Here is a 72089-nt window from a genome sequence, read left to right on the forward strand (position 1 = left end):
GAAACTTTAGTACATTTGCACAATGGAATACTATGTAGCTGTTAGAAAAGACAAAGTCACGAAATTTACATAGGAGTGGTACTGCATGGAAAGTATCATATTAAGTGAAAGAATTGACTCAGAAAGTAAGGGATAGACATAGAAAGATTGCATTCATCTGGGGAACATAAAGTAACAAAATAGGAGACTAACACCCAAGAATGGCCGAGATTAGTACCAGGAATTTTACTCCATTGCTTGGAGGCCAACCACACATACTAGGGGAAAGCGGAGCTCAGATAAAGAAGGGAACACCAAATAAAGGTGTTGGGAGGATCCTCCCAGGATGGGAGAAGCATGCAGAAAGTAGACTATAGACTAAACATGATTGTCACCCATTGCCTCTTTTGCAAACCATAACACTGAATAGGAGAGAGAGAACAAAAGGGAATGCCTCGCCACTGAGGCAGGGTGGGATGGGGGGATGGGGGGTGGGAGGGATACTGGGATCTGTGGTGGTGGGAAATGGGCACTGGTGGAGGGATGGGTATTTGATCATTGTATAATTGAAATCCAAGCACAAAAATGTGTAAGTCTGCAACTGTACCTCATGATGTCTCACTATTAAAAATTTTTTAATAAAAAATATCATTTTATAAAATGGTGTACACAAGGAGGTTTTACAGAAAGTTAATAGTCACACAATGTTTTTTTTATTTAAAGCCAAAATATTTATTTTCATGGACGCATATACATCTTTTAATAAAAAACCTGTTGTTTTTCTTTTCTTTTATATTTTTTATAAATTGTTTTTATAAACAGATATTTACCTGTTTTTCTTTAGCTCAAGATGATGCATGAACCTCAATTGTTGAAGTGTTTTACTTTATATTTGTTATGAATTTCACATATATACAAAATTAAATTTGTTTTATTATGTTTCATTTTATAGTTAGTAAAATATCAATTTAGTTTTTAGGACAAACATGAAATAAACAGGGAAATGAGGAGAAATATTTCTTCCTCTCTACAGTAATGTTTTCTAATGACTCTATAAAGCTTAAACAGAGAAAAATATTGAAAACAACTTCTCAAAAGTTTACACTCTCCCAAGTGGTCAAATAGCTAAAGCCTGGAAAAATTAATAATTAATTTTTTTTTAAAGAACTTATTTTCATTTTATTGTTCTACTACAAGAGTGCATGGCTTTGTAATAAACGTTTTGTTTGGGGGGTAAAGAAAAAAGTTCAAAATTCAATAGACTTTGGGGCCTCCTACAAAGGAAAAGACATGTGTTTGCTTCCGATGTTGTCTTTTAATGGGAGTATTTAGCAGGCATTTTGGAAACGCTTTATTGTTGCTGATGCTCTGCTTCTGCTTGTGCCTCCTCCTGGGCCTTCTCTTCTAAGTGCTGCTGATAAGAAAGTTGATAATCCAGATAGCTGAGGTTATTTTTTTGCTTCATCAAGAATTCTCTCAGGAAGTCGTTGACCCCAGCTTCACCGTTCCTTTCAGCCAGTGTGTTGAGGTCTTTGAGAAGCAAGTCTAGTTGTTTTTCAAGATCTAGAGCAGTCTTGATAGCTGCTTTGCCAGTTTCCCAGGTTTGTATATCGGGTCTCTTAATCACTGGAAGGGAGATTTTAGCTCCACTAGATTTCAGGAATCTTATGAACTGCCTTGCATGTTCCTTCTTCACTTTAACTTGGTCTTCAAAAAAATGGAATGAAATAAGGCACCTCTAGATCATCAGTGTAACCAAAGGCCATTGATAAATAGGCATCACTGATATTCAGCTGAAAAGATGTTATATGATTGAGAGCAAGCCTGGACTCTTCAGATAACGAGCTCCTTGAAGCCATGTCAGAATTAGGCAAAACAAGGCCAAGGTATTGCTCAAGATAGTTACTAAAAGCTATTGCTTAAAATTAGTCAAAATATATTTACATGCCCATGATAAAAATGAGTTTGTACTTCCCTATATTACACATAAATAAACAAACAAACAACAAACAGTGTCCTCCCATTGTTCATCGATTTGCTCTAGCGGTCCCATAAATCACTTAATCACTTAATCCCCGTTATTCATCGATTTATTCGAGCGGGTGCCAGTAACGTCTCCATTCATCCCGGTTGCGTGCTAGCGTAGCCCAATGGTATTTGTTCGTTTTAGGAACATGTAGAGCCTCAAACCGATCATTTAGGGTCTTGACGAAGAAGTCTGACCATCTTATAGGTGGGCGTCCACGTGATCTTTTGATGTCTCGTGGAATCCAATCAGTAATGGCTCTAGTCCAGCGGTTGTCTGTAAACCTCATTACATGTCCAGCCCATCTGATTTTTTGATGTCTTGGCAAATGAGACAGCGTCCCTGATTCTTGAGCGTTGACAAAGATCAGAACTCCGGATTCTATCTCTCATTTGAGTGAATCGTGATATTCCAAGCATAGTTCTTTCGATTCCTCTTTGAGAGACCCGAATAGTGTTCTCATCCTGTTTTCGTAGGGTCCAGGTCTCTGAGGCATATGTTAATGCAGGAAGAATAGTGGAATCAAAGAGATGTGCTTGTAGCTGGTCCCATAAATACCTTCTAAAAATGAATAAGACAATATTCATCAAGGTTCTAATGTTCCAATTAATATTCACTGATAGTATTATTTCATTTTCTAACGTTTATATGTTATTTAACCTCTTAAATTAATTTTAGTTATTTTTTATTTTTCTTCTTGTTGTAGTTAGAATTTATTAAGAAGCAAAAGAAAACTAAGGGCAAAAGAAAGGCAAAAATGCATTTCAAGTATAAGAGATGTGATTGCCAAGTGTGTGATTGTAGGGCATTATTCAGATGACATAAATCCAGATTAGCTTTTCGTTGCTTAAAGTATTAGACAAGGATAAGGATTAAAACAAGATTTGAATAAAGTTGATTACTCTAGAATAGTAAAAATGACATATTAATATTTGCTATAATCTGCTATACTTCCTTTATATATAAACTAAATTACATTTTTTATGGAGGAATACTGTTTTCTTTTTTTTTCTTAAGTAATGTTTGCATTTGTGTTCCAAAAACGTATGTATTTCTAATACACAATCACTGTGTTTTCTGATTAATTTAAATTTAGGACATAAAGCTTCAGATTTCAGATTTCTACTAAAGAATAACCTTAAAAGAAAAAAATTGTCAAACAGACAAATGAAGTAAAAATTTTGCCAAGAAATGCACAGGTATTATACTTACTGTATGTAGAAAAATTAACTACTGAGTCTTTAGCCTCTAGATCTTTACAATTTTTTTATCTTCTGTCAATCTTGCTAAAGAATGCACACTGACTTTATTATCTTAAGATAGCTCACATATTCATAGTTGACCTAATTTTATTTTGTATTGGAGGAATTTGTTAGATGACCATATTGAACTTATAGAATTCCTGGCTTTTATTGTATATTTTCACTAGTTTATTATCACTTTTGGTTTAATTTATTTTGTATTAGGATGTTTTATACTATCGATTAAATCCAAGGCCTTTAATATATGCATGTGTACTCTTTCTTGAGTTCTATTATTTTACTTATATCAATTTTTAATGAAAACTTGAATCTTCTAACAGAAAAAAATGAAGTGTAGCAAAGCAAATATAAATAACCCAACATATCAGAATATTTATAATATTTACTGTGTCTGGCATATCGAATATGTCACGGGGAGCTTGCCAGGCTCTGCCGTGCTGGCGAGATACTCTCGGTAACTTGCTGGGCTCTCCGAGAGGGGCGGAGGAATCAAACTCGGGTCGGCCATGTTGACTGCGTGCAAGGCAAACGCTCTACCGATGTGCTATGGCTCCAGAATATTTATAGTCACTTTATATTTGGACAATAAGGACCATTCTTCTATTCAACAAAGTAATAAAGGTACATCAACATTTTCTTACCATAGTCGTCTCTGATTTGATTCCATTAGCACTAAAAAGCATATTCTACTTTTTATTATCTGGTACATACTACATATCATATGAGGCATTTTTTAAATTATAGTGAAATTAATAATGGGCCTAGTTATCACTGAGACCTTAAAATGTATTAAGATACTGAGGCTTGCTCTACAAATCCATGTTCTTCCTTGAACATCTATGCGTTTGCTTATCTCCATATTATTTTCCATGTTTGTTTGTTTTTTCCCACTCTGGAGAAGCTCATGTTTCTCTTGAACTCATATTTCCTATCTTGCTCTCCCTTCATGTCTTTCTAAGAAAATTCCATTCAATTAAAAAAAAAAACTTCTTCACACACACACGCACACACACACACACACACACACACACACACAGAAACACACACATACTTCAATACCAATTCAATTTCAAAGTTAATTATGAGTCAGAGAGAGAGAGTACAGTGGACAAATCTCTTGCCTTGCATGCAGCAGACTTAATCCAGCCTCTGTCATTCCACATGTTGCCCCAAGTACTGCCAGGAGTAACCAGGAGTAATTACTGACTGGAGAGCCAGGAGTCACCTCTGAGCACTGCCAGATGTGGCCCAAATCGAAAAATAAATAAATAAATGAGTAAATAAATAAATAAAGTAATTCATAAACTATGGAGGAGGTAAATATAAAACCAAAAAAATCCTAATATTATGTTGTTATCCATCATTAAAATGAAAATGACTGGGGAAATCAGTTATTGTGGTAATTTGGACATATGTCTTGCAAATCTCTGACCCAGGTTCATTCTTTGCTTTATGTGTTACCTGGTGTATTTCTTTTTTTTTTAAATTTTTATTAGTGAGACCACCATGAGGTACAGTTGTAGACGTACAAATTTTTGTGCTTGGGTTTAAATTATACAATAATCAAATACCCATCCCTCCACCAGTGCCCATTCCCCACCACCACGGAGCCCCGTATCCCTCCAGCCCCCCATCCTCCCATCCCCCCCATCCCCCCCTGCCTCTGTGGCAGGGCATTCCCCTTTGTTCTCTCTCTCCTTTTGGGTGTTGTGGTTTGCAAAAGACGCATTGAGTGGCAATCATGTTTGGTCTATAGTCTACTTTCCTCATGCTTCTCCCATCCTGGGAGGATCCTCCCAACACCTTTTATTTGGTGCTCCCTTCTCTATCTGAGCTGCCTTTTCCCCTAACATGTGTGGCTGGCCTCCAAGCCATGTAGCAAAATTTCTGGTACTAATTTCGGCCATTCTTGGGTGTTAGTCTCCTATTTTGTTACTTTATGTTCCCCAGTTGAATGCAATCTTTCTATATCTATCCCTCTCTTTCTGACACATTTCGATTAGCATGATACTTTCCATGTAAGACCACATATATGTAAATTTCATGACTTCATCTTTTCTAACAGCTACATAGTACTCCATTGTGTAAATGTAGCAAAGTTTCTTTAACCAGTCATTTGTTCTCGGGCACTCAGGTTTTTTCCAGATTCTGCTATAATAACCACAATGAGATATCACTTCACACCACAGAGACTGGCCCACATCCACAAGAACAAAAAACCTGGTGCATTTCTGACTGCAGCACTGTAAGAACCTTTGCACTTGGATGCATATGAGCCCCTCTCCCGTGGCCTGGTGATTCCTGGAGTTCCACAGATTCCTGAACTACACTCCATTCTTGAACCCTTGCTTTGAAATCCAGTTTGATTAGTCAGAAATTAAGGATGTCTCACAGGCCCCTGCTGAGCACTGCTTGGGAAGCTCCCACACCAAAAAAAAAAAAAGAATAAATAAGAAAATAGGGCGTTCTTCACATGATATGATCGATATAGAACAGCAATAAACAGAACAAACAAGTTAAATGTCACTGCATTCAAGGAATTTTATGTCTCAGTTTTTAATTTATTTTAGATGAAATGATCACAAAATTAACCTTTACTGAAATTTATTTGAAATTAATCACTTGCTATATAAAAATCAAATGTCAAAATTAAAATTTTAAATAGAATCATGTTTCCCTGTTGATTTTTATCTCCTACTATATTTTTCTTATATCTCCTGATATTTAATTTTTAAATATTCAATTCCAAAGATTTTATTAAGTGCAAAAAGTAGCACTATTGCAGAGGTATTTTAAGATTCCATAAAACAAGATACTACATAAAATGCAAATCATATCCCAAGAGGCTCTTATGACTAATGCTATGATTAATTTCAACTAAGTTAAACATTTCACCTAAAATTAAAACACTAATTGTTTATTATTTATAAACTGAATTTCACTATAATTTTTTTTAGTTTAATCTTCATTGACTCTTCTAGATTATTATAAGTACTCAGGAAAATATTGTTTCACAACTAGTAAAATATTTAACCTTTTTGTCATCAACATTTCATTACAGTTGTTTCTTGCTCCTCCTTTCTTGGAACACATCCAAAGAACACATGCGGAAATAATCTTTTTGAAAAAAGACATCATTTCTTTTCATTTACAGTTATTCTACATTAGCTATTTTCCCATAAAATCTATTTGCACATAATATTCATCCTGCATCTTCCAGAGCTCAGTTTCTCCTGGAGTTTCTCCTCCCCTTTTCCTTTTTGTATAGCTCTGTGTTACTAGTTTTTATTTGAATTCACTAAACTAAATGATTTAACATGGTGAAATAGCTCAGTAACTAGTGAGTACATATCGTAAACGAATATGTACATAAATCACATTTTATCTTTAATTTTTAAAATATGTTTTTTAGGCATCTCAACATTTTAATGGTAAGTTAACATTTTCAAATATTTAAAGCATTTGAATGTATAGTGTTTCATAATTCATTTATTCAACTTTATAGACATTTAGGTAGAAGATAAAATTATAGGCAACAAGTGTAAATAAGAAATTTCTCATTCTGGATATATACTGAGGTACATACAAATCACTATACAGTTTAGTGTCCCAAAATAATAATCACCTATAGCAAAAAAATAGTGAAGTAATTATAATAATAATTTCAAACAAAATGAATTAAGCAAATAATTTCCCTCTCATAATTATTATAATAGCAGGTCATATTTTAAGTGTAAAGTCATGATTGTGGAGTTCTTTGTTGTTGGTTGTAACAGTTAATTGGAAAGAATTGATACCATAAATTGCATCGTTATTACCATTTTTTCTTATGATTCAATCATATTCCTCTTTAGGCACCCTGTGTTTAGTTTCAAAAGATGTAGCACTGTAACACTGTCTTAACGTTGTTCATAGATTTGCTCGAGCGAGCACCAGTAACATCTCCATTGTGAGACTTGTTTTTACTGTTTTTTGTATATCAGCTATGTCACGGGTAGCTTGCCAGGCTTTACCGTGCTGGTGGGATACTATCGGTAGCTTGCCCAGCTCTCCGAGAGGGGCGGAGGAATCAAACCCAGATTGGTTGCATGAAAGGCAAAGTCCCTACCCTCTATGCTATCACTCCAGCCCAAAAGATGTAACTACTCCAAATAATATTTTAATTATGGAAGTTATTATTAAATGTTTTCATATGTTCTACCTTTTAATTTTTAAAAATATAGTTTTTTTCAATATTACAGTCATTTAATCTAAGTGAGCTGATTGTTGCAAGAAAGTGTTAATATAATATTTCATACTGTTAAGGTATTTTTCTATTCAATTGCTAAGGTCTGAAATTGAATAACCTATAAACTATAAAAATATGGCTACTTTCAAACTTCTGAGAAACACAAATATTTATCAAGTGAAAATATGTGTGTTCATATATACATATATTTATCACAGAGTTAATAAAACTTGTATTTGAAGGATGTGACATCAACTATTATCCTAGATTTACCAAAAATCTAATTTTATTTTCTTTCTAGTTCCAACTTCCATCTAGGAAGTCTACTCTAGGTTTGATCCTTTCTTCTACTATGACATCAGTGTCTTTAATAGTATTTTTAAATACTTAAAGTAATTTCAGGGGCCAGAGTGAAAGGACAGTGGGCAGACCAATTGCCTTGCACACGGTTGACAGGGGTTCGGTCCCTGGCATCCCATATGGTTCCCTGAGCACCACCAGGAGTTGATTCCTGATTGTTCAGCTAAGAACAACCCTTCGGTCTCACCTGGTATGGCCCAAAAAGAAAAATAAAGTAATTTCAATCTCTTTTATTTAGCATTGATAAATATCATACCCTAAGTCAGTAAATATTAGTATTCATAAACTAACTCACATTAATATATGTGGCTTAATGTTTCCTATCATAAATCTGAGAAGTATGCTACATATTGAATAAGCTATATAAATTTTAATTTAATATATAATAATAAAACATTGCACTGCACTGTCCTCCATTTTTCATCGATTTGCTCCGGTGGGCACCAGTAACGTCTCTTCATTGTGGGACTTGTTGTTACTGTTTTGGGCATACTGAATATACCACGGGGAGCTTGCCAGTCTCTGCCATGTGGGCGAGATACTCTTGGTAGCTTGCCAGGCTCTCCAAGAGGGGTGGAGGAATCAAACCCAAGTCAGCCGTGTGCAAGGCAAATGCCCTACCCGCTGTGATATCACTCCAGCCCATATAGAATAATATATTTAAATAACATATGGTTAATATGTAAATATAAATAATAATAACCTAATAATATATATAACTTTAACTTAAATTTTATATAGTTTACAATTTTAGTTAAAATATAGATAACATTTTATGTGCTTTAGTTACAATTACTAATTAACAATGTTATGAGTCATCAGTGATTAAATATCTACATATAGTTATATATGGGTACAATTAGTGTTCTCTGAATTCTTTAAAATATCTACATTCTGTCACAATTTGTTTTTGTTTTTTTTTTGTGTGTGTGTGTGTGTGTGTGTGGTCAATTTGGAATAAACCTATGTTGCTCAAGGCTTATTCCTGGCAGGGTGCAGAGGGATAATACCGATAAAGTTCCAGGGACCAAAAGGAATGATGGGACTCAAACTCAGTTAGTTGCATGCTTACCCATTTTACTATTTCTCTGGACCCCTGGTAGATAATTTAAGATAATATTTAATTTCAAATTTAACTGTCTTGAAAATATCATGATAGAGGGAGGACTATAAAGCTAGTTCAAAGGGTTGCACTATATGCCAGGCACGAGCGAAACTCAAACTTTGATCCTGGTTTTGGGTTGGCACCCAAGATATGTGAAGGATCGCTTGGGTGGTAGCAGCAACATATTTCCATGCACAGCATTGAACTTACCCACACACAACCTGATAAAGGACCATCGGGAGTAACACTCAGTGCTCTGAACCCTGCTTGTGCTGTCCTTTCAGAATATATAAAGGGGGCCGGAGCAATAGCACAGTGGGTAGGGCATTTGCCTTGCACACGTCCGACCTGGGTTCGATCACCGGCATCCCATATGGTCCCCCAAGCACCGCCAGGAGTAATTCCTGAGTGCAGAACCAGGAATAACCCCTGAGCATTCTGGGTGTGACCCAAAAAGTAAAAAAAAAAAAGCATATATAAAGTATATGAGAGATACTATAATATTTAAGTAGTTTCATGGCATACTTCCAAACCTGGTTAAATCCTTGGTACCACTTAGTCACTGGGTGCAGTCCCTGGAAGCCACTAAACAATATGCAAACAGTTTGAAGGATTGCTGGCAGTGTAGAACTCAGACCTTTGAATTGAACCACTGTCATCATTGATTAAAATCATCAAACTGGCACTGGGACTTTCGGACTATAGCTTGGGAGATCTCTTTCTACCCTCACCCCAAATATGATGAACACATACACACATACATACACAACAGGAAGGAATATCAGGTAGGATATATAGTAGCAATATATTTGAAGATGGAAAGGGATCATTCTGGAAACTCAAAAATTATCCACAGTTGATTACAAAGTGTTCAAATATAGCTTAAATCATTTACTTTAAATAGATTATGTTAACCTGCTATTCAATGCATGATTTTACCTATTTGTCAAATTCCAATTTACTAACTCAAGTGTGAATTTCTTAGAACCAAAGCAGGTGTTTATTTTTAAGTGTCAGTAGCATTTTCAATAAAAATCTTTTTAGTGCACTGATTTGATCACAAATGATTTAAAGAAAAGTAGTGAATTCGCAAGCAACTGTTTTTTTTAATGTCACCATAGAAAAGATGGATCAACATGGAAATTAATTATGTTTAAAATCATATTAATGTAAGGCATCTCCTTAAACAGCAAAGTAGAAATTGCAAGTATATTTTTTAATAGAGGCTACATGTGAACTGGGGGAGGGTGGGCAGGGGTGGCCTATGGAGCTTACCCAGTGGTCTACAAATGCTTGGTGGGCTCTAATCATGGACCACAGCCAGCATAGCTCAAGAACTTCCACCACTACTTCTGGAATATCGAGGCCTGGAAATATTCACTCACCATGGGGTGCATGAGATCTAATTTGAGGTCTCTGCTACTTGAGCTAGCTGCATAAAATGCTTAGTAGTTCTATGATATTTAAATAAATATACCAAGTTGTTGTGGAAATTTTATTTATAATAATTACCTGATATGTGTATGGCTCAAAAGCTTTAAAAGTTTTCATTTTTGACAAGTTCATTGCTACTTTAATGACAGATTCATTAAACACAACATTCAAACTAATGAGTATACAAAGATAAAAAAAAAACTATTCTACTTATAGCTCTAATCAGAGTTGTGTCTAATACTGGGCTTAACTACTATACTGTTAACCTCCCAATGTATTCTCAGAAGGCCTGAATCCCCACTTCTGCCAAGTGATTCTCAACTAAATGGGAGTGAGATTCATTTCAGGGGAATACCTGGGCTTCCCAAGCAGTTTTGGGGGCCACTAAGTCATACTCATCAGGGTCCGTGGGCTTCCAGAGCAACACACAGCCATGTTCAGGGAACCTATTATTTCCTGGCCCCCAAAATAAATTGATTTTCAAGTGTTTAATAGTATTCTAAAATTTCAACATAAGTAAAATTTTAATTCTCATTGTATTTCTTCATTTGATGTTAAATTGCATAAAATTTGGGCAGTTCCAAATTTCTAAGTTTAATGATGAATTTAAGCTTGGAAAGATAATTTTATTGTTATTGAAATTATTTAAATAAAAAGAATGATTTGTAGAAAACAAAGTTCTGCTCTGAGAACCATGCATAATATGTGCAAAAGACTTTCCTTTCATTGCATTTTGCTCTCTTTGGAATACTATTTAAATCATGTAAAATCTTGGAGAGCACATTGGCAATGTAGGACTGCTAAACAAAATGGGTAATAAACCCAGTGGCATCTGACTGGCTATTTCTCTGTTTCAGTTTTTCATTGAAAAAAGTTAACTGAAAATGGAAATTTCAATGAAACTACAACTTTAAAAACTGGACTTCTATTTCTAGCTGTTACATAATGAAATATCTAATAGTCTATGCAGGAAGTAAACTTATGTTTACTGGTTTGTAGTATTCTAAGAATTATATGATTTACACATTCTGAAATTCTATTAAAGTAGAAAAAATCTTATTCGCTGAGTAAGACATTGCAATTATACCTATAATTTTTCTCAACACACACAGGCTATGCATACCTTTACCACTGATGACTTGAATGAAAAACAAAATTGTCAACAGTTGTATATAGACAATGTATATAGATGATGTCATGGTTTCAATGACTTCAGTGATTATTTTCATTAGGAGACAAATAAATTGCATATTTAACTGAACACTTGTATTGAACTGGTTTAGGACAGCTTAAATGTTGCTTGAACTACACAAATGTAATCATTTTACTCTGATTAATTCCACATTCAGTTTTCTGTCATATAGTTAAAAATATTTCCAGCAGCAATACAGAATTCAAATTATGTATATTAAGACTACATATCTATGAAAATAAAAAATAAAGTAAGTACTGATCAACAATATTTTAGTCTGAAAAAATAGGATGGTGACTATTAATCCATAAATAATTATTATTTTAAGGTAAAGGTAAAGGCCCTCCCGTTGTTCATCGATTTGCTCGAGCGGGCCCAGTAACGTCTCCATTGGAGACTTTGTTGTTACTGTGTCTGGTTAAACTTAATTTTAATTTTAAAATACAGGCATTGTTTTATTATTTTCTTCAAACATGAGTATTTATTTTGAACTGCAGTATCTGAGTAATTTTATAAACAACAAAAAAAATCAAATACTAATAATAGAATAATTGTCTGCTAATCCCTTCATCAACCACTAAGAGCAGACTCTGAAATTAATTGATAAACCTATATGGAGATGATTTATAAGTCTACCTATTTCAATAGCCTTCATTGTTTTCATGAACCTTCCTTACTTTTGTAAACATATTTTTAATGTGTGGATTTTTCAGAAATGTGACAGATTTTCCTGTCCCCGCACGTGGCTGTCCTCGCATCCTCCACCAAAATCCTCCAAATTCCAGTAGGCAGGGGTCACCCCCACCAACTGGACCCCTGGTGCCGTGTAATCCCATCAACAGCCAAGACTCAGAGACTATAAAACCCAGCTCCTGGAAGAGAACAGCGCAGAGTCTCCCAGCCCCGCGCCTGGCTGTCCAGGCCAGGGACCCTTGGAGGGGAGCGGGTTGAATTTCCCTTCCTGCCCCGACTAGGGCTCTGGCAGCCAAAGACCTCCAGAACCAGCCACCACCATGCTGAGACCACTTTCCACACGCATGAAGGTACCGGCAGAGGAACAAAGGCAGGTGGGTCCTGGGGCTGAGATCTCCAAACCTGCTTGCATCGGGGCTGAGCATCCTCCACCCAAATCCTCCATCCTCCAGGAGGCAGGGGTCACACACACCAACTGGCCCCCTGGCGCCGTGTAATCCCATCAACGGCCAAGACTCAGAGACTATAAAACCCAGCTCCCGGAAATGCATTGGTGGCCGTGTGACATCTTATTATCTCATTCCTACTTTGGACAAACTGGCAGGCTACCGAATGTAACCTGCCCACGCGGCAGAGTCTGGCAAACTCCCCATGGCGTACCCAATATGCCAAATACCAGTAACAATGATGGGTCTCATCTCCTACCCCTGAAATAGCCTTGAATATGGCAATTTTTAAAAAAAGCTCAGGACTAAGACTAAGGAGACGTTACTGGGGCCTGCTCGAGGCAATCAATGAACAACAGGATGGTCGTAATCGTGATCATGGTAGAGGAATACAATAAAATAACAATTGTTCTTTTAGAAAATATCGTATTGCTGCCACACCTTAGTTTATATAATAGAGAATATTTGCCATGCAATATTCCTAGGATACATACTGACTGCATGAATTTTCTTTCTTTAACTTAAAATGTATATTATATGCTGCTTTAAACAAAAAATAGTTTTCTTTTGAAATTATGCTTTTGAAATTTTTGACTTTGTATATGTATTTTAAGAGAGAATTTCTAAATTATCATAATAAGAACCTCCAAGTCACTACTCTCCCATAAAGCAGTAAGAGAACTGATTGTGTGAAATTACTCTTTTCTGAAAGTCTGGAAACTATCATATTATTTAAATCTACTTAATTTTGCAAAGGGCTGGAGCGATAGCACAGCGGGTAGGGCGTTCGCCTTACAAGCGGCCAACATGGCCGACCCGAGTTCGATTCCTCCGCCCCTCTCGGAGAGCCCGGCAAGCTACTGAGAGTATTGGATATGCCAGACACAGTAACAACAAAGTCTCCAATGGAGACGTTACTGGGCCCGCTCGAGAAAATCGACGATCAACGGGAGGGCACTTAGAAATTTTGCAAAATAGATAATAAAAGTAATCTAAGTGATAATGCTAAACTTTATGATATTTTATTTTTTTGTCAAACTCCATTTCAAAATTAATTGCATGATATAATAAAAATGGCAATGGTTATCAATGGAAGAGTTTTGAATGTGTTTGTAGTGCTCTCTGAATTATCTGAGGAATGGCCACTATATTGTCCTGCAATTGTTTTGAATAGTCCCACTAACAAAGCTTGATCTTTATTTATTCTGACTTAGAATTTTCTCAGTAGGTAAAATCCCGTCTGGTTTGACTACTTTTTCTAAACAACTGGCAGTTTGTGTTAAATTTTGTGGCTGTCTCTGGTTTCATCAGCAATTGTGGTACCCAGGAGGCTAGTCAAAAACTACATAAAATGAAGAAGAAAGAAAACATGGAAAATGTAGCTACACATTTCTTTTTTGGAGTTTTGTCATAGTAAACGTGACTGAGGGAAAACAAAGGGCATTTATTTGTGCCATTTTTCATGCAGGCCATGAAAGTTTGGAGAAAGCTCTATTCCCTCATGGCTGATTTGAAATTTTGTATGACCTATAAACGAGGAGTAAGAAAGAGTTAAAAAGTGCTGGGACATTAACACATGATCCCCAATACACCAGGATCTTCTTTCAGGCAAATGAAGAGAAACTTACTGACTGAGGTATTCAAGGGAATTTCTAAATAAGCATTTGTTGAAGATACTTTATTACCATCCAGGGCCAAGAATACTAATTTCGCAGAACTGATCCTGGAAAGTCACTAATATAAAAATAATTTAAGTTAAAAAAATGGTCATCAGCAACAATAAATCTAAGAGAAATAAAAACAACAGCAGGAAAATAAGCACTAAGGGAGGTCTGATCTCCAAAGAGGATTAATTCTAGTCTTAAAATAGAAACAAAAATTTGTTACTAATTAAAACAGTATAGCTTTCATGGAAGTATTCCAGGAACTCCCAAAACTACTAATACTAACTTTAGAAGAAATATAATATTTGGAAAGTCTTATAACGGGTGAAGAGAATGCATTCCTAATTTTGAAATATTTTTATTTTTTTAGACAAAGACCCAAAATAAATACTGCTTAATTCTAAAAGATAATGTTAAAAGTAGTGTCAAAATGTAAGTCCTTACACACACACACACACACACACACACACACACACACACACAAATTAGGAAAGAATAGTTTTTGAACTCATCCTGTGTTCTCAGCAATATCTCCATATGTTCTGAGACAAACTAGACAGATATCAAAAAGAAATATTTAAAGAAAACTTCAATTAAAATTGATGGGAAAATATCTATACAACTGATAGCATAATAAATTCATAAATATTTACAAATATTGGGCAGGAGTGATAGCACAGCGGAAGAGCACTTGCCTTGCCTGTAGCCAGCCCAGCCAAGCCAGGTTCAATTCCTCTGCCCCTCTCGGAGAGCCTGGCAAGCTACCGAGAATTCAATATGCCAAGCACAGTAACAAGCAGTCTCACAATGGAGACGTTACTGGGCCCTAATCGAGCAAATCGATGAAGAATGGGAGGAAAGATTTACAAATATTATATACATTGACATTTTCATATGCATCTCACTAAAACATTAGTTAAGTATAAGGAAATAAATAAAAACAATATAACATACTAGAATAAAACAACCACACAATTACTTCAGACATTTTGATAGGTTATAAATACAAAACAATAAACACTACAGCAGTAGGGCGTTTGCCTTGCACGCAGCCAATATGGCCGACCCGAGTTCAAATCCTCCACCGCTCTCGGAGAGCCCAGCAAGCTACCAAGAGTATCTAGCCCGCACGGCAGAGCCTGGCAAGCTACCCGTGACATATTCAATATACCAAACACAGTAACAACAAGTTACTGGGCCCGCTCGAGCAAATAGATGAACAACGAGAGGACCGTGACCGTGACCGTGAATTATTAAATGAGAGACCTAGAACAAGAAAATTTATAGAAAAAATATGTATCAAAAGAGCTTGGGAATCTACTGAGGGATGGCTAGAGAGTTAATGTAAGTTGGGTACATTTTAGTTTGGGATAGTAAAAGCTTGACAAAAATGAATGACAACTATACAAAATGTATATAGACCCAAGGTCACTGATCTTAAATCTTAAAATGTCAAAAGTGGAACATACATGTTTTCTATGTTTTACCACAATTAAACCTGTATTAAAAACCAAAATGCCGGGGATTGGAGTGGTAGCACAGCAGGTAGGGCATTTGCCTTGCATGCGGCCGACCCCGGTTCGATTCCCAGCATCCCATATGGTCCCCGGAGCACCTCCAGAATTACTCAGTGTAGTACCCAGAGTAACCTCTGCACATGGGTGGGTGTTACCAAAAAGAAAAAAAAAGATGCAAAAATAAAATAAAATCTCAAATTAAAAATTTGAAATAAGTTTGGTTTGAAGAAATTGGGGACCAGAGATATAACATAAGAGTTAAGCTATTTCTCTTGCATTTTACTGAGACTGGCACTTCCTCTGATGCTATTAAGTTTTACATTCAGAATTTTGCCATAAGCACAGAGTAAAAGCTGAGTATCAACTGAAGTGATGCTGAGCATGAAGCCAAGGGTGAGCCCTGAAGATATCTGCATATTGCCCAACACCAACTCCCACAAAGAAGTAATTGTAGAATATAACCATTAACTAATATAAAGTTGAATTTTCTTGTGGGCTAATCAAGTGGCAACCTACTCTTAAAGGGTCTTAATAGTTAAATTTCAGTTTGATCTCCATAACGCTCCAAGCTGTATCAATACAATAACCAATAGAAAAATATTTTAAATGTGCATGCAGCACACATAGTAATGACTCTGAATACTTAATAAGAATGTATCTAGTTGTGTAGAGTTAAAGAAAAAACTAGTATTATTTTAGCGCTCAGATTAAGATAAAACATACATTTCTTTAAATTGTGTGTGCTAATTATGTGCCTGGTACTATTATAACAGGTTTACATTCATTATCACATTTGGAAGTCATAATACTACAAGTTACCTTAGTATATATTTTACTTCTGGAAGAAGGAAAAGAAGAAAGGAAGGGTGGGGAAGGTAACTGAATTAGACTAGGTGAAACTGATATAAGATTTTCAGGCCCCAAACCTGGAATTCTAGAAATTTGAGAAATTTGGCTCGGGTTCTTCAGTTATGTTTACAGTGGTTTTTGTTCTTTTCCACAAAACAGGTTGGTATCAATACTTCTGCCACAGGCAAGGCTGGCATCAGTTTTCTGATCATAAAATGAGAAGGAAAGATTCGTCTGCTTGGAGGTGTTTTTTTTTTTGTTTTTTGTTTTTTTTAAGAAGTACCAAGATCAACTACCTTACTCTGTCACGTCTAGCGATTTTCTCATCCTGATTTCATTCCTGGCCTGGGGTATAAAGGACTCACTATACTCAATTAATTACTAGTAATCTAAACAAAATTATCTGTAAGTCAATAAAACTAGACTCTTGGGGGTGAGAATGAGCAAATCCCCCTGCTTTGCCTTTCTCTTTGAAGACAATAAATGAGGTGTGGGTTGGAAACTGGTGAGTGGCTGATGTGAGCATTCTAGGCGGCTGAACTATCGTCCTTGCCTCATTTCCACCAAGTATTTCTTTACAATAAAAGTCCAGCTGTCTCCTTCCACTGATGAACAAACACCTCCTCCCAGATGGTACACTTTGAAATGAGACCGAACCTAAAGCCTTGCGAGAATGAATTACACACCCCTAGGAAAACAGACTCTCCAAACAAATCTCATTCTGTCTCCTTCTTAGCTGCATGTGTCACGTTCCTCACTTCACTCCTGTCTCTTTGAATTCATTGCTGTCCTTTGAACGGATGCACCAAGGCCCCACACGGAGACGTCTTAGCAATTATTTCTTTGGGAGGCTTCTCCCTAGATATATCTCCATTGATTGGCTCATTTATTTTCCTTCCCATATCCCCGATGCTAGAAAAGATCTCACTGTGATAAGATAGTGCATCCAGTAAATCCAGTAATTGATCTTTATATAATGCTTCTAAGATCCAAAATATTTAAAAATATTCTAAAATTAGGAGAAAAAAATGATGCTAGGAAATGATGGAACTAAATGTTCAAACCACAGAATCAAAAACACTGAACTCAAAAAAGCCACCATTGTTAATAATCAAATGTAAAAAGATGTGTGTCGAGATGGTAGACTGGGGTAACGGTGTATGTCAAAAACTCAACACTCATAATGCTTTAATAAGATAAAATTTTGAAAACTGTCCGTTTAAGTTACATTAAGAGAAAAGACTTGAACTTTTATGCAAAGTAAAATGTTTGAAATGGTAATATCTGTGTCTATATTGCTATGAGGTATATTCACATATATACATATGCAAATATTTCTGTGGGGGCCATTGTGTGTGTGCGTGCATGCACACACGCTTGCACACTTCTCTATCTAAGGAAGGATGGGATCCTGAAGAAAACTATAAGTAGAACATCTCTAATATGTCCCTAAAGTGGCCAGGCAGTAGGGTTCCCATCTTACTCATCACAAGCTTGTAAAAAATTAACCAACGGTCTTTGTACTCCCTATTCTTATGTGTCCTTAGGTTCTGTGGCACAATCTCTACTACCTCTAGGATACAGAATTTATGGAGTAATAAATCTTTTACGTGAGTTTTGTCCAGTACCTATGAAAATGACTGTCACACAGTAATAGTGAAAGAGATTTATCAATTAATTACTGGGTATTTTAACTTTCTTACACCTATCCATATGACCCATGGTAGATGCATCCGTTTTTCCTTTTTGATTCTTATAGAACTTTGTGAGTTATTATTCCTATTTGGTACTGGTAACTTTTGTATAATGTGGTATCATGCCAGTTCTTTATAACATAGGGGTTTTTGCAGAGGCAGTAAGATGGTTCTTAAATATCTATTTTCTTTGACTTCAGAGAATGTCACAGGAATTATGTAGTCTTCTTAATTTAGGACTGCTATTTACAAGTATTTACTGCTTTGCTTTTGCAAATCTACTTATTTTGGGAGGAGTTTTGGGTATTTTAAAACTATGCATCATAATAAAACTAAATTAAAGCTTGTATCAGGCCATTCCACTTTTATGTTATGTAAGCTCTGTGTCACTACTGAAAATAGACCAACTCTACTGTGGGTTACATATCAGAATCTTCCACATTGAAGTTATTTTTCTTATCTTTTCTTTTTACTATTCATTTGTTTTTCTAGATATATAAAAAGCAAACTCCAAGTAGATTTTAAATATTTGCTGAATATGGAATTTTTTAATAGCAGAAAATGTGGAAAATGTGGCTTAAAATTTGAGGAACAGGTTGGAGAAACTAGTCCTTTTCACATTTGATATCTACTTTTGTAGCTGAATCAACTCCAGCTGCTGTCACTTCACTGAATAAGAATTTTGGTTTTGGAAGGGGATGAGGTTCCACCATCCCCCCTCTGTGCTTAGAGACAGGTATCATTCCTGCCTCTGTACTCAGGATCACTCCTGGGGCGGTCCAGGACCAATAGGGAGAGAGTCCAAATCAACTACATGCAAGCAATATGCACTGCCAGCTGCACTATCACTTTGGACCCCTGATTAAAAAATCTTCTGAGGTACTTTTCTTTCATGCCCCATGAATCATCACATCTAATATCTGTGATGTTACACATAAAAGCTGAGGCATCTAATAATATTAGACCAGTGACACTCTCCAAGGCGGGTTCTAATTTAAAATTCTTCCCTTATTCTTTCTCTATTGGTGTATTCTATATCATTTTACCACTTAACCCAATGAAATGCTAGTCTATTTTAAATAGTCAAATGTCTGTTAGGGCTTAAGGATTTCATGTTTTTTGCTTCAGTATCTTAAATTCATTCATTTACATACTATATTTTGAATAAAATTAGCTTGCATACTGTAGGAGAAAAATTCTCTTGGAAACACAATCTTTATTCAAATATAGAACTTCATTTTAAAACTATGAAAAATTTTGCTTCTATTCATAAATATCATATAAATATATTCCTAAGCTCTGTCTTAACAATCCAATTTAACTTTAGAAGTAGATTAGTTTGTACATACATATTTATTTTCATTGCTAGAACATAAGTTATTTCTATGTATTTCAATAGAAGCAAAAATACCTTTACATGGACCTGGTAAAATTAGTTTAAGAATATAATGACTTAGATATAATATATAATTCTTGTTTCTGAGATACTCTGAGGAATATTTGTTAAATAAAATGAGCAAGATTTATGATCTGATTTCCCTTTACAAATACAATATTTTCTATGAGATTTAATAAAGAAAATATGACTGAGTTACATAAATATTGGATTTAATAATTAAATTTAAAGCCTATTCCAATACTGCACTTATGAGTTTTATTCTTGTTCGTATAAAATTTGTTTGAATTCTAGACATTACAATAATATAAAATAACAGGGATTCTTCAAAAATTTTGAAAGCCAACTCTTTCAAGTTAATTTTGCTTGTGCTTAATTTTACTTTGTAAATACTATTTTCAATCATTGTAGTTAATAGTCATTTTAAATCTACATTCATAATTAAGCTAATATTTTAACACCATTACCTACTGCAGAAAATAAGACAAATTCTTTTCTAAATCTTGGTTTTCCCCAGGATATATTTTAAAATTTAGACAAAAATAACCTACAATAGCTGCTAATATGTACACTGGACTATTCTGAAGTTAATACATAGAGACATTGTGTCACCTGAATTTTCTAACTTTACAAATTCCTGTGTCTTAGCTTCAGTGCCAGGGTTCTGACCCTATCCACTTTAATTTTTCCCTTATGAATTTATATCCTTTCTATATACACTTTCCACTGAGTGAGAAAAGTGAACTCCCAATGCTCTAGAAAACTGTATTTTTCATGACTTCGGATGATATATTCAATTTAATTATGGTACTTTGACGTCTTATAAAAAATTTGACTTTATCAAGATCCAATCATAATAAAAATCAGAATTCAGAACGAGTGATACTCTTTATTTTATTTGTGGGTTACACCTGGTGATTCTCAGGATTTATTATGGATTTTGTGCTCAGGGTTCATTCCTGGTGGTGTTCAGAGGAACTTAACTCTGGCACCAGAATCAATTATGAAAGGATATGGAGAAATGAGGAAAAAATAAAATAGATTAGAACAATTCTAGGTACACTTACAGTGTAGGTGTTGGGGAAACTCTGGTGATGGTGGAAGTTTTAATTGTAAATATTAGTACCATAAACATACACTTTGATAACTTCCTAAACTATAACAATTTTTAAAAATGAGTCAGGATCAAGGGGCTGATATCAAGGATATATAAAGTCCTGGTTGAACTCGACAAGAAGAAAACATCCAATCCCATCAAAAAATGGGGCAATGAAATGAACAGAAACTTTCTCAAAGAAGAAATCCGAATGGCAACAAAACACATGAGAAAATGTTCTACATCATTAATCATCAGGGAGATGCAGATCAAAACCACAATGAGATACCATCTCACACCTCAGAGACTGGCCCACATCCAAAAGAACAAAAGCAACCGATGCTGGTGCGGATGTGGCAAGAAAGGAATGCTCCTTCACTGTTGGTGGGAATGTCGACCGGTTCATTCCTTTTGGAAAACAGTATGGACAATTCTCAAAAAATTAGAAATTGAGATCCCATTTGATCCAACAATACCACTCCTGGGAATATATCCCAGAGAGGCAAAAATGTATAGCCGAAGTGACATCTGCACTTGTTTGTTCATTGCAGCACTCTTTACAATAGCCAGAATTTGGAAAAAACCTGAGTGCCCACGAACAGATGACTGGTTAAAGAAACTTTGGTACATCTACACAATGGAGTACTATGTAGCTGTTAGGAAAGATAAAGTCATGAAATTTACATACAAGTGGTACAACATGGAAAGTATCATGCTAAGCGAAATGAGTCAGAAAGAGAGGGATAGACATAGAAAGATTGCATTCATCTGGGGGATATAATGTAACAAAATATGAGATTAATACCCAAGAATAGCCGAGATCAGTACCAGGAGGATTGCTCCATAGCTTAGAGGCAGCCGGGCATTCTAGGGGAAAGGGCAGCTCAGATAGAGAAGGGAGCACCAAATAAAGGGTGTTTGGAGGATCCCCCCAGGAGGGGAGATGCATGTTGAAAGTAGACTATGGACTGAACATGATTGCCACTCAATGCCTCTTTTTCAGACCACAACACCCAAAAGGAGAGAGAACAGAGGGGAATGCCCTGCCACAGAGGCAGGGTGGGATGGGGGCGTATGGGTGTGGGAGGGATACTGGAATCCATGGTGGTGGAAAATGGACACTGCTGCAGGGATGGGTATTTGATCATTGTATAATAGAAACCTAAGCAAAAAAATTGTAAATATACAACTGTATCTCATGGTGTTTCACTAATAATTTTTTTTTTAAAAAATGAGTCAGGATGTGTCCTTTCCATTTAAAATAACATATAATGAGAAAGAAAAGTAAATTAGTTATGAAACTCCTAAAATTCTTCTTAAAATTCTTAAAAAATCTTCAGTTTTCGAGCTTTTGAATCTACTGTCACTGTCACTGTCTTCCTGTTGTTCATTGATTTGCATGAGCTGGCCCAGGCCCAGTAACACTGTAAGACTTGTTGCTACTATGTTTGGCATATCGAATATGCCATAGGGAGCTTGCCAGGCTCTGCCATGAGGACGAGATACTCTCGGTAGCTTGCTGGGCTCTCCGAGCTCAGGTCGGCCTGGTTGGCCACATGCAAGACAAACGCCACTGTGCTATTGTTCCAGCCCTTAGAATCTACATTAAATTTAAACTCATATATATTGTTATAGGTTTATTCTAAGCACATAATTTTTTTCATATTCTAATTAATATCATATTTTTTAATACTAGCGGGCTGGAGCGATAGGTATGAAGATAGTCGGCAACTACACTACCTCCACATCACTATGACTTTGTTCTAATTGCACTGAATATTATCCAAGCAGCACAACTGCTGGCCAACTTTGACTGTGAGTGTGGGAAGGTCGAACTGCAGCTGAATCTCACCAAGACAATGTTCATGAAAAATGAACTAGTCCTTGAAGTTTCATCTGCTCTAACAGAACAAACATCTCTGAATGCAGCAGTTATGTGTACCTAGGTCAAGAACACAACATGAGGAATGACTCGGTACCAGAATAGCACAGGAGGAAGAGAGCGGCCTGGAGCGCCTTCAAGCGCATCAAAGAAGTTGTAAAGAGGACGAAGAACCTCTGACTCCCGGCACAACTTTTCGACTCCACCATTCTTCCTGCACATGCACTTCAGAGACCTGGGCCCTACAAAAATAGAATGAGAACGCTATTCGGGTCTCCCAAACAGAAATCAAAAGAGCTATGCTTGGAATATCCCATTTCACTCAAGTGAGAGAAGGAATCCGGAGTTCCAACCTCTGTCGATGATTGAGAATCAGGGATGCTGTCGAGTTTGCCAAGGCATTGTAAGTCAGATGGGCTGAACACGTAATGTGATTTGGAGATAACCGCTGAACTAGAGCTGTTACCAACTGGATCTCATGGGACATGAAAAGGACGTGTGTCCGCCCACCTATGAGATGGTGGGACTTCTTCTCCTGAACAAATAGTTTGAAGGTCTCCCTGGAGTGAGCAGCTGCCAATGATCTGCACTAGCACGTGACAGGTACGAATGGAGACTTTACTGGCGCCTGCTCAAGCAAATCGACGATCAAAGGGATGACAAGAAATACAAGTGACAAGCAATGGGTGACTGTGAAAATTTTCTCATGCCCATTTTGTGTAATCTTAATCACTGCCTCCTGAATACTCAAAAAATGGAATTCACACTAAAGTGTAGTTTCCAGAAGCTAGTCTATGTTTAGATCCAAAGTCTCTCTCACACACACACAAACACACACAGACATGCACACTCACACACACGCAACCACAGACATACCACAGGAGTTCTTTTCTTCCACAAAATACCTGTGAAAGCATAAGAGGAAATAATCTGGTTCATCCAATCAGAGAATCACTGAAGCAATCTGAATTTAATGGGACAAAATGCTGGAGACAGTGGCATCGTAGGAGGATGTGTTTGACATTTTGAAGTTAGTTTTTCCCATAGGGGATTTGCTGACTCTTTAAACAGTTTAGAGTCTGAAAATCCAGACAAAAGTATTTGACAGAAAATGGCTAAAAATCTCAGAGAAACTAGCAATTTAGTGCATCTGTGTGTTAAATCCCACAAGGACCTATATCTCATTTTCAATATTTTCAAATTTGTGCATGATTTTAATTTTCCTTTAAACTCACCTAATTGTACTTTAATAATAGGAAAGCTATGATTTCAAATGCATGTGGAATGATGAACTATTCATTAACAATACTTATCATAAATGTTCTAATATCCCAAGTGATTACCTTTTAACTGTGCCCAGTGCATTGCCAGTTTGACTGGTTTCCAAGTTCCCATGGGGTCTTAAGTTGTTACATAAGTTCAGATATGATATATTTTGACAAAAATACAATAATAATGCTATCTGAAAATCTTTGTAAACCTAATCTTAGGTTTATTGGGTTATGGTATTAACAGTGCTCCTGAGCACTCACGTTCTTCTGTGTTTATCTCTAAGCTCTTCTCTGTAGTTTTCTTCCCCTAAAATTACCACTATCCCCAAATCAGACCCTGTAACTTGTAAGGTCAGATTCTTCTAAGGACTATGAATTTTGTACTCGTAAGTGAAATACTGCTTTTCTTTTTTCTCTTATGTCCTTTGCATAGATTATTTTAAAGCATGTCTTTTTTGTATAGATACAGGAAGACAATTAATGCTATGCTTTTGTAAATTGGGAGTTAATTGACTCTGAATAGCATTTACTCCTGGGCATCTATCATATTTACTTGACCTAAGTCTCAGATGCCCTTGGTTCCTGGAACCCCCAAAGCAGGGTCCCACTAAGTAAATAATGATTGGAGGGATCGCTAAGGATGAGAGATGTGAGCTGAAAGTGATTTAGGTAGGTAAACAGGAAAAGGCCCTTAGCAATGAAACTTAGGTCAACAAAATTTCTGGGAAGGAAAGTTCTAAGGCTTATGTACCCAGTGGATACAGAAAACAAAGGCCTGGGGGAGATTGGACCCCTCACATGAAGGAAATGCCTCAAAATCCCTAGGACCTCTCCCTTAATCCGATTAATTTTAGTGATTCAGCCCAGAGAAGACTCCAGAACGTTCTGAATCAAGAAAACATGAGAAGAGTCTATAAAAGCCAGTCCAAAAGCCCATTCAAGGCTCCCTCTGCCCTTGGAGAACCTCGCATTCTCTCTTGAGTGTGTTATTCTCTCTCTCTCACTCTCCCTCCATCCACACCTTCAAACCCTCCAAATAAAATCTGGGTTGGAGCCATAGCACAGAGGATAGGGTGTTTGCCTTACATGTGGCCGACCTGGGTGCGATTCCGCTGCTCCTCTCAGAGATCCCCGCAACTACGAGAGTATCCCACCTGCGAGGTAGAGCCCGGTAAGCTATTCGATATGCTAAAAAAGTAAATAAATAAATAAATAAATAAAGTAACAACAAGTCTCACAATGGAGACGTTAGTGGTGTCTGCTCGAGCAAATTGATGAACAATGGGATGACAGTGCTTCAGTGCTACATCTAAAATCTTCGTAACCAAACTTTTATTAACTAAATTTATTATCATTATTACTGGTATGGTATTGCTTAATCATTAACAAAGGGGATACATCTTCCAAGTACATCTCAAGAGAGATGAAAAATACATCATCATCAACTTAAAGGAGTAATATTCAAGTTATAATTAGAATTTAAGTTTAAATTAGTTAAAATGTTAGATGACAATGAATTGCTGCTAGACTGCCTTTTATGATTAATTTCTAACCAGGGAGAGAGCTCAAAAGCCTGGAGTGCATGCTTTGCATGCAGAAGCCTGTGTTTAATACCCAGCACTGAATGAATCCTTGAACACTACTTGAGTTACTCCAAGCCCTAAGAAGGAGATAACCATTAAGCAGCTCCACTGAAGGAAAAGAAAAATAATAGCACTTATCACACTCCTGAAGAGAATCTCGGAGCAGAGAGAAGTCAATAGAGAAATTGAAGGCTGATTGGAGCTATGGTTACAACAGAAACAAAACCCAAAGCGTTCATCTCTCCTTTGCATGTGGCATGTGTGTACCACTTTCCCTGGATTGAGAAGGGGACATTTAGTGAGAGACCGGACCAGGTCAGACTGCGCATGTCAAGCACGGATGCTTCTCTACAGACTAGGAACTGGTAGACAGAATACAGACAAATGTTGTCACCTTGATAGATTCTGGATCTGTTAAGTGAAATTTAGGAGGATTAGGAACAAAGGGTTGGAATCTAACTGAGCTCAATCATCTGGTATGCATGAGACCACAATCTGAGTTGGTCACAAGCATTTTCAACACCAGGAAATGGCACAGACCAATGTCTCCAGGGTTACAGATGACTCAAATTTATGAAAGCAAATTTCTGTCATTTGATCTGAACCTGAGTGGAATCTGCCAAGAGGGGTCCTACACTGCCATCCAGTACTGTCCAAAATTAGAGTCATAGTCACATCAACTGGACACAATAAATGAAGGAGTTTATCTACACTAATTGAAAGAGATGGAAGGCAGGGAAGGGATATAAGCACAAAAATTCTTCTGAACCTCCCAAGGGAATAATTAAAGATGGCAGTTTTAGGACTCTTTACTGAACTGGGGGTGGGGGACAGGAAACAGGGGAGCTCCAATAGTAAGCGGAGAGTATAAGAAAACCTCACTTAAAAAACCTCATTCAGAAAACCTCACTAGAAACTGAATAACTTGGTTAACTAAGTTGAATAACTTGGTTAACTAACTTGAATAACTGAATAACTTGGTGAACTGAATAACATGGTGAAGGCAAAACCAAGTCTCTAATCAGGAGAAAAATGGAAGATGAGGAATGAATCACTTGGCCTAAGGTTAAGATAGATGAAATTTTTTAAAAAATAATTTTATAAATAAAGCCAGGAAACTGAAGAAAACATTACTACAGTACAGATTAAAAAAAAAAAACACCAAATATTCTCACAATAGTTGTTATGAAAGGAGAAGATGGAAAGTATTGTGCAAAATTTTTCCTCAGAGAAATTATAGTTTTCCTTGGAGAAATTATGTATGAGGATCAAATCAAATCATACACCTACATCTAAGGACTCAATGAGTTCCAAACAAAATAAACAAAAACATAATAGCAAGGCACAACTGTAATTTAAATGATTAAGTCCAAAGAAAAGTCTGGAATCCTAAAAACAATGAGAGCAAAACAAAAACTTACCTGTGAGAGAATTCCCAGAAGACTCTGATCATGGTATTCAAATGAATATTGAAGAAGAAAATGGTGTGGTATAGTTATGTTTAATATGATATAGTGTTTTTAGTAAAATAGGCATCCAAAAAATTATTTATCTGTTTTAGCTTATGGTCAAATTGAAAAAAAAAAGTAGTAAGGCTTGGCAGACCAGTGATAGCTATCAAAATGTGTGGTCACTAAACCAGCACCAAAAGATGTACTTAAATGGACTTCTATAAGAGACAACAAAAAGTTTCTACTTAGAAATAGTAAGATACAAAAATAAAGCAGGAAGAGAAGAGTAGTAACAGGGCATAATATAACGAAATTGAGGCTGGCATGCTTTGAACTCAGAGGATTTAATCCTGGATCTTCAGAAGAAAACTACATGGTATTCCCAATATAAATATACTAAAAATATACAAGCAAAAAAAAAAAAGAACAAAAGAAAATGAAACTTGAGCATCGCATAAAAGGTAAATATTAAAGTACAGGGAAAGAAAATGAAAGATGACAGGAGAGCAGAAATGTATCTTTAAAACCACCAATAGTGTATAAAATAGACGGTAGTAAATAGATAGTAAATACATAGTAAAATAGACAGTAAAATAGATAGGTAGTAAATAGATAGTAAATAGGTAGTAAAATAGATGGTAGTAAATACTTTACCTCAAATATTTGACTTACTATCAGTGGGTTGAATTAAACAATTCAAAGATATGGAGTGAGTGCTTGAATCAGCCAGCTGAACCACACAGTCTACTGCGTATCAGACAAAGCTGATTTGTCATGTTAAACACAGGATCAAAGTTAAAATCCAAGGACTATAGTGATACTGGTAAACAATCACCCCACAAAAAACTTGTCTCCCACATTCATAACAGACAAAACAGATGAAACAATTGGTACATCAAAAAGATTTTACACTCACTAACATACATGTGTCAAACAAAGGAGCATTTAGGTTTATCAAATGTTGACCAACACAATTAGAGGAAATTAGACTTAAACACAGCGGGTAGGGCGTTCGCCTTACAAGCGGTCAACATGGCCGACCCGAGTTCGATTCCTCCGCCCCTCTCGGAGAGCCCGGCAAGCTTCCGAGAGTATTCGATATGCCAGACACAGTAACAACAAAGTCTCCAATGGAGACGTTACTGGGTCCACTCGAGCAAATCGACGATCAACAGGAGGGCCTTTACCTTTACCTTTAGGAAATATTTTATTCTATTTGTATTTTCTTCTTTTTATTATACATGTTTTTATTTATGATTAATATATCAATTAACTATATACTCTAATTACAATAGTCTTTAAGATTGTTTTCTGTTTTCTCATTTTGTAAACTGCTATTGACAGTAACCACTGAATATCCATGAATGCATACATGATATTTTACTAGAAGCAGGAAATTTTAATGCCACCAGCTCACTGTTGAATATATCAATCAACAGGAAAATCTATATGGAAACAGAGACCCTAAAAGAATAGATGGAAAACTGGCTTCAGCTGGCATCTATAAGGGCTTTGCATCCCACAACCTGAATGCATGTTCTTCTTGAGTGCTCACAGCTTATGGTCTAGGATAGATACATGCTGGGACACAAAAGAAGACAGAGCTCATTTCCTGGGTCATAGTAAAACATAAAGTATGCGGTGAAGTTAAAATAAACTATAAACAGTTGGGGGGAAAATATTACTTGAAAACCAAGCAACACAATAGTGAACAACCATTGCATTAAGATAATACCTAAGAAAACATTTAAAAAACTTGAAAATAAATTAAAATGAAGATATCAGCCCTCAGAACATATGGGAAACAGGAGTAGTTTTATTACGAAGAAAATCCATACCAATGAAGATATTCATCAAGAAACAAAAATGTGAAAATAGTCTAATCTAACATTTGAAGAAACTAAAAAAGAACAAAAAGTGAATATCCAGTTAAGTAGAATTTTGAAAACAATATAAAATAAAGTGGAAATCAACACAATAGAAATAAAAAATAAAATATCAATACCCCAATTGCTATTTTGTTGTTGTTTAGAACAAATAATTATCACATGCATTTAGATATACTCATGAAGAAAATAAGAGTTAAAATTTTCATAATTTGGGGTAGAAAATGAAATGGGAGAAGTTAGAATAGAAGTAACCTGGGAAGTACAAAAGTCCATATGAGTCTACTATAAACAATTCCATTCCACTATTTGGTTAACCTATAAGAAACACATAAATGTTACACTCTAACATACTCTAAGACTGGATAAGGAGGAAATAAAATCTGAATAAACAGCTGGTATAAATATGTAGAATAAGAATCTCAGTTGAAATAAAAGCCTAGAAATAGGTGAGTTCCTAATGTGATTTCTAAACTTTCAAGGAATCTAGTAGTTTCTCAACTCTTTCAGAAAGTGGATGAAACTGAAATATCCACACACAACTTTCATTGGGTCAACATTACCCTGTTATCAAAAGTAAAGAGAGACAATACAAAAAGTGGAAAATTACAGAAGAGTTTACTTGATGAATAGAGATGCAAACATCTTCCAAACTATTTTTGACCAAATTCAACAATGCATTAGGTATATCATACAGCGTGATCAATTCAAAATTATTCCAGAGATTCAATAATGGTTCAATAAATACAAATAAATCAATATGACACATTGCATTAAAGGCTGGAGCGATAGCACAGTGGGTGGGGCGTTTGCCTTACACGCAGCCAACATGGCTAACCTGAGTTCGATTCCTCTGCCCCTCTCGGAGAGCCTGGCAAGCTACCCAGACTATCTCGTCTGCACGGCAAAGCCTGGCAAGCTCCCCATGACGTATTCAATATGCCAAACAGTAACAGCAAGTCTCACAATTTGTTGTGAGATGTTACTGGTGCCCGCTCGAGCAAATCGATGAATAATGGGAGAACTGTGCTAATATTCATCATTGCATTAATAAAAAAGGAAAATAATTTAAAGCTCTCTTACTCAAAATAGTATGGTTTTGAATTAAAGGCAGACTTTCCAAATAATAAAATACAACATAGAGTGCAGAAATACACATTAATATGTTTTGTCTATATTATGTTTTAATTTATCACATAAAGTCTAAGTGTGCTACATGAGATAAGGAAAGTCTGCTCAGCAAATATTTTGGGGTTGGAGAGATAGTGCAAGGATTAAGATGCTTGTCTTGCATGCAGAAGACCCTTGTTTGATTCCTTGCATAACGTATAGTCCCTTAAGCATAAACAGGAGAAATCTCTGAGCACAAATCCAGGACTAAGCCCTAAACATTGATGAGTGTATCTCATAATAGACCACACACAACAAATCCAAAATAACAATTTATTGGGAAAACTCTTTAGCCTGATGCAAAGAAGGAAGGAAGGAAGGAAGGAAGGAAGGAAGGAAGGAAGGAAGGAAGGAAGGAAGGAAGGAAAGAAGGGAGGGAGGGAGGGAGGGAGGGGAGAAAAAAGAGGGAGAGAAAGAAAGAAAGAAAGAAAGAAAGAAAGAAAGAAAGAAAGAAAGGAAGGAAGGAAGGAAGGAAGGAAGAAAGGAAGAAAGGAAGAAAGGAAAGAAGGAAGAAATACCATTATAAAACTTATTTAAAATGATGATTCAAAAATAAATAAATAAATAAACAAAAAAAATGATGATTCAGAATGCATCAAAGGTCTGACTTGACTTAAGGCCACAAAATACTTCTATGAGTAATTTTCCTCAATATCAACTTAAGACTAGTCCTCACTCAAGTTAGTCTATTGGCAATGAAATAAAAATGAAAGAAAGAAAGAAAACATTGGAAATATAAACAACTAAAATGTTTCTGTATTGACAAATCAAGAGTGGTGAAAATCAAGAATCCCTACTTTAATCTGGAATAATAGTACAGCATTTAGGGCTCTTCCCTTCCAGGTGCCTGATGCAAATTAATCACCTGCACAATGGTCCCCCATTGAGTACTGCCAGGAATGCAGACCTAAAAGAAACCACTGAGAATTGCTGGCTATGACCCCAAAACAAAAACAAACAAACAAAAAGACCCTATTAATGGGATAAAATATAAATAAACCTGACAAACTGCTAATATCAAATATAGATTCATTTACAAAAACATTTAACAAAATAAAACAAAAGACAAAAAAAATAAAGGGTGCAAAATAAATAATGTCTTAAAGAAAATACACAAGATGGCCAGGAGACATATAAAAATGTATTCTTTTTTTCTCTTATTATAATGGGAATCCAAATAAAAATGACAAGGAGAAATCATCTCACACCAGTAAGAATGAACTATGTCAAACTGGCTTCTATGGAAAACAATATGGATATCTTTATAAAACTTAAAAATAAATTTTAAATGTGACCTAGTTTCTAGTCCTGTCATGTGTCACAAAAATATATAAACATTATTAAGTATATGTGCATATCCAAGTTGGTTATTTCCATTAGCCAAGATTTTAGAACAAATCAGTCCCCAACAATAAAGAACTTGTGGCAAAGACAGTTGAAAATGATCACTCTGACAAAAAATGAGTACTTAAAGGAGGTAAAGGATGTATGATACGCTTCCAGTAAAAGTACTGCCAACAACAGTGCCTGAAAGTAAAATGAGAGAGAGAAAGAGAGAGAGAGAGAAGAGAGAAAGTGAGAGAGAGTCTACCATAGAGCATTGAAGCAGGTTGCAGGAGCTATGGGAGGGATGGGGAACAGCAGGAGGAAAACTTGGGAACATTGATGGCAGGGAATGTGCACTGATGTAGGGATGGGTTTTGAAACATTGTACGACTGAAACTCAATAATGAACAACTTGGTAACTGTATATTTTATGGTGATTAAACTTAAAATATATTTAAAAGTTTGGGCATATAACACAACGGATATAGTTAGCTATTAAAAGAAGACAAAATCTTGCATTTTGCTATAAAATGTATGGAAGTGGGAGATAAAACAAAAGTGAAGTGAGTCATAAGGAGAAAAATAAATAATGGAAGATATTTCTAGTGATAACACAGCAGTAGAGCGTTTGCCTTGCACATGGCAAACCCTACCGACCTGGGTTCAATTCCTCTGCCCGTTTCAGAGAGCCAGCAAGCTACCGAGAGTATCTCGGCCACATGCAAAGTCTGGCAAACTACCTGTGACCTATTGGATATGACAAACACAGTAACAACAAGTCTCACAATGGAGACATCACTGGACCCATTTGAGCAAATCGATGAACAATGGGAGGACAGGAACAGTGATTTCTAATAAGTAGAGAATGCTTGGGAAAAGCAAAACAAGAGAATTACCAATGGCCAACAATAACCAGAAGATACTGACTAGACAACTAAAATCTGAAAATGGCAAGGAGGGTCAGTGAGAAGAGATGTGGGGATTATGATAGAGGAATACTGACATTCTGATGGTGTTGTGATAGCACTGTATGCACAAGATCAACATTTTAATACAAACTCAGACCTCATTAAATTTGATTATTAAAAGAGGTGCTCCATAAATGCTTTTAATAGTGAATGTTTCTTTGACATACATAAACACACATATGTAATTGTAAATGTAATCGAATATTTTAATGATGATGCAAACATATATTTTGGGGGGTATATGACAATGCTCAGGGATAGCAGTGATCAGGGTGATCAAGGAAATACTGGGTGCAATGATTACACCTGAACTTTCAATGTGTAATGGATGACTTTGAGCTATCTCCCTGTTAAAATTTATCAATCTGAACATATGAAATTATTTAGTAGGTTTTATTAAGAAATTTGAATATCTTTTAGCAGCAGTTACCAACTGTGCCAGTTGCATACTAAAGTCGTTTGAATATGTTAAAATCTACACAGTAAATGTAATTAATCTACAAATGGATTCCTTAGGTCATATTTTTTTAACTTTAGAATGTTTAAAAAAATGATTCACTTGTGTCAACAAAATGAAAAAAATTGAGAGATATAAACATTCCTAGGTTGATTAGTGTTACTTAAAAAATGTTATACTTGGGGCTGGAGTGATAGCACAGCAGGTAGGGTGTTTTCCTTGCACGAGGCACACCCGGGTTCGATTCTCAGCATCCTATATGGTCTCCTGAGCACCGCCAGGAGTAATTCTTGAGTGCAGAGCCAGGCGTAACCCCTGAGCATCGCCAGGTGTGACCTAACTCCCCCCCAAAATACGATACTTGGTACATAGAATATTTTAAAATAATTAAAAAATCATCAAGTGTGTGGCGATGATGATATTGTCAGGTGAAGTTGAAGAGAAATAGAAACTGAAAAATAATATAGCTAGAAAATAATACGTTATTTGTGAAGATGCTTGCTTCTGTATCATTCTATAAAATAATTTCTAGGTATGTCGTCGCTTGTATACTTAAAGTTGAAAAGTAGGTATATATTATGATTCATTATAATTAAAAAAAATCACTGAGTTAAGGAAAAACCCACATGATAACTATGTGAATTTATGAGGGTACTTTGTGTATGAGATTAATTTTCAGAATTCAGAAAGTACAAAGTATATAATATATACATTATATAAACATATATATGTTAAATATATATATAATGTAAACATATATATTTATATGTTAAAATACACACATACACAAATATATATACATATGCTTTGTTTTGTTTGGGGACTACATTTGACAGGGATTCTCCTGGCTCTTCATTCAAAAATTACTCCTGACTGGCTTTGGGGACCATTTGGGGTTCTGGGAATCAAAACTGGGCCAGTTGCATGCAAAACTATAGTCCTACTTACTATACTATCACTTCAGGACTCATGATATATTTTAAAATATATGATTTCTAATATGAAATCAATAAACAGATTAAAATCTTACACAAAATATATTTGTCAATTATAATAAGTAAATAAATACATTTTTAATGGAGGCCCATGCAAGACCTTAGTCAAAACACATTAAAGTAAGCATGCACATTCACATATATTTGAAAACTGTTGGAACTATTAGAGACTTTTTTAATATTGAAAAAGACTTTTAGCAATAACCAAGAGTAATACATTATATATTACTAAAATATATAAAAGTATGATATTTACTGATCAACATAACTGCAAGAAAAGGGACATGTAAATAATAATGACATGAACCAAAAATAATATTACAGAAGAAACTGGTATTGTGAGTCTGTCCCACTTGGTTATTTAGAATTCTGTTCACTGAATTTACTTTGGCATAGGACTAATTTATGTCGCCTCCAATTTGATTAAAAGAAATACATTTACCTTTCATCTTACCTTTTCCCTTGAGCTATTTTTTTAACATTTGAACCATTTTTAAAACCTAACCTTGTTTAATAAGTTCATTTTTAGGTAAACATTCATGCATGAAATTGAATCATGTTTTCCTCAGGGATTTATTCTCTTTATCAGGAACTGTGGTCCTGTCAACATTGTAAGAATAATACTGGTTTCAAAAAAGATTTCAAAAGTGTAAAGAAAAATAATACAGTTTTTAAGTTATTTTATTAAAGAAATGCCATACATGATATATATCTTTTTAAAAGTATGTAAATCAACAAATAAACATTTAAAATATTTTAGCCTTCATTTTCTTTAAGAAATATCATAGGGGACTGGAGCGATAGTACAGTGGGTAGGAAGTTTGCCTTGCACACGGCTGACCTTGGTTTGACTCCCAGCATCGCATATGGTCCCCCGATCACTGCCAGGAGTAATTCCTGAGAGCAAAGAAAGGAGTAATCCCTGTGCATTTCCAGTGTGAGAGCCTAAAAGCAAAAAATAAAAAAAGAAAATCATATTGTATAATAAATAACTGAAACCATTTTGAAAATAAATATATATGGTTATCAATAAAATATAATTTAAAGGAAAATAGTTGTGTAGTATTATGTTTATGTAAATATTGGCAATTATTTGGCAGAAAAATTTGCACTAAACTTATAGACTTGTGTGTATAATAGTGTTGATGAGCCAGAAACATAGTAGAGGAATTATGTCTCATGTCTTGCACACAACTTACTCTGGTTCAGTCAAGCAGAGAAACAGGTGTAATATCCGAGCATTCCTGTGTGGACCCAAAAAATGTAGAAAAAAGAGATGAATTATGAACATACTGGCTAAAAAAGCATATTTATTTGACAATAATCATAATAATTGTCATTATATAAAGATGAATAAATAGCCTCAAGCTATTGATGAAACAATATTTATACTTACCATTCTGGTAATCTGCAGATCATATTTTTTTCAAGAATTTTTTTATGCTAGTTTATATTTGGATGGGAAAATGAGTGCTATGTTAATTATTTTAACAACATTATTTTAGTCTCTTTTTCATGCATAATCATCATAGTCAAGTTTCCATACATCATCATTGTTTTTTGATAACAATGCGTGTCAAATAATCTAAATTCAAATATTGAGTTAGATAGTATAATATTTTAATTAAGTTTAGGTGTGCATAAAATCTCAGCTTAAAAATAAAAAATAGTTTCCCATCCTGCCAAGACCACAAGTTGCCCCCCCTCCGCCCCCACGAACATCTCTGAGGCATGGCCATGGCCCTAGAGGCACATGGATCTAATTCGGAACCCAGCAGTTTTTGGCAGAAATATGAATGGACTATGCAGTAAGCTATGGCACCGTGCCCTGCTGGGAGGGAAAGGGTGTCTGTCTCTTCTGCTGCCCCACCCCCTGGCCTGTGGCACTGTGGCCACTGCCTCAGAGCTCATTGTACAGTCAGGTATGAGCCAGTGGTGACGGGGTGATGGGGCAACTGTGGCCTCATGGGATGGGGGACAGAACGGGCACGTCCTTCCCACCCTGCTGAGACCATGAGTTGTCCCCCACGACTGGCTCTCTGGCCCTGACATGGACCCAGAGGCACAAAAACCAATCTCTGAACTCTGCAGCTTTTGGCAGAAATGCAAATGGACTATGTAGTAAGGTATGGCGCCGCACCACCCTGGAAGGCAGTGTCTGTCTCTTCTGCCTCCCCTGACCATCGCCAGCGGCATCTCAGAACTATGCAGCTTTTGACAGAAATCCCTCCAGACTTAGGGATGGGTGTTTGATCATTCATGTCATGGTCACGATCCTCCCGTTATTCATCGATTTGATTGAGCGGGCCCAGTAACATCTCCATCATGAGGCTTGTTGTTACTGTGTTTGGCATATCAGATACGACACAGGTAGCTTGCCAGGCTTTACTGTGTGGGCGAGATACTCTCAGTAGCTTGCCGGGCTCTTTGAGAGGGGCGGAGGAATCCAACCCTGCTCGGCCGGGCTGGCTGCACGCAAGGCAAATACCCTATTGCTGTGCTATCGCTCCAGCCCAGTCATTTATTATATGACCAAGAATTAAACCTGAAAGCTTTGTAACTGTTCTCACAGTGATTCAATAAATAAATTAAATACATAAGTAAATACATAAATAAATAAATAAAATTTAAAAATAAATAAAAATAAAAATAACAAATGAATAAAAATGAAAAATAAAAAAATCATCATGAATACCAAGAAGAGGAGGAAGGAATGATTTGTTTGGACCTCCCCCCAATTTTTTTTCTAATATGAAGAACTTCATCTAAAAATATCTTTCCCAAAATTTTTTCTAATGCTATCAAAGAGAAAAGAAACTTTGTTTTTGTATTTGGGTATGGTGGCATTCTTACAATATAAAACACTGTACAATATTATTCTGTCTAAGAGAGCCCAGCAAGCTACCAAGAGTACCCCACCCACCCAGCAGAGCCTGGCAAGTTCCCCATGGCATATTTAATATGCCAAAAACAGTAACAAGTCTAACAATGGTGATGCTACTGGTGCCCGCTTGAACAAATCGATGAACAATGGGAGGACAGTGCTACAGTGAGACAATATGATATTGTGTAATATTAAATGCAATATAAAATATTAAAAAATCATATTTAATCAAGCACATTATACAGCAGTAATGACAATTAGGCTTTCATTTATTGACATAAAAAAAGGCAGCGTGTACATAATATAACCAAATACATGAATACATTAGCAAATATATTTGATAGACTTGTGAATTTTCAGAAGGGTATTTTAGATTTCTTTCATTTATGTTTTTAAAACGGAAGACTTAGAGATTATGCAATAAGTCTGTGTTCAAATACAATAAAGTGAATTAATCGCATCAGGATTTTCAAGGCTGAATCCCATACTTAAGGAAAAATGCTCCTCTTTAATCCATTTGAAATGTTGAATCAAAATATAGAATTAATTCTTTCATTGTAAGATACGAATAATGTATTTTCGTATGTCACTTCTTAACAGTATGAGAAGAATCTTTCACTATCTGTAGCCATGACTCAATTTAATGATATTTCTTGTCGGCCTTTACCTCTTTGGAATGCACATTCAGAAGCATATTGACCTAAAAGACAGCATGAATAAACACAGCCAAGCAGAGCTTTATAAAATATGTCAGAACATCTACCTGAACTTTTGGCATAAAATTATTTAATTGACATATCTAAAGGTCAAGCTGAACTTGATGAATGTATGAAAGTAACCAAAACAACAGGAGAAAACCATTCAACAATTTGTTTTTATTTAAATTATCAGTATCATGTTATGCACCACAAATCTTTTGAATGATATGTATATTGTAAGGACTATTTAATTAACATTTTAAATTAAGATTTACTTCTAAGATTAGAGTAAAAATAAATATATTTATTTCTGTGCTCAGTTGACAATCAGCATGAATTTTAAATAAAAATACATTTTAATATAAAAGCAATGGGAAAATTATTTAGAATATTGCTTATTTAATAGTTATTTGTACAATCAACAGATAATGGGATACATACAAAACAATATAATGTAAACAAATGAAAAATAGTTTGTTTTTGATATGTATTATGTATAGACTATATTTTTGTTTTTATCTTAATATAGAATATTAAGAACGATCAAATGAGTTTGTTATATTAATAGTAAAACCATAAAGTAACTATGAGAAGATACATTTTGTGTTTATTTTTAAGCTGTTTCAAAATTCACTTTATTCAAAGAAACTTCACTTTATTCAAAACAAGAAGAGATCCAAATAATCAAAATAAGCTTTTATATTTGTTTTTAAAAGACTATAAAATCTTTATGACTTTTATAGTAAAATTATGTATCTATAGCAAAAGATAACTAACAAAACCCATGGTGACTAGGAATCATTTTCGGGGGAACAAGTAATTATATATGAATAAAAACTCATGAGTATTTTAATTTTAAAATAATACTTCACATATTACCAGTAAAACTCAAATTTTTCTTATGACTACATAGGTTAAATGCTTGACTAGGAAAGCTAAATAATCAATAATGGTGGTTTGTTGCTCTGTTACAGTGAGGTACATAATGAAGTATGTTACAAATTTAATAAATTTTATAATATATTACTAAATTAGGCAATAAAATGTATACTGTATGATAACATTGCTCTGTCCTTTCTCCCTTGCCACAGGTGCTTAGGTTTATCCAGTCATACCCATCAAAGTGCTCCCGAGTCACTCCCATTCTTTTGTTTATCTGTAACCACTTCTCTCTCTATGCTCTCTTTCCCAACTAGTTAGTCAGCTTTTCCCCCTAATCAGATTCTGTTAATTTGTAAGGTCAGATCTTTCTAGGACACTGAACTTGTATTGTAAGTTAATATTGCCTTTCTCCTCTCCTATGTTTTTTGAATAGTTTAAACAATGTCCTTTCATATAGACACAAGAAGACAATTAACATTATGCTTTTGTAACTTGGGATTTAATTGTCTTCGAATATTATTCATTCCCGGGCATCTGCTTTCTCAACTTAAGCCTCTGTTGCCCTCACTTCCTAGAGCCCCCAAAAGCAGGGTCCCGATGAGGGACTGGATGGAACCAGGGCAAGCAGTAAACTATGTGCTACCCGGGCATCAAGATGGGCCTGGTTAAAGTACCACAATTCTTAACTATAAGTTAAGAACTTGATCATGGACAAATGCTGTCATTATCCAAAAGTAATGATAAGACTAAGACCCTGCTAGGGATAGGAAAAACCAGTCTGGCCTGAGCATTGTAGTCTGAGATCGAGATGACCCCAGGAGAGAAATTCTATAAGCTTAATGCATCTCTTACTGTGTCCATGCAAAATGATTAATATTCTGAATGCTTATATGTCTGTTGGACAAGGAGAGGAGAAACACACCCTTGGAATTCTGCCCTTGGGCAGGTCATCCTGCTGAAAGAGAACCTGTTCTAGAAGCAGCATCCCCTGAGGGAAAGAACTTTAACCCTATTGATTGTGAACACACCTATATGTAAGCCCAGATCCTCATGGTTTTGGGATTTAACTAGACTGTTAAGAGTGGTCTGGGGAATCAGATCCAGAGCCAGAGCCAGAAGGAGAGAAAGATTCCAGATTGGGAACCAGGAGAGAAGGAGAGAGAGACAGGAGTGAATGGGAATGAGAATGGAATAAACAGCATCCGATCAATCAACCGGCTTGGCCCTCATTTCCTTCACTGTCTGCCCCTTAGCTCGAGCCACTCCAGCTGGGGGGAGTGGCCCAGGCCCCCCCAGAACCTGAGAGGCCAGGGGAAGAGCCGTCGGGGCCACCCCCTGGCTTCCCCTGGATTTTATACAGTATACAAAGCATTTACACATGCTTTGATAATTCTGATGAAAATTATGTATTGTAAGAACTTAGAGTACTATAAGTACATGTTTTAATCATGTCTCTCATTATGATAAATGTAATTAATATATGCACCTACATTTAATGTAATATGTTTATATAAATCCTGATAAGCCAATTTCATAAGTAACCATATATATAATTTCTTTAATATATTTCATGTGATGAATTTCATTATAATCACTGCTTATGCATTAACTTTTTACTTATGCATGATGGCACTATAGTGCATTGAGTGTGAAAGGGAGTAAAATAACTTTCATTAATTTATAATCAGTTGATATTTAGCACCTGCTAAGATTTAAACACTATTCTAAACAAAATGAAAGAGGCAAATGAATCCACAAGTTATTAAGTCAGTATTAACTTCCATTTGTCACAATAATGAAGTAGTCACTGTAGGTTTTATAGAAGAAAGGTAACAGATATTTAGAAATAACTTGGACACAAATTACAATACTTGTGAAAGACTTAGTTAAGAAGGACATGTGTTTAGAAACCAACTGGCAAATACTTTCTCAGAACACAGATGTGTTATAGGCAGCAGGCTTGAAATGTCTAGTAATTTGATATTAGTATGACATGAAAATATATTAATCTCTATAAAGATTTAATTATTATTTTGAGTTGTTGGCTCCTAAAACATATCTATTATGATAATTTTTATAATATTATCTGTTCAATCATGTAAGTATTTATGGATGATACCACTTATTTCAATTTTTACAATAATTTTATCATGTTACAGTTCATTAAAAACTTGACTAAATACCAAGCCTTATGTTTCAAGAATAATCATTTTATGCAGAAATAGATATCTAAATATCCTCATCTAATAGATATTTCTAGTCCATTAAGTTTTATAAATAACTATTCACCATATCCCATAAGAGTAAGAAAAACTATGAAATGTTAAAGCAAATGATATTTTTATATGTTTGATAGCTGTTTTTAAATTTTAATTAAGCGTAAAACGCAGTAGATGGAAAGTGAAGCCATTCTACTAATGTTTAACCTTTATTATCTTTTAGTTAATCATTCTTATTCACACTGGCTGGAGCGATAGCACAGCAGTAAGTTATTTGCCTTGTGCACAGCCAGCCCTGCCGAGCCAGGTTCGATCCCTCTGCCCCTCTCAAAGAGCCCGGCAAGCTTCTGAGAGCTATCTTGCCTGCATGGCAAATCCTGGCAAGCTACCCATGATGTATTCAATATGCCAAACACAGCAACAAGAAGTCTCAAAATGGAAACGTCACTGGGCCCGGTCGAGCAAAAATGGATGAACAACTGGAGGACAGTGTGACAGTGTGTGATTGTAATAAAATATTTCTCAAACGCGAAACTTTATTATAGATTTTATTTTTCATGTAATGTTGCAATGATTTAACTTTACTTGTACCAACTAATTTGTTTATTATTCAAAAAGAAAAAAATTATTGGCCTCAAATATTTTTTTAATAATTTGCCTCCATTTTCAGGTAATAAGAAGACATTAAAAAATAGAATATATAAAATTAAGATTTTTTTAGAATCTGTAGAAATATACAAAGTATAAGACAATTGTCATTTACATGGCTGACTCCAGTTGATTTCTGGTACTATATATGTGTTCCTGAGTACCACCAACAGGGATCCCTGAGTCGAGAAGCAAGAAAATGTCAGAATGTAGAATGCGATCCATAAACAAATTAAAAACTTTTTCCATGACAAATTAAGATGATTAATATAAAGACACCATATGAAATGAGAAAATATTAGCAAACAATTATTTAGATATAAGACCACTATTTCAAAACTTTCAAAATTCAACAACAATAAAAACAAAAAATAACCCTGTCTGTGAAGAAAGGAGATAAATAGAAATGTACATGAAAGTCTTATGGAAAACCAATAGATGTATAAATACATGTTTATCATTTTTAGGATTTACTGAGTACTTGGTGCTGGTTGAGCCTTCCATGTTAGTTTTCACATACTCTATTTTGTGGCTTCTGTGAAACTTTCACACCATTTTTTTCTATTTCTGCTGGACTGTTAGTATTGTGAAATTTAGAGGAAGTGTGATGCTCAGGAGCTTTGAAGCTAGGCCCCTTTAATTGGCCTAAGAGGTCAATATGATGGCTGTTAGGTTAGCCAGTTTTCAGCTTGAGGGTAACTTTACTTGCACAATTTGATGGGTCAGTGTTTTTAGGCTTGTTTAGATTTGGTGTAGAAGTTGGGTCTTTAAAACAGCAGAGGAGATCTGTGGCATCAGCCAGGCCTATCCTGGGGAGAAGGGGATCAGCCTGGCATTGACTTTAAGAATAACACTGAGATATAAAAATCAATCATTGCAAATTGATTCATTGATCTGTTTTCTGACAGTTCCATTGATAGTTGGTTGTAGCAGGCAATGTGAAATAAATTTTTTTGTGACTGTTATTGGGGCAGACTTGGCAGGTGGGAGGGAAACTGGATATTGGAGAAGGGAGGATCACAGTGGTGTTGGGATAGGTGTTGGAACAGTTTACTATGAACAACTTTAGAAAATAGGATGTTACAATAATATCAAAAAGGGGCATCAACACATTGTATTAAAGAATACAAATTAAAAACAACAATGAATCATCATTTCACACCTGTTTAAATGACACATCAAGAGGACTAGAAACCAGTGTTGGTGAGAATGTGAGAGAAAAGGAGCTTTGTTTACTGTTGGTTGAGCTGTTGACTGGTTCAGCCACAGCTTAAAACAATATCAAGATTTTCCTAAAAGCTAATAGAGCATGCATATGACCCAGTGAATTTTTGAACAGCTACTCACAAAAACCAACACTAATTCAAAAATGTCTACCACTTATACTTGAACCTGTATGTTCATGCACTACTTAATACAACAGTCAGGATTTAAAAGCAACTTAAATACCCAATAAAAAAATAAAAGGATAAGGAAGTTATATATATATATATATATATATATGTATGTATACATGTATATATGTGTGTCACTGTCACTGTCCTCCCGTTGTTCATCAAGTTATTTGCTCGAGTGGGCCCAGTACCGTCTCCATTTTGAGACTTCTTGTTACTGTGTTTAATGTATTTAAAATGTCACAGGTAGCTTGCCAGGCTTTACCATGCAGGCAAAATATCTCAGTAGCTTGCCAGGCTCTCCAAAAGGGACAGAGGAATTGAACCCGGATCGGTTGGGCTGGCTGCACGCAAAGCAAATGCCTACCACTGTGCCAACGCTCCAGCCCATATATGTGTGTATATATTATATATGTGTGTGCGTATGTGTGTGTATGTATATGTGTGTTAGAATGCTATGAATACATAAGGAAATATAAGATTCTGTAATTTTCTGTAACTAGGATGAAACTGGAAAGTATCATGTTAAGCAAAGTAAATGAAAGGGAAGAGAACACATACTGGACTGTTTTCTTTTATGCAAAAATATAAGGGAATGAAAAGTATCAAAGGGAACCCCTGGTATTGTATTAAAGAACAGATTAACTGAAGTAAGGGTCAGAATGGGTGGGGTGGAAACGTTTCGTTGAGTAATACAAAGACATTAATCACTTAATCATTTAACTTCCCATTAGTCTTCGATTTGGTCAAGCGGGCGCCAGTAACGTCTCCATTTGTCCCTGTCGCGTGCTAGTGTAGCCCAATGGCATCTGTTCGCTCCGGGAACATGAAGGGCCTCAAACCGATTGTTCATGATCTGAGACGAAGAAGTCTGACCATCTGGAAGGTGGGCGGCCACGCGGTCTTTTGACATCCCGTGGAATCCAGTCGGTAACAGCTCTAGTCCAGCGGTCATCTTTAAATCTCATTACGTGACCAGCCCATCTGATTTTCGACACCTTGGCAAATGAGACAGCGTCCCTGATTCTTGATCGTCGACAGATGTCAGAACCCCGGATTCTTTCTCTCATTTGAGTGAAACGTGATATTCCAAGCATAGCTCTTTCTATTCTTCTTTGGGAGACCTGAATAGCGTTCTCATCTTGTTTGCGTAGGGCCCAGGTTTCTGAGGCATATGTTCATGCAGGAAGAACAGTGGAATCAAAGAGATGTGCCCGGAGCCAGAGGTTCTTTGTCCACTTAGCTATTTCTTCGACATTCTTGAAGGCGTTCCAAGCCGCTCTCTTCCTCCTGCGCAGCTCGGTTGACAGGTCATTTGTCATGTTGACCTCTCGACCTAGGTACACATAACTGTTGCATTAGGAGATGGTCGTTCCATTGAGAGTGAATGGGGCGTCAGGAACAAGGCTGTTTCTCATAAACATTGTCTTCGTAAGATTCAGCTGTAGTCCTACCTTTCCACACTCACGGTCAAAGTCGGCCAGCATTTGTGCCGCTTGGCTGATGTTTGGTGTTATTAAGACAATGTCATCAGCAAAGCGGAGGTGGTGTAGTTGCCGACCATCTATCTTCACTCCCATTCCTTCCCATTCCAGTCGTCGCATGATGTTCTCGAGGGTGGCATGTTCTCTTCGATAGACATTTCCACTTGCCGACATACGAAATTCCACAGGATGGATATGTTGTTCCCAACGTTCTCCCTTCTGAAATCCGACACGCCATTTCATCGTTAAAGAAACAAACAGCACCCGGCCCAGACAAGGTCAGACCTGAACACCTGAAGAACCTGCCATCAGTACTCATCAATACACTCGCTCGGCTCTTCACTCGCTACCTGTCTGAATGCAAGGTTCCGTCCCAATGGAAACCAGCAGGACCGTACTACTGTTCAAGAAGGGAGACATCCATGACATTGGCAACTATAGCCCGATCTGCCTATTGTCTGTCATCTACAAGTTGTTCACTCGAGTCATCCTAAATAGGATTGGCAGAACACTAGATGAAGGACAACCATGCGAGCAAGCAGGGTTCCGCAAAGGATTCAGCACCATTGACCATATCCACACGATAAACATGCTCATTGAGGTTTCTCGGGAGTTCAAGATGCCGCTCTGTTTAACGTTCATTGATTTAAAGAAGGCCTTTGATTCTGTTGAGACGGAAGCGGTCATTGAAGCCCCAGCCAATCAGGGCATTCAAGCCCAATACATCAGGATCCTCCGTGAGCTGTATTGCGGATTCACTACCAGGATCTCACCATTCTACAAAGAAGTGATCGTTGATGTCAAGAGAGGGGTGCGGCAGGGTGATACCATTTCACCGAAACTCTTCAGTGCCACAAAGACATTAGTTCAAAGATTTGATAACTTTGGGTATGGAGAGTCATGTCCAGTCTGCATGGAAAGATCGTAAGTGTTAATACTTTTATGAATATATGATCCAGAGTGTAATAACTAAATGTAATAAAAGTATTTCCTTTTTTGGTGAAAGGATGCTGACACTAGTTTTGGGTGGAGTTGAAATACTGCAAGCCTGAAGCTCTATATTATTAACAGTATGGTAAATTAAGTACCAAAACTTTTAAAAATCAGAGAAAAAAAAGTAAGGAAAAATCATTTTGCAATGTGACAAAATGCACTAGTAATTAAGTAGTCAAGCTTATGAATCTTTTGTTTTATCATTTGAGTATTTGACTTTTTTTTGAAGAAGCATAGTTATTATTTGTGTAATCTCCAGGTGACTAGGAAAACCCTGTGGCTCTCTGTTGCCACCTGTGTTTGATGGTCTTGCTCCACTCCCCCACCCAGGACAGCCAATGCCAAAGGCAGACAAAGGAGGAAATGGGGGCCACCAGGCTTGTTGATGACCAGTTGCCATTTATTCCATTCTCCCCACTTGTCTGCTCCAGTCTCATTAAGTTCCCCATTTTAGTTTCACCCTGTATTTCTTTCCCATCTCTCTTTGTTCCCACTCACCACCTTTGTCTTTCACTGTCTCTCACCAACACCGCATTTGGTAGCACAATCAACATATGAAAGTCTTTTCTGCTCAAGGGTAAAATACCACTTAAGGGTGTTTTTCCTCTCCATTGGAGAGCCAGGCCAGCTACCGGGAGTATCTTGCCCGCACTGCAAAGCCTGGCAAGCTACCCATGATGTATTTGATATGCCAAAAACAGTAACAACAAAGTGTCCAATGGAGACTTTACTGGGCTTGCTCGAGCAAATCAATGAACAACAGGAGGACAGTGACAGTGACAGTGATAGTCCAATAGCTTAAATAACATCTTAATATAAAAAATTGACATCTTAATTCTACTTCTTAATATCAGTTATTTTGCATGAACACAGTAAGAATTACATTGAGCTTGTAGGGTGGCTCTCCTGGGGATATCTCACTATAGATCACAGACTACAGGTCTCAGGCTAGATTAATCTTTCCTAACCCTAGCACTGTAGCACTGTCCTTTCATTGTGATTGAGCACCAGCAATGTCTCCATTGTGAGACTTGTTATTACTGCTTTTGACATATTGAATACGTCACGGGGAGCTTGCCAGGCTCTGCCGTGTGGGCAGGATACTCTCAGTAGCTTGTCGGACTCAACGAGAGGGACAGAGGAATCAAACCTGGGTCGGCCGCATGCAAGGCAAATACCCTACCCGCTGTGCTATCGGTGGAATCTAGCAGGATCCTAATGCAGCTGTTACTTTTTGGATCATGACAAAATTTGTCCACGACCATAGTCTTAACTTATATTTAAGTATTATGGTACTTTGTCCAGGCCCATTTTAATACCAGCTTGCTCTGAATCTATCCAATGCCTCATCAGGACCATACTTTTGGGGTGCTAGAAAGTAAGGGTAACTGAGGCTTTAGTCAAGAGAACAGATGCCAGGCAGGTAATACTATCTGAAGTCAATTAACTCCTAAGTTATAAAAGCATAGCATTAACTGTCTCCCTGTGTCTATAAAAAAAGGACATTGCTCTGAATTATCTATGCAAAGGATTTTAAGGAGAAAAGAAAAACAATATTTACAAGTTAACAGAGTCTGATTGGGAGATAAAGGTGATTGACAGTTGGGAAAGCAGAGCACAAAGAAAGAGTTTGCACATAAACACAGAGGAATGGGAGCACTGTGATGAGAATAACACAACAAACCTAAGTTCCCTGTGGTAATGCAGAAAGAAAAAAAAAACAATGTTATCCTACAATTATTTATCTTTGCTTTGTTTTGTATTGTTTTGCTTTGTTTTAATATTTTATTATCTGTAAATGAGAAAAAGTATTAGTATTGCTTCTTTCTAAGAATACAGGTCATGTTTATGCTCCAAGTGTTCTCAACCCATTTCTTTTTTGTTTTATGATTTGCTTATTTGATTTGTTTTAAAACAGTTGTTTGTTCACATTATATTGGCAATAAACTCATTCTTTGAAATGTGAAAGTATCAAACTAATGTCGGTGGGCCCCATGGGTGACTTATGTGAAGTGGGGAGGAGAAAGACAGTCACTTTCTCCCCACCCGCCTCTGTCTCCCAGGACCCTGGGTAGGCTAGGACCGGTAAAGTCTGCAGTGAGCACCTGCTCGGCACGGGCCTAAGCCCCGCCAGCCCCACAAGGTGGCCGTCAAGCCACACCTGAAGTTCGCTTGATCTTCTCGGCACGGGAGTTAATCCCCACCACCCCATTGCTCGGGGAGCCACAGACTCAAGCTGGGGCGAGAATTTGCTCTTCGCAGGAAAGGAGAGACCAGTCCCAAGCCTTACCCGAGGTTTCTGGGGTTCTTGTCTCGCTCGCAGAAAAGAATTTCAGGAGTAGATGAGCAGTGAAGTAACAGGTTTTATTTGGAGGCTTTTGGAGAGGGAGAGAAAGGGATAAGCAGATAAGCGGGTGAATGGAGAGTAAGGGAGAGAGAGTAACACGTCCAGAGGGAATGCGGGCTTCTCCGAGGGTGGAGAGAGCACCAAGTGGGCTCTCGAGCTGGTTCTTATAGATCCTTCTGACTCAGAATGTTCTGGAATCTCCTTGGGGCTTGGTCGCTGGAGTTAACCGGATTGAAAAGGGGGTTCGAGAATCTTCTGACTTGGAATGTCCTGGAATCTCCTTGGGGCTGGGTCGCTGGAGTTAACCGGATTGAAAGGGGGGTTCTCGGAAAGGAGGAATTTCATGGGGAGGAGGCCCATATCTTCAGGGTCTGGGGATGGTCTTATCAAGTCCTTATTCTCTATCTCCACAGGGTGGGTTGGTCCTAGAATTCTTCTTCTATGAGACTTTGTTTCATTGTAGAGAGCCTTTCCCTATTTACTTGCCTACATCAAAACTACTTCTACAGATGTAGTACTGTAGCACTGTCCTCCCATTTTCATCGATTTGCCCCAGCAGGCATCAGTAACGTTTCATTGTAAAATTCGTTACTGTTTTTGGCATATTGTAATATGCCATGGGGAACTTGCCAGGCTCTGCTGTGCAGACAGGATACTCTTGGTAGCTTGCTGGGGTCTCTGGAGGAAGGTAGGAATCAAAACTGGGTCAAACACATGCAAGGCAAACGCCCTAGCCACTGTGCTATTGTCCAGCCCAGTTCCATAGATAAGCTAAGGAATTGTTTTAAAATATAAATAGTGTATAATTGAGTGCTAATAGATTTCTACAATGTGGTATTTGAATGGAGGAACAAAACTGGATCACTGGCACACTTCCATCATGCCCCAAATTCACATTATACTTCTTCTCAATCACCTGTCATACTGTCAGTAATGTGTCAAACAAGCTAGTCATTCTTGTAGCATTGTACCACAAAACATAATACTTAAGTCATGCATTAAATATGGTATCTCAGAACTCTAACCTTAATCCATTTTGTACTTATCTATGATTGACAAGGCTAATTGGCACATGCTCTTATACAAAGTAATTTTGAAATAGACAGGTGGTGAATTTTTTTTAAACTTTATAGGTAGTTCTTTTTTTTTTGCATCTCCATTGATTGCTAAGATTTTCTTAAACAGTAAGATAAAAGTGCATAACTCAGCCTTGTGTGATTGTACAGCAGGTAGGCATTTTCCTTACATGCAGCCAACCTGGCTTGAATCATCAGTAACCCATATGGTCACTGAACCATCAGGAATGATTCCTGAGCACAGAACCAGGAGTAAGGCCTGAGCACAGCCAGGTGTGACACCAACAAATGAATAAACATGCATAATTCAAATGTAAACATCAGTATCTATGAGGCCCAAATACAAGCCCTAAGATTCTGTATTTGACTGATTAGAAAACCTGATAGAATTTATCAAATATCATCTAAAACATGTGTTTACAGGTTGCTAAAATAACAACCTGAATACAGGTGGCTGGAGTGATAGCACAGCGTGTTGGGTGTTTGCCTTGCAGTGGCCAACCTGGGTTCGATTCCTCGGACCCTCTTGGAGAGCCCGGCAAGCTACCGAGAGTATCCCATACCCAAGCAAAGCCTGGAAAACTACCCGTGATTTATTCATATGCCAAAAACAGTAACAAAAAGTCTCACAATTTGTTGTAAGATGTTACTGGTACCTGCTTGAGCAAACAGATGAACAATGGGAGGACAGTGCTACAGGGCTGTGGATATCACCATAGATATTCATATTAGCAGTCTATTTATTTGTAAGACACAGTAATTGTAATTAACTAAATTAGAGAGGATATTTGCACAATATACCTCTGATAATGGACTAATATTGAAGATATAATAAGAACTTACAAATGACTAATAAAACTGAACACTCACGTCAGAAAATAGGATGAATCTTTAAAAGCACTTCAACAAAGAAAATACACAAATGGTCAATAGATACATGAAATTAAAATTCATCTTCAGAAAAATATAAATCAAACTATTGACATGATACCTAAAGATCTATGAGAAAAGCCTACATCACTTAAAAATGTTTCCTGTTCTGTGTCAATCACTTATCACTTAATCACTTAATCCCCGTTATTCATCGATTTATTCGAGCGGGTGCCAGTAAGGTCTCCATTCATCCTGGTTGCGTGCTAGCATAGCCCAATGGTATCTGTTCATTCTAGGAACATGCAGAGCTTCAAACCGATCATTTAGGGTCTTGACGAACAAGTCTGACCATCTTATAGGTGGGCGTCCACGTGATCTTTTGATGTCCCGTGGAATCCAATCAGTAATGGCTCTAGTCCAGCGGTTGTCTGTAAACCTCATTACGTGTCCAGCCCATCTGATTTTTGATGTCTTGGCAAATGAGACAGCGTTCCTGATTCTTGAGCATTGACGAAGATCAGAACTCCGGATTCTATCTCTCATTTGAGTGAATCGTGATATTCCAAGCATAGTTCTTTCGATTCCTCTTTGAGAGACCCGAATAGCGTTCTCATCCTGTTTTCGTAGGGTCCAGGTCTCTGAGGCATATGTTAATGCAGGAAGAATAGTGGAATCAAAGAGATGTGCTCGTAGCTGGAGGTTCTTTGTCCTTTTAGTTATTTCTTCAATGCTCTTGAAGGCATTCCAAGCCGCTCTCTTCCTCCTGCGCAACTCAGGTGCCAGGTCATTCATCATGTTGATTTCTCGACCTAGGTATATATAACTGTTGCATTCGGAGATGGTGGTTCCGTTGAGAGCGAATGGAGCGTCAGGAACAAGGCTGTTTCTCATAAACATTGTCTTCGTAAGATTCAGCTGTAGTCCAACTTTTCCACATTCACGGTCAAAGTCGTTCAGCATTTGTGTCGCTTGGCTGATGTTTGGTGTTATTAGAACGATGTCATCAGCAAAGCGGAGGTGGTGTAGTTGCCGACCATCTATCTTCACTCCCATTCCTTCCCATTCCAGTCGTCGCATGATGTTCTCGAGAGTGGCACTGAAGAGTTTTGGTGAAATGGTATCACCCTGCCGAACCCCTCTCTTGATATGGATGATTACTTCTTTGTAGAATGGTGAGATCTTGGTAGTGAATCCGCAATAGAGCTCACGAAGGATCCTGATGTATTGAGTTTGTACGCCCTGATTGGCTAGGGCTTCCATGACCGCTTCCATCTCAACAGAATCAAAGGCCTTCTTTAAATCAATGAACGTTAGACAGAGCAGCATCTTGAACTCCCAAGATACCTCAATGAGCTTGGTTATTGTGTGGATATGGTCGATGGTACTGAATCCTTTTCGGAATCCAGCTTGTTCACATGGTTGTCCTTCATCTAGTGTTCTGCTAATCCTATTCAGGATGACATGAGTGAATAGTTTGTAGATGACAGACAATAGGCAGATTGGGCGATAGTTGCCAATGTCGTGGATGTCTCCTTTCTTGTATAGTAGTAGAGTCCTGCTGGTTTTCCATTGGGATGGAACCTTGCATTCAGACAGGTAGCATGTGAAGAGTCGAGCCAATGTATTGATGAGTACTGATGGTAAGTTCTTCAAGTGTTCAGGTCTGATCTTGTCTGGGCCAGGTGCTCTTTGTTTCTTTACCAACGAGATGGCATGTTGGATTTCGGAAGGGAGAACATTGGGAACGACATATCCATCATGTGGTATGTGGTATGTGGGCAAGTGGATGTGGCTATTAAAGAGATCTGAGTAGAAGTCATGAATAATCTTCTCCATTGCCCTTCTGGAAGATGTGATAGATCCATCATGATGTCCGAGGGCAGTCATCTTGGTCTTGTAGTTGGTGAAGGACAGGCGGGCATTACGAATGTTTTTCCCAGCTTCTGTTGCATCTACCAGTACTGCTGCTCTCCTGTTTTTGAGGTCATCCTTGATGCCTTCTCTGCACTGTTTTGCCAGTTCAGATGTTCGCTTGTGGTTGCCTGAGGCACGTGCCAAGCCACGTTGGCGAATAAGTTCAAGAGTGTTCGAAGAAAGATGTTTTTTTTTGTGGTTATCTCTCTCTTGGCATTCCTTGCACAATCACGGAGGTGTTGAATCATTAGATCATATTCCTCATCAATGTTGTCAATGACGGCATCTTCCCATGTTGCCGCAATAGAGCCAAAGAGCTCCCAGTTGGTGGTTGTTCTGGGAGTCCTCTTCTTAAACCTTGCATTCTTTTCTCCTCGTTCTGTGAGGTAGAATTTTGCACGAAGAAGACGGTGGTCTGATCCCGTTTGGAATTTTGGGACAACAGCAACATCGGTTAGGAAAAATCGCCGATTGAATATGATGTGGTCTATTTCATTGTGGAACCGTCCATCGGGAGACTCCCATGTCCAACGTTTAGATTCAGCCTTTTGGGACTGTGAGTTACCATGGAAGGTTTTGGTTGACATGATGAACTCAGACAGTCTGTCACCCTGTTCGTTCCATTCCAGGCCATGGGTTCCGATGTGGAGTTCATCGACTGATCTTCTTGGTCCTATCTTGGCATTAAAATCACCAACAATGATCTTGTAGAAGGTGTGATCTTCTTTATAGAACTTCTCCAGTTCCATGTAGAATTTCTCAGTTTCTCTTTCACCATAACTGGATGTTGGTGCATAGACAACAAAGATAGAAACTGCCGGTAGTGAGCCACATTTATTCAAGTGTAATCGTCCGATTCAGGTTGTTAGGCATTCGAATGAATCAATGCTTGTGACTAAGTTTGTGTTGACAAGGATACCGACACCACCGACGCCTCTTTTATCACATGTTCCAAGGAACAGTTCTTCTCCAGTGTCGAAAACAGCATGATGGGATTGATGTCTTCTCGTTTCGGTCAGACCAATGATGTTGTACTTGATCTTTCGCACTTGTACCATAAGGTCTTCAATGGACGCAGCAGATGCCAGCGTATGAGCATTAAAAGTACAGACAATCATTTTTGTTTTTCTGCGTTTTGGCAGCCTATATCTGCCTTGGTGTTTTATCAGCCTCTCCTTCCATATCCTTCTCGACTCTGCATATTCAGGGTTAGGGAAATGAGATCCATTTATTACTGGATTTGGCATATCAATTTGGTCTATTTGGCATAGACCATGGATAGCTTGCCAGGCTCTGCCATGCGGGTGGGATATTTAAAGGTACCCTGAAAACTTAGAGAAAAGTAAATAAATAGTCGCATTCACGGCCGCGCGCTCCCGGGAGCTTGTTGTGATAATCTCTGGATCCTGGCCGTTGTTGGGGTTACACGGCAGTTGGAGTGTGTAACTGTCTAGCTACTGACAGGTCCAGTCCCAAACCGTGCAGGCTTGGAGATCTCAGTCCCGGGTCCCACACACCTGGTTTCCTCTGCCAGTTCTGTTATGCCTGAGGCTTATCCAAGTGTGTGGAGAGTGGCCCCAGTAAGGCCTAGGTTGGGGCCTGGAGGTCTTCAGCTGTTGGGCCCTGGCGAGGATAGTCAGACACAGGGTAGGAGACTCTGCCTTGTGCTCTCCCGGGAGCTTGTTGTGATAATCTCTGGATCCTGGCCGTTGTTGGGGTTACACGGCAGTTGGAGGGTGTAACTGTCTAGCTACTGACAGGTCCATGTTCTGTGTCAATACTAAGTTTTTTTTTCAGCTTTTTGGAAATTGCTTTTATATACATGCATATTTAAATGTTAATGGAAATATAATTTTTCTCAATAATACAGAAAATTTTTAAAGTATGTGTGTAAAGAGAAGTGGGAATCATTGCCACTATTTAGAACTTAGGAAGGAATCTTTTTTCTTTTAGATGCAAAACTCATTACTAAATCTTTATTAAGAAGGGAAGCCAGGTAATAAATGTTCAACTTTATAGTTTTAGAGAGTTATGACTAATCAGCTATATATATATATATATATATATATAAATTTAAATCTATTTAAGACTACTGATGAATGATTTAGGTACATTTACAGCTTACTTTTTAAACTGAAACAAGTCACTTTAATTTGAAAAACAATATTAAAACAAGATTAACTTGTACTATGTATAAATTGAGAATCTAAATTTTATTTATACAAGAACACAAATTGGTGCAACATTATTTGATAAAAATTATGAAAATAAAAGGGTGAAAATCCAAATTAATCAAACACAAAAGGAGTACATGAACATGGAAACTTACTCACTTCATGTGCCATAAAATTGGTTTCTTATCTCCCTCCAAAGATATAACAAGGTATACATATCCAGTTTTTACAGGTAGATGGTTTTAATTTTCAAGTATCTTCTAAAAAGAACAGAAACAAAAATTTCCATCAGTATATTATAATATAAACTTGCAGAGAGTAAAATTATTTTATTTTTCCTCATTGTATAATAACACTTTAAACCTATAAGTTTAAATATATTTGAGTAGTATTGTGGCACTGGCCTCCTGTTGTTCATCAATTTTGCTCGAGCGGGCACTACTAATGTCTCCATTGTGAGACTTTTTGTTACTGGTTTTGGCATATCGAATACGCCACGGGAAGCTTGCCAGGCTCTGCCATGCAGGCAGGATATGCTCGGTAGCTTGTTGAGCTCTCCAAGAGGGATGGAAAAATTGAAACTGGGTGGCCCGCGTGCGAAGCAAAAGCCCTGCCATCTATGCTCTCACTCCAGCCCATATTTGAGTAGCATAGAAAATAAACATTTTCTGAAAAATACAAAAATATGTGAAAGAATAGCAAATAAAGTGTATAAACAATATAATACAGATCTTTTCACAACAGTATAATATATAAAAACATTTTTTAAAAATTTAATTTTAATAACTAAATCAACATATAATGTGTAAATTTATATTATAAACCAGTTACTTTACATCAAATAAAAATGTGATCCAATTTTCTAAACTTATTAAAATATTCATTAAGTATATTTTTGAGGAACATTAATAATTGAGTTAGTATACAGGTAGAGAAACTGTACAAACTATATCTTACATGCGAGCTGGGGATGGATGCGAAGATGATGATGTGTTGTTGACAGGCTCTAGGGGCAGCTCTCTCCCACTACCCATGTTCGGTGCTCTTAAGCTGTTGTGTATGGACCGAATCGGGATGGCTCCTCCTTTGTGGTCTGCTTCTGTGTGTGCTGCAGTGCTCTCTTCTGTCTGTCTCTCTATTTCTGACTCTGTCTCTGTAGTCTCTCCTCTGGTCTCTTTAGATCTCACTCTCTGGAGCTATTCTTCTCTCTCTGGAGCCCTTCGCTCTGGATCCTGACTCTGCCCCTGGATTCTGACTCTTGCCCTCTCCGCTCTTACAGTCTTAGTTTATATAGCAATCACATAAGGTGCTGGCACAAAGGTGGGTTGAACACTAACAAATCAACAAAGAGAGGTAAGACCACTCCTACAGGAAATTAACTGAAGGATAAAATCTCATCTAATGAGATTACTCTGGATTTCTAAGAGATCCGCTTAAGCGCAGGATCCCATTCAGGGTGTGTTGCTTTCTTCTTTCCTCATCTAGTAATCCACTTCAATAGGTGTAGTAAATCTATTTATAATATTTATAGCAATGTCATTAATGTATGAGTACAGTAAGAGATATATCAACTTAAAGTTTGGTTCTTCTTGAGGATGTCTTACCACAGTTCTTGCGGCAGGTTAGTCTTCCTAACCCCAGCAGGGTCCTAGTCTCGTCTTACTTTTGGATCATGACAGTATTTGTCTATGACCATGTTCTCAACTTATAGTTGAGTACTGTGGCACTTTGGCCTGGCCATTTAGATGCCAGAGTAGCTCACAATTTTCCCTGGGTTCATTCAGTCCCTTGCCGGGATGCTGCTTTTGGGGTGCTAGGAACTAAGGGCAACTGAGTTGAGAGCAGATGCCCAGGAGAAAATATTACTGGAGTCAATCAACTCCCAAGTTTCAAAGTATAATATTAACAGTCGTCCTGTGTCCATACAGAAGGGACATTGATTTAAGGTAAACTAAGTTCCCTGAGGCAAGGCTGAAAGGACAAACCCATTGTTATCCTACTTTCCCCCTTTTCTTTTTACAAAAAACAAAAAAGGCCCTCCCGTTGATCATCGATTTGCTCGAGCGGGCCCAGTAACGTCTCCATTGGAGACTTTGTTGTTACCGTGTCTGGCATATCGAATACTCTCGGTAACTTGCCGGGCTCTCTGAGAGGGGCGGAGGAATCGAACTCGGGTCGGCCATGTTGGCCGCTTGTAAGGCGAACGCCCTACCGCTGTGCTATCGCTACAAAAAACACAAAAATTTGAATTGGAGGCACAGTTCCAAACCACAATACAGTCTTATTAGTTGTTCTAAGATTTCAGTCCAACCATGGACCCTGAGCAAAGCTTGTAATAAAGTGTCCATTGTCCTTCACTGTCCAGGGATGACGAGAGTCATTCTTCCACATTTTGAAGACATCATGCATCTCAATGGGGGTTGTCTCCATGAGGTTTCAAGACATGTTTTCCGTTTCTCTGATGCTGACTCCTTCGAGTTCCTTGTGATTTCCAGCTGAAATCGGTTTGCTGATTGAACTTTAGAGGATTAAGTAGTTTCTGATGGTTTGAGGGTTGCATTCAGTGAATTAATTCGACTTCTGAAGAGATGTAGCGGAATGCAAATTTTCTTTGTGGGTCTTTTAACTGTGAAAATATAAATATAGGCTTTTCCTCCCACGAGGAGTTTCCCCAATACATTCAAGTGGGGAAATACCTCCTTTTTTGTTTTTGATTTAATGTGCCATATATCCACTGAACATGGGATGTTGTTGGCTTAAAGTCGCAGTGTTCCTTTAATAGTCAAGCTGCTTTCTCCACAAGAGTAGGAATATAGGACCGAGTGGGATTGGTTCCTTTACACCAGAATTTAATTTGTAGGGACACTGGGAAGGGGTTATACTAATCGTATTAAGGCAGGAAATATTCAAAGTGGTGCTTCCTGCCCTCACTGACTGCAGAAATATACTGATTGGAGCTCTGAGACTCCACATTTGTGAGAGGAGCTGCAACTAGGAACATCCCCTGATTTTGAGGGGCCTCCTGCCCCCGTGCCAGGCTGTTCTCACCAGGACCCCTTGGAGGGGGTGGGTTGAATTTCCCTCCCCACCCTGAGCAGAGCCCCAGTAGCTGAAGACCCCTGGAACCAGTCACAGCCATGCTTAAGACCACTCTCCACAAGTTCAGATAAGCCTCAGGCATGAAGAAACCAGCAGAGGAACCCAGACATGCATGAACCGGGGCTAAGATCTCCAAACCTGTTCAGATCAGGACTGGTCCTCCTCCACCCAGATCCCCCATCTTCTAGTAGGTAGGCCCCTGGCACCATATTATCCTATCTGTGGCAAGACCCAGAGACTATAAAACTGAGCTCCTAGAAGCGTGCAGCAGCAAATGCACCATCTTATTATCTAGTTCCTACTTTTGGACAACCCGGCAGGATACTGAGAGTATCCTGTCCGCAGGACAGAGTCTGGCAAACTCCCCGTAGCGCATTTGATATGCCAAAACCCATTAACAATAATGGGTCTCATTACCCAGACACTGAAAGAGCATCAAATGTGGGCTTAAAGTCACAGTGTTCCTTTAATAGTCAAGCTGCTTTAAAATCTCAGGTCTAGGATGAAGGAGACGTTACTGGTGCCTGCTCAAGGAAATCGATGAACAACAGGATGACAGTGATACAGTGATACAGGTAGACAAGGAAAATTCTGTACAATTTTTTTTGCCATAATTACTGGTAGATTTATTTGTCTGAAGTTTTCCACATAAGATATTTAATTTTGATTTTTCACTTACTATATAATCAATATGAATATATTAAAACGTATAGCATACACAGCAAATCTACAATCATATGTATTCCTACTTGAAGCAGGAATAAAGAGGTTTAGTATGATTATAGTTATGCAATAATCATAAATACAAAACAAATATAAAATATGTGTGTGCTGTGATTGATACAAAAATTTTATACATTGATTTTAATTAACCTATAAATTATGAATTTATCCCCATACCTTAAGTTTTTATATTAAAAATTCAAAGGAAAAATTAAAAGATAAATGGGATCATAGAAAAATAATAATTACATGTCACCGAAAAACTATGAATTGTATGGGTGAGAGATTAAAATGAGGGCCTTAATAAATAAGTTCTTTGCTGATTATCCTTTTGTGTAATCTACTACACATTCAGTAAGAAATTACTGTTTGTATGTAATCAATAGAATATGGCAAAGTTATGAAACTTTTCTGTTCCATTATGTAAGAATCCAGTTTGCTATAGAACCATTCCTGATTTTCAGCTGTGTTAAGCTGGATTTAAAGACCAAGCTCCTTAATTTCTATATCCAGAGAATAAAAATTCTGCCACCATCCCAACAACACATCAACCCAGCATCCTGAAACAATCGTTCTATTGACCGTATCTCAAATTTATTTTCATTGAATTGGTCCTTTATATTTTGCAAATAGAGTATGCATATTTTGTTTTTATATATTTCTTTCTCTTTCACTGCATTCAGCATGGATATCTTTAAGTAGCACTTGACTTAGCATGATTACCTCCACCCAAATAGCAGAAAATTGAATGTTTTGTTTCTTTTTCATAAAAGTAAATAACGACTAAAAAGGTAGCGCAAAGGGCTGAGTGTGTGCTTAGCATAGGATGGAACAAGGTCAGTCTCTGGCACTGTATAGTTCCCTGAGCTCTTCTGGGAGACCCTTGAGCACATATCAGGGAGTAGAGTCCCCAGGTATTTACCGGTCTCCAAAATAAAAAATAATATCAAATACAATATACGTTAATTTATTAAATATTGTTGTAAGTATAATATTATATATGTCAGTGCTCATAAATACGTGTTAATAAGATTGAAGTACTTCAATGTTTGACAGGCAGAAGACAATAATGGATAAGTTAGTGAAAAAAATCCAATAATTTCAATTTACACTCATTTTACATCACCCACACAACCCAAGATAAAAGAATAAAAAGAACAAAATAGTAATTCTTTATCAAAAGTAAAAAATAAGTAGAAAAACGATAATATTAATAAATACATAATAAAATACAAAATCATAATATTTTCATTTCATTTCATTTCATCATCCTGTTATTCGTCGATTGCCTCGAGCAGGCCCCAGTAACGTCTCTTTCATCCTAGCCCTGAGATTATATACAAGGCTACTTAGGAGAATGAGACCCATCATTGTTACTGGTATTTGGCATATTTGGTACGCCACGGGGAGTTTGCCAGACTCTGCCCTGTGGGCAGGCTACATTCGATAGCCTGCAAGTTTGTCCAAAGTAGGAATGAGACAATAAGATGTCATAAAAAAGTTCTGATAAGATGTCGCGCGGCTGCGAATGTGGCCGCGCGGTTCCGGGATCTGGATTTTATAGTCTCTGAGTCTTGGCCGCTGATGGGATTACACGGCGCCAGGGGGCCAGGTGGTGGGTGTGACCCCCGCCTACTGGAATTTGGAGGATCTGGGTGGAAGAGGCTCGACTCCAATTCGAGTAGGCTTGGAGGTCTCGGCCCCGGAACCCGCGTGGCTTTGTCCCTCTGCCAGTACCTTCATGTGTGCGGAGAGGGGTCTCAGCATGGTGGTGGCTGGTCCTGGAGGTCTTCGGCTGCCGGAGCCCTGGTCAGGGCGGGGAGGAAAGCTCAACCCGCTCCCCTCCAAGGGACTCCGGGAAGGAACACCCAGGCGCGGGGGCAGAAGACTGCACTGCTCTCGTCCGGGATCTGGATTTTATAGTCTCTGAGTCTTGGCCGCGGATGGGATTACACGGCGCCAGGGGGCCAGGTGGTGGGGTATTAATAATTAATATTAACAAATACATAAAGTTTCCTAAAAGATGAATAACCTAAAAGAAAATGACTTCAAAAACTATTCAAGTGGGGTATAGTGCCGCCAGCAGGTCAATCTGTACCTGTGAGGCGAGTGTATCAGCAGCCTGATGGTGCCTTCAGACTTCTAGATACCCTCAAATTGCTGCTGTGCCTTTGACCAGACCCCTACAACTGTGGGCCAAGTTTACCAAGAAAGTAAATGGCCAAAAGTTAGGTATGTGGGAGACACACCCACAAACCTCCTCCACCTCAGCTAGATAATTGAAGGCAAGACCTCTCTGGTTCCTGATCAAACTGCTAAACGTCCATCATCCCAGAGGCTCAGAAACAAATCTTGGAACCCAGTGGCTTTTGATAGAAATGTGTCTGGTTCCCACAGTAGGTTACCAGAGCCAGAGCACCACAAGGGGGGAAGGGTGCTGTCTCTTTGCCTGCTCCCTCTTGGCAGCTTGGTGGCCGCCATCCTCTAGAGGCCACTGGACAGTGAGGTTTGGGCCGCAGTGGTAAGACACATGAAATGGTGGTGGAGCCGGCCTTTCTTTCCTGTGCCAACGAGACCCAGTGTTGCAGCCCACAAACAGCCTCTCTAGCTCCGGATCAAGCTGCTTAATGTCCATGTTCCAAGGGACTCAGAAACAAATCTCAAAACCCAGAGGCTTTTGGCACAAATGCATCTGGTCCTCGCAGTAGGCTACTGGTTCTGGGCCACCCCAAGTGGGAATAGGTTTCATGCCTTGGCCTGTTCCCCCTGACAGCTCAGTGACCACAATCCTCCAGAGGCCATTGGACAGTCTGGTTTTGGTCCGCAGTGCTGAGACACACAGGGACTCATGAGATGGGGGTGGAACCGGCCCTTTCCTCCCCACCCCAAGAAGACCCTTGGTCACCACCCACGCATGCTTTTCTGGCTCCTGATCAAGCTGCTTAACAGCCATGATCCCAGAGATCCAGGAAAAACAAATCTTGGAACCCAGCAGGTTTTAGTAGAAATCCCTCTAGATTTAATTGTCAAAATTTCAGAATTCCAAAATCGCACAGTAACTACTGTGGCCATGCGACATTTTATGTTATTCATAACCAGCAATAGAAAACAAATAGTCTAAAGTTGCCTTGTCGGCAGATATGAGTTTTGGGGTAAAATACCAAATAAAATAGTGGGTCTGGTGTCAGAATATTGAATGTAATCAAAGTAGAGAGAGAGTAGTGTGGAAATCATCTGCCCCACAGGTAGGGGGAGGGTATGGGATGGGGGTTATACTGGAATTTTTGGTGTTGGAAAACGGGCACTGGTGAAGGGACAGGTGTTTTATCATTATATGACTGAGACTTAAACATGAAAGCTTTGTAACTGCTCTCATGGTGATTCAATAAATAAATTTATAAAATAAATAAATAAATAAAAAATTTTAAAAAACCTATACAAAAAGTACTCAGGAAAAAAATCACAATCAAATAAACTTAGTCAACTATAATAAAATGGTGAAAATGCAACACAGAAAATAAGATATCAAAAATATAAATAAAAAATGATTACAATAACTAAGTCAATAAGTAAGGAATTAATTTTGTTGAAATTACATTGATGACCAATGTGCCCTGGCATGACAATAAACTGGCTAGATAGAATTGAAACTATCTTAAAAAATATGAAAAAAAATACAAGACAAAAATTATTTTGCAGATGCACCTTTTCTATTAGGTTGAGGGGCTAGAATTGGATTCTGCAGGTGCAATCAGCAAATTCTAGGAATTAACATGTTATGCACCTGTAGTATGCGGTTATATAAGCTTCAGAAGAAAAAAAGGTTTAGTGGGTTCTACCAAAGCAGAAGCCTCAAAGAGTCTGAAAAAAAAGTATATTAGTTCTGATTCCAGGAGTGTTCTCATGTTAGCGAGGAAACAAACCCTTCCATGTTTTCATTTGTGTTACTGTTGGTTATTGATTCTAAATAAGCCATTGTAGGTGGTACTGAAAACTTCTATTTGATGCCCAGAATACTTCCCACAAGTGGATTTTCTTACAATGTACCTTTATAAAGTCAATGGAAACATCTCATACTCAAACGATCCATTACAAAAGTCAACACACCAAAAGTAGACCACTTTCACATCAATTTGCATTTTATTTTCCAATATTCTAGGAAGTTTACCCATTTTGTCTGACTGTTTTTAGAACTAAACTGAAATATGTACACCACTAAATGTCTTTTTCACACAATATATATTCTATAGAAAAGAACATAGGATTCTGTACAGATTGGCTTTGATAAAAAGGCATAGTAATGCATTTCCTTTAAAATTATTTCTACTGTTGTAGCTATGTAGCACTGTCATCCCATTGTTCATTGATTTGCTCCCAGCGGCACCAGTAACGTATCCAATCAATCCTGTCTGCTCACTCTAGGAACATGAAGTGAGACTTGTTACTGTTTTTGGCATATCAAATACACCATGGGGAGCTTGCTAGGCTCTCCCGTGTGGACAGGATACTCTCAGTAGCTTGCTGGAATCTTCAAGAGGAATGGAGTATGTAAATGTTTTATTTTTTTTTCCAATGGAAAACACAGAACTTGAATTTTTGGATTTTTAATTATTTTGCTTTCTCGGTTAATTCCTAACTCACTGGAGGGGTTTTTTTTCCCTCCTCCAACATCCCCTGCATAAGCTGCAATATTTAAGTTGGCTCTTGAAGTCATGTGGTTGAATTATGCAGTCTTTCTGGCGTGTTCTCATTTATTTAGAAATTCTTCAAATTGCTCATCAAATTAATAAACTTTATTTTACCCTTACTAACCCACTGCTTTTAGATGATTTGTTATATCTATGGCATACAGGTGATGTAGGACATAAGTGAAATAAAACCATACAACTCCAGATTTAAGAAAGAAAAAAAAAGTCAGTGTAACAGATAAATAAAAATTAAATGATTCTATATTTTTCAACACAGATTTTTCAGATTTCCATTTCAGATTTTATTAACTGAAAATAAATCAGGCATAATTATAACTCTAATACCAAAGATAATTTAAATCACTAGACTCTATCAAAGTTCATAATTCTTTTCTAATCTAAAATAGTGTGACTAAATTTTTGCTATCTAAGAATATAATATCTTATTGTGTTCAATAAAATTTTTAGTTGGAAATAAAAATCAAAGGGAAAAACTAAAGGATAACATTGGTTTGTCCTTTCTCCTCTGCAAGAAGGAGCTCGGGTTTTTTGAGTAATAGCCATCACAATGTTTCTAACACACTTCCATTTTCTCAGTATTCATCCTTAACTTCTCCTTTGTATTCTGCTACCCTGTCTGTTAATCACTCATTTCCCCTAAGCAGTACCTGTGACTTATAAAAGTCAAGCTCTTCAGAGATCTCTAGATTTGTATTTGTAAGTGAAAAACTGTTTTTTTCTCTTGTCCTTATGTCCTTTGCTTAGTTTACTTTAGAGCAATGCCCTTTTTTGTATAGACACAGAAAGAGAGTTAATGCTATGCTCTTATAACTTGTGAATTAATTGACTGTGAATAATATTTACTCCTGGGCATCTGTCTTGTTTACTAGACTTAGCCTCAGTTGCCCTTATTTCCTAGACCCCAGAGGCAGGATTCCAGCACAGGGACTGGATGGACTCAGTGCAAGCAGTAAGCTACTCTGTCACCAAAATGGGACAAGCTGTGTCCATAAACCTTATAATAAGCTACGAGCACAGTTCGTGGACAAATTCTTTCATGACCCAAAGGAAAGTTACTGAATAAGGACCCTGCTAAATTTAGGGAAGACTAATATGGCTTTTGGACTGTAATCTGGGACCTATAAAGAGATATTCCCAGAGGAGCCACCCTATAAATTTAACATATCTCTTACTGTGTCCATATGAATCAAGTAGGTTATTAAGAAGTAAACTTAGAGTGACTATATAAATGGTTATGGACTAAGAAAAGAAGAAATATGTCCTTAGCTATAATTCCACCCTTGGATGAATCTCCTAGCAGGAGATCTTTGTCTTATCATACAAGAACTTCCCCCAGAAGCAAGGGCTTTCATATGTTGATCATGTTACCTCACCTAGGTGTAGTTGCTCCATCAACCCTTGGAGATTGGGGTCTAGACTAAGGGGAGACTGGGCATAGAGAGTCTAGAATGAGGAACAAGAGGGTATGGGGATGAGGGGAAGAGTGAGACTGGAACAGACAAGGGAAACGAATGGAATAAATGGGAGGTGGGGGCAGAAATTGCAATTAACAGCAACTGATACCAACCAGCCTAGTGGCCCTTTTCCCTCCTTCATGCATCTGTTGGTGGTGGCTGCAAGTGGGGGTGGGGAAGCGACATTGCCACGGAAGGTATATAACATGAAAGAGCCCAGGCACATTTATTTTGTGATTATACAAAAAAACTTGAATAATTCATGTATACATTTAAGCTTTTCAGATTTTCCCTTGTGTTGTTTTAGACTTGCAAATCAAAAGAGTCATGAAATTATATTCAAGTTAATTTGAATTAATACTTCATTATTGACTCAATTAAACTAAACCTTGATATGCTGATGACCATGACCACCATAAATTATCTGTTTGGTAAAGGATATTTGACAAAATCATCTAAAGCATGACTTAAGTTTAATATTTAGGAATTAAAGTCATTTAACATTTAAATCATTTTTTATTAAGATGGGTCTGTCTGTCTTCCCATTGTTTATTGATTTGCTCCAATGGGCCCAGTAATGTCTCCATTTTTGATATTTGTTGCTACTATGTTTGGGATATTGGATACATCAAGGGTAGCTTGCCAGGCTTTTTTCGTGTGGGCGAGATACTCTCAATAGCTTGCCAGGCAATTCGAGAGGGGTGGGGTAATCGAACCCGGCTCGGCTGGGCTGGCTGTTTGCACGGCAAACGCCCTGCCACTGTGCTACTGGGGGGAGAAATGAACTTAATTGTCTTTATTTATTAGTCAAATTTAACTCAGGCTCATTTTTTTTCTAGAAATGACTTCTAAACTATACCATTAACTTCTCAAAAATATCCAGAATCTGGAAAAAACCTGAGTGCCCGAGAACAGATGACTGGTTAAAGAAACTTTGGTACATTTACACAGTGGATTACTATGTAGCTGTTAGAAAAGATGAAGTCACAAAATTCACATACAAGTGGTACTACATGGAAAGTATCATGTTAAGCGAAATGACTCAGAAAGAAAGGGGTAGACATAGAAAGATTGCATTCATCTGGGGAACATAAAGTAACAAAATAGGAAACTAACACCCAAGAATGGCCGAGATAAGTATCAGGAATTCTACTCCACGACTTGGAGGCCAACCACACATACTAGGGAAAAGGGAGCTCAGATAAAGAGAGGAACACCACATAAAGGATCCTCCCAGGATGGGAGAAGCATGCTGAACGTAGACTATAGACCAAACATGATTGCCACTCAATGTTTCTTTTGCAAACCACAACACCCAAAAGAAGAGAGAGACCAGAGGGGAATGCCCTGCCACAGAGTCAGGATGGGATGGGGGGCATGGGGGTTGGGAGGGATACTGGGATGTGTGGTGGTGGGAAGTGGGCACTGGTGGAGGGATGGTATTTGATCATTATATAATTGAAACCCAAGCACAAAAATGTGTAAGTCTGCAACTGTTCCTCATGATGTCTCACTATTAAAAAAATTTTAATAAAATAAAAAAACTAGTCAGCAAAAAAATATATATATTTATATAGACTTTTTTCTAAGATATACAGATTAGGACTTCTACTATGTGAAGCTGTTGAGTTAGACTCTCTAAGAATCAGAAGAAACTGATTCCATTCATGGAAAAAATGGAGACTGTATAGATACAGAGCTAAATATAGAAACAACACTGTTATTAGGGAAGTTTAGCTAATGGCCATACAAACATACAGAGATAATATTCTTACATGAAATTAATTCAACTTTGCCTCTTGAAAGCTCATGGTTGCCTCTTGATGCTTCTACCCCATAGCACAGACTAGAAACCTCAAATTTCAAATTTATTTTGGATTTTACAGCTCTGTATAATCTCTCCTCTTTTTCTCTCTATATTTATAAAATATGCATATGTAAATATGCAATAATGGACCTCAACCTTTATTGTGAAAAGTTGGGACTGTACCTGAATCTCATGAAAGCAATGTTCATGAGAAACTTATTAGTTCTTGACGTTCCATTTGATCTCAACAGAACAAACATCTCTGAATGCAGAAGTTATGTGCACCTAGGTCTAGAACTAAACATGAGCAATGACCTGGCACCTGAGCTGCACAGGAGGAAGAGAGCAGTGAGGAACTACTTCAAGTGCATCAAAGAAGGTGTTAAGAGGAAGAAGAAACTCTGGCTCTGAGCACGTCTTTTGGACTCTTCCATTCTTCCTGCACTAACATATGCCTCAGAGACCTGGGCCCTATGCAAACAGGATGAGAATGCTATTTCTCTCAAAGAGAAATCAAAAGAGCTATGTTGAAGTATCATGCTTAACTAAAGTAAGAGAAGGAATCCGGAGTTCCGACCCCCATGGACGATCGAGAATCAGGGATGTTGTCTCATTTGAGAAGGCATCAAAAATCCGATGGGCTAGAAACCTAATGCAATTTGGAGATGACCACTGCACTAGAGCCATTACCAACTGAATTCCACGGGATGTGAAAAGATCCCGTGGCCACCCACCTACGAGATAGTCAGACTTCTTCATCAAGACCCTGAATGAACAAGTTGAGGCTCTTTCTTTTCCTAGAATGATCAGACGCCATTGGGCTACACTACACGCAAGGGGGACGAATGGAGACGTTACTGCCTCCCATTCAAGCAAATCAATGAGCAATGGGATGAAAAGAGAATTAGATGATACAAGTGATATATGTAAAAAGATATATATATCTATATATAAGTAAACTGTATATATGTATATAGATGTATATATTATTAACTTTGGTCTTTTCTCCTCTCAATCTTTCTAATGTTATTTTTTTTTTGCTTATCTAATCTCAGAAGAATCTAGGAGGGTGAAGTGTTTAAAGTGGAGAAGGACAGAAAAGGAAAGAAATCCAGGGTAAGAAGAGAATGAGAAGTAATGGGTAAACAGGCATCGGGGTTTTTGTTACTGCAGTGATATGAGTGAGATACAGTCATATATCCAAAACACAGATTTAACAAAACGGAAAACATAACATCTGGGCAGCAAACAATGAAACATTTTCATGTGCCTGTGAAGTTGACAGGTGGGGATAGATTAGGGATTGGGGTGGTCAGGATATCTGGGAAGACTGGTGGAGGGAAGTTGACACTGGTGGAGGGATTAGTGTTGGGTTATGTAGGCCTAAAAGTCAACTATCAGTAACTTTGTAAATGATGGATCTTTAAAAAAATTTTTTAAAAAGAACTTAGGTGAGTGGGAAATGGTCTCCCATGTTCTGAAAATCTCATACTTATAATATTATATATTATATTATACATAAATATGTTATATATTTCCCTATCATTCTCATTTTAATAAATCATCCCTTCATTATTTTTTCCAGCATGGAGAAAATGCTGGAAGGCAAGTGCCTTCACCCCTTCTTCTTCCTAGTACAAACTTTCCACTTAGTGCTTGAAGTACTTCAATAATAATTAGTATACAGCTCCAGTCTACAGCTCTAAATAAAATGAAGACAGCAACAACATATTAATATATTTAGCAAATTTAAAATGAAGTAGCCAAAGATCACCATGAAGTTTATGAACAATTCTTCTATGTAAACACCAAAATAAAATTGTAGTATCATAATGGAAGATTGGTTTCTGTTATGGACTTAATAAATTTCTTTTAAAATGCAATTTAGGAAATAGAACATAAAATTTAAAAATTTATAAAAATGTTGTAAATCACCTTAGAATTTTTTATCGGAACATTTGATGATACATTAAATGCCTTTTGAAGGATATTGGTTCTATTTATGGTTTAACATAGACAGAGTTTGTCACATCCTCCTGAAAAATGTACTTTATCTTGTGAAATAAAAATAATTTACAATCGGGTATACTGAAATAAATTGAAGTACTTAAGATGAAACATTGCACATATCTATTAGTAAAAATTTCTTCAAATTGTCAAATAGCAAATCTATAGTATAACTTGTTTGTAAAATTTCAAATAAGAAGCTCAAGTACTAAGAATATGATATATTACAAAGTGAATCTATGTATGCATGAAGCTTAATATTTTCAATTACATAGGATTAGATTTCAAATAATCAGCATTTATTATACTAAATGTTTTGCTAATAAAAAAATTTTAAAAATTCAAAATCATTTCAAACTCAGGAAAGCTATTGATGATAATGTTCTACACGACACCAAGGTATGTATATAAACATATAAAACAATGTGCAATGCAACACTAATCTATATATGAAAAATATGTTTCAAACTACATAAACATTTTTTGACATTAGAATATTTATTAATAGTGATTATCTAAACAGTGTATTAAAATTTTATCTATAGTCCAGTCATCAAATGTCTACATTTTTTACAATATCAAAACACAATTTATTTTTGGTTGGGTTCAGGGACTATCTCTTCATCTATATATATATATATTTCTCAAAAGTGCCACTTGTGGATTATTATGTCTCAACATGAAGAGGGCTGTTATTTCTCACAATGGCATGGCCCTTTGTTGGGATCTCAGCAGCTATCCTGAGACTTTGGTCAAATCTCCTGCCCCTGGAAGCAAGAGCTAGCCTTTTTTTTCAAAGGCCCAGGGGCTCCCTCCAGCACTCCCCAAACTTAGGCACTCTGGTGAGGATGAGGGGTGTGACTGTGCCCTGCTACCCACACTGATAACCCAGCCCTAAGAGCTGGATATGTAAATCATTAGCTGATATCTGTATCTAGCTCCAGGAGAGAAGCTTGAGAAGCTGGCTGAACATGAGAATCCCATCCTGACTGTGTGCACAAGAACCCCTGGTAAGGGGTCAATAAATGGAAAAATGTTTGATCACCAGACTCCCCCAACACTGCAATGTTCTTTCTAGGTTTCTTTCTCTGTGGCTGCACAGCAGGAATCCCCTGGTGAGCAGAGGGCCAAGGCAGAAGCTTCTTCCCTTCCCACAACCTCCCCTTTAGGGAGTAAGTCAGGTGAGTCTGGGGGATCATAGCCCTTACAATCATCTTGCCTCTGTTGCTTTGTGATACCATATATTTATTGCTGTCCACATAAATATTCAAGACACTCTATTATGTAATGCACCAGTTATGAACAATGACTTCTAGTTCCTCATTGTTATTAACATACATCATTAATGATGATCAAAACTAAAATGCTACCAAAACTATGAAGGAAAATGAAACCATTGCATAGGCCTATTCATCCCGCATTCAGAGTTTTTATGTGTAGCCTTAACATTAACTCCAGAAAAAACATCTCCTTGAAATCCTTTTATTCATTTACTTATTTATTTATTTTTGATATTTGGGATACACTCAGCAATGCTCAGGGGTTACTCCTGGATTTGCACCCAGGAATTACCCCTAGTGGTGCTTGGGGGACCACATGAGATGCAAGGATTAAACCTGTGTAGGCTGTGCACAAGGCAAACGCCTTGCCAGCTGTACTATTGTTCTGTCCCCTCTCCTTGAAGTCATTAAGTAATAATTACTTCTGAATTATGCACTGTAGCACTGTTGCACTGTCCTCCCATTGTTCATCGATTTGCTTGAGCGGGCACCAGTAATGTCTCCATTGTGAGACTTGCTATTACTGCTTTTGGCATATCAAATATGTCTTGGGTAGCTTGCCAAGCTTTGTCATGTGTGCAGGATACTTTTCAGTATCTTCTCGGGCTCTAGGAGAGGAGCAGAGGAATCAAATCCTGGTCAGCCTGGGTAGGCCACATACAAAGCAAACGCCCTAACCACTGTGCTATTGCTCCAGTGAATTAAAATAATCCCCCCATTTTTTTCCTTTATGGGTCATATTTGGTGATATTCAAGTTATTCCTGGCTCTACACTCAGGAATTACTCCTGGTGGTGCTCAAGGGATCATATGGGATGCTGGGGATCGAACCTGGACACGTGCGTGGCAAATGCCCCACCCACTGTACTACTGTACTCTCCCACCAATTCTATCTACAGACTCGGGTATGTGACCAAAACAGAATAATTTAATGCGGTTAAGATATGCTTTCATCAAACTAATCTAGAAATTCAATAAAAATCACATACAAAAAAGGTAACTTGCAGGGAATCAGAGGGATAAAAGGGGTGAAGGTACTTGCCCCACACATGGAGTTAAGTTTATCTTCTATCTTCAGCATCATATGAGTCCCTTAAATACAAAGCCAGGTATGAACTCTGAGCACAGAACTAGATGCAGTACTGACTATTGCCATGTGTAGTCTCCAAAATATTTGCCTGAAATATGATTCTTCTCAATATTAATTTAGTATCTCGCCTGCACGGCAAAGCTACCTGTGATATATTCAATACTCCAAACACAGTAACAACAAGTCTCACAATGTTACCCGGCCTGCTCAAGCAAATTGATGAACAATGGGAGGACAGTCACAGGGACAGTGATTACTTTAGTTATAGTTTCTATTTACTATCACTGATATGTATGATAGTTATGAGACCCTTTAGTAGAGCAAAAAGTAATTTGTTTTAGAGGAAGAATAACTTTCCCACACACAGTGTGGTTAAAGACTCACTGGGAGAGCAAAGTAGAGCCTCACTACAGGGAAGAAAAGACAAAATTGGGAAGAAAAACTATTACAAATAAGTTTTGTGTGAATATGTATTTTAAAGTTTAAAAATGTAACATTTCAGGGGCTGGAGCGATAGCACAATGAGTAGGACGTTTGCTTGCATGCCTAACCTGGTTTGATCCCAGCAACCCATATGGTCCCCCAGAGCATTGCCAGGAGTAATTCCTGAGTGCAGAGCCAGGAGTAAACCCCTGTGCATCGCTGGGTGTGACCCCTCCACAAAAAATGTAACATTTGTATTAGAGCCTATTTTGAATTAATCATTTCATCTTTAGGTAAAAGTTTATTTTATTTAATATATTAATTTTATTTATTTATGAGAATTAATTTAAAACTTTTATTTTAATTACACTAACACCTTTACAGAAACATATTGAATGTAAATGAAAATAGATATTGTGAGTAGCACTGTAGCACTGTCCTCCCGTTGTTCATCGATTTGCTTGAGTGGGCACCAGTAACATCTCCATTGTGAGACTTGTGTCTATATTTGGAATATGTTGTAACTGTCACTGTCCTCCCATTGCTCATCGATTTGCTCGAGTGGGCCCAGTAACATCTCCATTCTGAGATTTATTGTTACTGTGTTTGTCATATCAAATATGTCACTGGTAACTTGCCAGGCTTTGCCATGTGGGCAAGATACTCTCAGTACTTTGCTGGGCTCTCCGAGAGGGGAGGAATCGAACCCAGCTTGACAGGACTGGCTGTGAGCAAGGCAAACGCCCTACCCACTGTGCTATTTATATTGATATATTTTTTCTAATTTGACCTAATGCCATAATTTGAATTAATTGAAGAGGACTTTTGCTAAGATCCATGACATATAGTTTAATATATGATTTGTTCATTTAGATATATTTTATCCATAATAGGAACTTACATTTTTATATAATTTTTAAAATAAGATTTTGTTCTTTAAAGAGACTTAAGATATGAAACAAGTCAATTTGGAAAGAAAATATATCTTCAAATGTTGTTAATGCTTTACATTTATGTCCACGGTGTATTTATTCATTTATACATATTATATTTAATTTTCCCTAGCATATTTTAAAACCTTCATATTAGACTGAAATTGGCTGCTTCGAGATTTATTGCCAAAGGAGACATAACGAGCACAAGAAATTGTAAGAAATCCACAGATTTTTTTTCAGAGCAGTGTTCTACCAACTAAAGTAAAACATACTCATTACTACATAAGTTTCAGAATATAAAACATTATAAAGTAAATGTTAATTTCTACTATTAGTTTCTTTAAAAATTTAAGAACACCTAATAATATAAAATGCCAAAATAGTTTTTGATATGTATTTTGGTGTCATGGTACATACACATGTGGTTTTGTTAAGTGAAAAGTCAAAAGTAGCAGACCACTGTAGAGATGACACAATTACACAGTGTAATTACTCATTACCCATTAATCAATAAACAATGTGACAACCATGTACAAACTATCCCATATGATATTAGACTATGGTTAGATAATTACATTATTTTTCATACTACTTCATGACTGTGATAAGTGTATTGCAAGTAAAAGAATCCTAGATTGGAAGTTCTTAAAACATCATAAAAATCATATATATTGTATTCTCACATAATATCATTAATTCAATATTTATTTCAATATTTGATTTTTGTCATAAGTATGTAGAAATATAACTATCAAATTTATTTTTAATTCAATTCTGTATTCTTTGTTTCTAAATCCCATAAGGATTTCAATGCCATTAGTCACATCACCTGAATTTACAGATATTCTCGTATCTGGATAAGGTTTAATCTCGCATGACTGTGCTGACAATATACTCCTATATACTGTTGTGCAGAAGTGGTAGGAATGGTCTTTTTGTTCCCTCTGTGTTATTCGTTTTTAAATCATAAATTATTAATTTATCATTAAGTATGTGTCAGCTATTTTTCTTTTTTCCACTATTTTTAATTGCACTCTTGCACTTTGT

The sequence above is a fragment of the Sorex fumeus genome, unplaced genomic scaffold, assembly GCF_029834395.1.
Source record: "Sorex fumeus unplaced genomic scaffold, SorFum_2.1 ptg000008l, whole genome shotgun sequence".
Taxonomy (NCBI): Eukaryota; Metazoa; Chordata; class Mammalia; order Eulipotyphla; family Soricidae; genus Sorex; species Sorex fumeus.